This window comes from Malania oleifera, chromosome 2, assembly GCF_029873635.1.
Source record: "Malania oleifera isolate guangnan ecotype guangnan chromosome 2, ASM2987363v1, whole genome shotgun sequence".
Taxonomy (NCBI): Eukaryota; Viridiplantae; Streptophyta; class Magnoliopsida; order Santalales; family Ximeniaceae; genus Malania; species Malania oleifera.
Window position 1 is genome coordinate 37,644,484 of NC_080418.1, and position 63,187 is coordinate 37,707,670.

The window sequence follows — 63,187 nt, forward strand, 5'->3', positions numbered from 1 at the left end:
TGTATTAACCATGACGTTGTAGTAAACTGTATCTATATCAACTGTATTTCTGAAATTAACTGTAAATCTGTATGTCATGATACCGTAAACTATATAATCATGGTATTCTATAATTGCTATAAAACATATCCATTGTCTGTATATTCTGTAAAACATAACTCTAAAAAATACTATAAAGTATGTTTCTGTACTATATCTATATTCTCAAGCCACACAGTAATTTAAAATATATTATTCATAATTGATAAACTGTATAAAGTTCTACTTTGAATAATAACCTGGTGAAAATATACATTTCATTCTAAAAATCATTCTAGACTTGCCTAACATAGCATATTTCCCTTACCTTATCTTTAAAAAGTTCCTACTGTACTCTAACCCTATATCCATAGGGTTCTCCACTCAACACCCTGAAAACCATATATCCCATAACGAAACATCATTATTTCTACGTCTACTACATTTCCTATAGCTACTGGAAAGCAAATTTTTTCTTAAAACACCTTACCCTGAATTTGGGATGAAATCCAACTCCGTCCCATCGATGATCCGCTCTAGAAAACTTGGAGAGAACTTTCCCAGGAGCATTGTGGTGGCCTCAGATCGTCAATCCGGCAGCTAACAGGGCTGAAATAAAAAAAGAGAAGGGAGAGACCGTAAAGAGAGAAAAGAGAGGGTTTCGATGAGTTTTCTGTGCAAGAAATGAGTTTACCACTATTTATACTGTGGCCTTCATCGACGAGCCCCGTCATCTTGTTGACGAGGTCACGAAGAAGGTTCGTCGACGAACACCATCTCCTCGTCGACGAAATTCAGAACTTAAAATAACCTCTCAGTATCTTCTCGTCAACGAAACTTGTCTTCGTCGACGAGACCCTCTTGTACCCTCGTTGACGAATCCCCTGTGTTCGTCGACGAGGACCTAATAAATTTTCTTGGGTCATTACATCCCAAAGTGCAACGTCATCAACGAACACTTCGGCTGCCTCCTTCTGTTACTGTTTCCATTTCCCTCCCTCTTTATTATTATTTAAATACCATTATTCTTTGGGTCATTTCATTCTCCCCTCCTTATAAAATTTCGTCCTCAAAATTTACTATTCATATAACTCATCGTACTTTAAAGGCAAAATGGTCTACTTATTTTATTACCTGCCCTTACTTATGGCAGTGGAATACCGTGGTTACATGGGTAGTTCTGAGAGATTATAAGTATAAAAGAAAATTCCCCCAAAACCAAAATACTACCTATCCTATATACTACATTACAATTCCACTATTTAAACAAAATAAAATTACTATTACCTTAATTATACATCACTACTTTAACCCACTAAACAGGTGGGGGTATTTCTGTCTAATCTCATTTTCAAGCTCCCATGAGGCTTCTTCTATCGCTTGATTCCTCCACAGGACTTTTACTAGTGGTATCTTTTTATTCCGCAATTCGTATTCTTTTCTATCTAAGATCTGTACTCGAGCTTCCTTATATGCTAGATCACCACAGAGTTCCAATTCTTCATAGCTGATGATATGGGAAGGATCTGCGACATATTTTCTTAACATAAAAACATGAAACACGTCGTGAATCCTGAATAGAGATGGCGGTAAAGCCAACCGATAGGCGACAAACCCAATCTTCTCAAGTATCTCAAATGGGCCAATGAACCTAGGGCTCAAATTACCCTTCTTCCCAAACCTCATGATTCCCTTCAACGGTGCTATTTTCAGAAATACATGATCAGTCACTTCAAATTCCAGTTCCCAACGATGAGTATCTACGTAGCTTTTCTGCCAACTCTGTGCTACACTAATTCTATCTCGAATGAGTCAAACTTTATCGTACGCTTTCTATACTATCTCTAACCCCAAAACTCGCCTCTCACCCAACTCACTCCAGTATAAAGGGGAACGGCACTTCCTACCATAAAGTGCTTCATAAGGAGCCATGCCTATGCTAGTCTGATAGCTGTTGTTGTAGGAAAATTCCACCAATGGCAAATACTGAGTCCAACTACCCCCAAAATCCAATACACGTGCTCGCAACATATCCTCAAGTATCTGAATCTTTCTCTCTGTCTGGCCATCTATCTGAGGATGGAAAACGGTGCTAAATGCTGGTTGAGTCCCCAATGCCTCCTGCAAACTCCTCCAAAATCGTGATGTAAAACGTGGATCACGGTTCGAGACTATGGATACCGGCACTCTATGGGGTCAAACAATCTCTTGTATGTAAATATCTGCTAACCTGTTCATAGGGTAGCTAATTTTAATGGACAGAAAGTGAGCTGTCTTCATCAACCTATTAACCACCACCCAAATGGCATTCTAACCATGCAGCGTAGGCGGTAACCCAATAACAAAATCCATGGATACATGGTCCCATTTCCATTCAGGAATGAAAAGTGGCTGCAACTGACTAGCCAGCCTTTGGTGTTCAGCCTTAACCTGCTGGCACGTGAAGCACTGCTATACAAATTATGTTATTTCCCTCTTCATACTACTCCACCAGAAATACTCCCGCAGGTCCATATACATTTTCGTACTACTAGAATGAACAGTGTATAGAGATTTGTGCGCCTTTTCTAAAATCGTTCTCCTAATGCTGTCATCCATAGGCACACACAATCTGGTGCGGAATCTCAGAGCCCTATCATCAGAAATACTGAATTCCTCTCCCTGTCCATCCCGTATTCTGGCTATTACTCCTGCTAATTCCGGATCATCCCGTTGAGCAGCTTTAATCCTTTCATATAGTGTAGGTTGTACAACCAAACTGGTCATAAACGCCTAAGGATCATTTGCTACTAATTCCACGTCGAGCCTTTCCAAGTCCATCTGAATTGGGTGCTGAACTATTGTTGCTAGCTGTGTTGTATCTTCTGATTTATGGCTCAAAGCATCAGCCACCACATTTGCTTTACTTGGGTGGTAATTGATGGTACAGTCGTAATCCTTGATGAGTTCTAACCATCTCCTCTGGCGCATATTCAACTCTTTCTATGTAAAGAAGTACTTTAGGCTCTTATGATCAGAAAATATTTCACACCTCTCACCATATAAGTAATGTCTCCAGATCTTTAGCGCGTGTACCACCACATCCAATTCCATATCGTGAGTAGGGTAGTTCTTTTCACACTCTCTCAACTGTCTGGACGCATACGCTACCACCCTACTGTGCTGCATTAATACACAACCAAGTCCTTTCAAAGACACATCACTGTAAATCACATACCCATCACCTCTTGATGGGAATCATCAGAATTGGTGCAGTGACAAGCCACTGCTTTAATTCCTGAAACTCTGCTCGCATTCTTCATCCCACACAAATTTGGCATTTATCCTGGTCAACCGCATGAGAGGTTCTGACAAAGCCAAAAATCCCTCCACAAATCGAAATCAATGGTAATAACCTGCCAGTCCCAAGAAACTTCTGACTTCTTGCACATTCTTCAGCCTAGCCCAATTCACCACCGCATCAACCTTACTGGGATCCACTGAAACACCATCCCCTAAGACACATGGCTTAAAAACGCAACTCATTCAAGCCAGAACTCACACTTGTTAAACTTGGCATAAAGCTTTTCCTCCTTGAGTGTCTACAGTACCTGCCTCAACTGCACCTCATGATCCTCAAAACTCCTTGAGTATACCAGTATATCATTAATAGAAACCACCACAAAATGATCTAGATACTGGTGAAAAACTCATCAAGTCCATGAACATAGCTGGGGCATTCGTCAAACCAAAAGGCATAACGATAAATTCATAGTGCCCATGCCTGGTCCTAAAAGCTGTCTTCGCGACATCCTCTACTTTTACTCTCACTTGATGATACCTTGATCTGAGGTCGATCTTAGAATACACCCATGTACCCTGAAGCAAATCAAACAAATCTTTTATATGGGGTAGAGGATATTTATTTTTAATAGTAACCTTGTTGATTTCTCGGTAATCAATACACATCCTTAGAGACCCGTGTTTCTTCTTTACGAACAACATTGGAGCTCCTCATGGCGATACACTGGGTCGTATAAATCCCATATTCAACAAGTCTTGCAACTGATTCTTCAATTCTCCTCATTCAGCTAGAGCCATACGATAAGGAACCTTAGAAATCGATGTTATCCCTGGAGGCAATTCTATAGAAAAATCCACCTCGCATTCAGGAGGCAACCCTAGTAGCTCCTCTAGAAATACATCGAGAAAATCTCGCACGATTGGTGTACTACCAAATTTTGATTCATTTTCTGTCACTTCTCTTACAAAAGCTACAACCCCTTGAGCTCCATCTAGGAGCAATCTGCTTGCTTGTATAGCGGATACCAACTACGACGGTGCACGTACACGTGAACTAGTAAACCTCAATTCTTTCTCACCAGGGGGTCTGAAAACTACTTCTTTCAGATGACAATCAATACTGGCGTGATTAATTTCCAACCAATCCATACCCATTATTACATTAAACCCACACATCTCAAACATAATCAGGTCTACTGGTAGCACTTTCCCCCGAATTTCTATAGGATAACCTCTGAGCACTCTCTAACACCATATCACTGACCCTGACGGTGTAGCTACTGACAATTCCATATCTAATAATTGGGTCTCACTTCCAGATAATTTAACATAGGATGTAGAGACAAATGAATGAGTAGCACCCGAATCAAATAAAACAATAACAGAATGTGATAAAAGAGTAATAGTACCTATCACCACATCCGCAGCAGCCTCAGCATCACCCGGCGTCAACGCGTAAACACTCACCAAGGCCATATTCCTCTCCTATCCTCCATGAGGCGCCTGATATCCTCCCCGGCAGGGCCTGGGAGTTGGGACCTAGTCTGGCGGACTAGGGCATGCACGTGCCATGTGGTTAGGTCTCCCACAGTGATAGCATACATCTCTCCCTACCCAGCACTCCCCCAAATGACGTCTCCCACATGTCTGACACACAAGGAAAGTCGGCGCTCCCTAATTATCATGAGGTCCTGCCATTTGCCTCTGATCTCCTCTATCACGATCTCTTCTCCATTGACCCTTACTAGAGCCAGCCTGAATGCCTTGAGGCGCAGGCCTCTTCCTCTGACTCTAAGCCGCTATACCCCTCTGTATACCACTCTCAATGATTGCAACTCTGTCTACAACCTTTGTAAATGTCTGAGCTCTAGAGTCAATCACCTGCTCAAACAAGTTCTGCCTCAGTCCCTCTTCAAACTTCCTTTCTCTTCATCAGGTGCTAGATGGGGAGCAAAACGTGACAACTCGATAAACCGAGTTACTTACTAGGATATGGTCATTTGCCCCTGTACCAAGTGCATAAACTTTGCTACCTTCACGCTCCGAATGATAGCAGGTAAATACCGCTCGAAGAACAATTCCTTGAATCCGTCCCACGTCACTGGAACTGGAACCTGCCTCTACTCCTCTATCAATCGTGCTAATCTCCACCAGCGCTTCGCCTCTCCTGTCAACTTAAATGCTGCAAATACTACCTTCTACTCATCCGAACAAGGAAGCACTACCAACGCCTCTTCGATGTCTTAGACCTAATTCTCAACTACAATCGGGTCATCTCCTCCAGGAAAGGATGGGGGCTTCATCCGCGTAAACTGCTTGATCGAACAACCACACTCCCCAGAGCTCCTGGCCATCTTAACCATCACCTGCTGGGTGACGCTGCACAATACTACATCAGTATCTCCACCCATGCTGGAAGGTCCTAGCCTGTCTCCCCTAGCATTCGTGCCACTGCTTCCTGGGTCCATCCTGAAAACAAAGAACACACCTTAAAAACCTTATCCTCTACACAAACCTATCCTATACCAATTCAAAATTAACTACCTTCTCTTACCTTAATTAGATATCCAGTTTTGTCACCGAGAGACAAGACCCGACAATAGTTTACTACGATTTTCCTGAAATCGTCACCCCAGGAAAAACACATAAACCACCATGGTAATCATGTACCCAGACCACAGAACAAACCTCAAATCCTTTCCTATACTCTGGTATTGCTTCCTCTGCACTCTAAAGTCTACATAACCTAGCACCCTAAGCTCTGATACTGGACTGTAAAAACCTGCTATTTATTTTCAAGTTCTATTTTTTTTATACCATGAAATTTATAATGCTCTGATAGCTACTAGAGTAAACCAAACCATCAACCTAAGCAGCGAGAAGCGGAATTCATATAAACACAATCAAGTAAATATACAATACTAGAGTGCTAAAATGTTCCCAAAATATACATATACGATTGTTTCCCAAAATACCCTGAACTGAGTAAACTTCCTAAAATATTCACTCTACTGATAGGCTTGAACTGTAACCTCCTCTATCTGCGAGCCTGATCTACTCGCCTAACTGGATCACCTGAAAAATATTAATTTAATAGGATGAGACGACACTCAGTAAGACAAAATATGCTATTGCTAGTGTGTGGCAAGTGAGCTACAATATTATGAAGATCTGTTTCTATATAATCATGTATAACTGAATCTGTAAATATAGTACAAATAATATAAACCACCACCCTTCCCATGTTGCTTAACATATCTGTATTTTAGGTTTTTGTACATAATACTTTTAATATATATATATATAAGTGCATTCCCTGTTTCTGTGAAACTGTACATACATAATAATAAACTGAAAACTTCCCTAGATGGATAACTATATGTCATGATTTAACCCCTTATGATAGCATTGTGCGGCACGTAGGTGGGATCTATCCTGGCTGGCCGACCAGGATAAACCATTATACTCCGTCAGTCTGATCAGCCCTCCTCAACCCATATCTAAATAGGGAGCCTGTCCACTCGTGGGCATGCGATCGACCTACCTACCACATATTATCTAAATAGGTGGTTGCACTCTATACTGTATGTAGCTACGGTACTGTGCTCTATAAACTGTATCTACAATGGTCCATCAGGGTTTGATACTATATAATACATCTCTATATACAACTATCTGTTTTACTATGATTCCGTAATAACTGTATTAACCATGACGTTGTAGTAAACTGTATCTATATCAACTGTGTTTCTAAAATTAATTGTAAATCTGTATGTCATGGTACTGTAAACTGTATAATCATGGTATTCTATAATTGCTATAAAACATATCCACTGTCAGCATATTCTATAAAACATAACTCTGAAAAATACTATAAAGCATGTTTCTCTACTATATCTATATTCTCAAGTCACACAATAATTTAAAACATATTATTCATAATTGATAAACTATATAAAGTTCTGTTGTGAATAATAACCTGGTAAAAATATACATTTCATACTGAAAATCATTCTAGAACTGCCTAGCATAGCATATTTCCCTTACCTTATCTCCGAAAAGTCTCTACTATACTCTGACCCTATATCCGCAGGTTTCTTCACTCAATACCATGAAAACCATATATCCCAGAATGAAACATCATAATTTCTACATCTACTACATTTCCTACAACTGCTGGAAAGCCAAATTTTTCTTAATAGACCTTACCTTGAATTTGAGATGAAATCCAACTCGATCCCACCGACTATCCGCTTCGGTATACTTGGAGAGAACTTCCTCAAGAGCATCGTGGTAGCCTCAGATCGTCGATCCGGTGGTTAATGGGGCTAAAATCGAAGAGAGAGAAGGGAGAGACCATAAAAAGAGAAAAGAGAGGGTTTCGGTGAGTTTTCTGCGCAAGAAAATGAGTTTTGCACTATTTATACTGCGGCCTTCATCGACAAGCCACGTCATCTCGTCGACGAGGTCATAAAGAAGGTTCGTCGACGAACACCATCTCCACGTCAACGAAATTTAGAACTTAAAATAACCTCTCGGTATCTTCACGTCGACGAAACTTGTCTTTGTCGACGAGACCCTCTTGTACCCTTGTCGATGAATCTCTTGTGTTCATCGACAAGGACCTAACAAATTTTCTTGGGTCATTACATCCCAAAGTGCAATGTCATCGACGAACGCTTCGGCTGCCTCCTTTTGTTACTGTTTCCATTTCCCTCCCTCTTTATTATTATTTAAATACCATTATTCTTCAGGTCGTTACACCCCACTGAACCAAGAACTAGCCCTAACCAACACTCCACCCCCCCCCCCCCAGCACTGAGCTGAACAAACAGCCACAAGGCTTGAAATTACCCCTAACCAAAACATCCTAAACCCTAAATGGAAGCCTGACCAGAACCTTCAAACCCCCCAACATTGAATCGTGAACCCTGAACCAACCCCTCAAACAAAACTGAACAAGACTCAAAGCCCAGATTAAACCAAACCAGATTGAACCGAAGCCCGAACTAAGCAACCCAAACCCATATTGACCCAAACCAGAACCTCAAACCTCACAAAAGCCCAACCTTCATTTTAAATAACCCAGACCCATACTAATTTTTTAAAAGCCCCAAGCCCAACCTTCATTTTAAATAACCCATACCTGCAGCCATTTTGAAAGGCCCCAAGCCAACATTCATTTTAAAATAACTGTTGACTCTATGAGTCCAATCTTGTTTTGATAATGAAAAATCACTTGATATTTGACTTGTTCATTGAGATTATAAGCAGGAACAATTTTAGCATGCACGGAAGGTGAGGAAGTCATGGAAGCCACGAGGATTAAAGCATATACAACCTAGCACAATCCATGGAACTAAAAGAGTAGAAGAATGAAGATGCAAGCGTCAAGTTCAAGATCATCATGGGAATGGGTATTTAGAATTGATTGTATTTGCATATTTTATATGATATAGCTAGAAGCTCAAAATATACCCTAGACTAACCTTAGGACACATGCATCTTATAAAAATCTTCTAAGGTTAAACATGGACTTAGAGACCTTATTTCAAAACCCAAAAAATGTTTTATATGACATCAAAGCAAGAAAGCAAAACAGATTTTGAAAACCAAAGTGAAAATTCTAAAGTTAGTCTACCTAGACAACTGAGGTGTACCCTCAGAAGTCTGAAGATGCACGCTCAGACGACTGAAGTTTTACTTCAGACGTCTGAAGTATTTCTTTAGAAGATCGAAGAATTAGTTCCGTCTACTGAAGATTTATTTGTTGAAACATAGAATAGGCAGAACACCCTCAGAAGACTGAACCTTCAATTCAGTCATCTGAGCTGGGACTTCAGAAGATTGAACCTACAGTTTAGTCGTCTGACCCTTTGTCTAGACTATAATTTTCAGTGCTTTAAGGAACATTAGAAGACTGAATCCGATAGCTTCGTCGATTGACCCTACGGAGATTTTAAAATTTGAACTTCAACGGGAAACATCCAAAAATGAGTTTTTCAAATTTAAATGTTATAAAAACTTGGGGGATATTCCTCGTATCTAGGGCAACAAGGAAAATCACTCTAAAAACTCTATAAACACTCCCAAAACCCTAAAAAAAAAAAAACACAAGTAGCCAGATTTTTAAAGAGATATTCATACATCTTGTGCTACGTGTGCCTCCATACCAAGACTTTGCCAATATTCTACTGATATCACACTCTTTGGGCAAATCATCTTAGCTTTTCAAAGGAATTTCATTTACACATCTTAAAAGCAAGCTTTGGTGATTGAGGTTTGGTAAACAAGGGATTGGTTTGTATTTTCAATATATAGATATATTGAAGATTTTTCATACCTTATACTCACACATCTATTATTCTTATTGAGAAGAAAAATTCTTGTGTTGTTACATAAAAATTTATTTGTGAAATAATTTTCTAAACATTGAATATTTGCTGATCTTCATGTTCTTATTTTCATTCAAAGACTCGATATTTTGTAATTGCAAATATACTTGATTAAAAAGTCTAAAGATTCTAAATATATATTCATGAGAAATATCTTGTGAAAAGTTTTGTTTAAATCTTTGTATTATTCAAAGTCACTTATTTTTAGTCAAAGATTTAATCTTACAAATTATTGGATAGCAAGAACATACATCTGAGCACTATTTAATATTATTTTAAAGGATCTTATTTTCAGTTCTTGCATAAAGTCTTTTGAAATTAAACCCTAAGATCTCCAAAGTTCTTATTTTTAAAAAATCAATTTTTGGGAGATATTGATTAAAGGGTAATTTTTTGAAGCATATCATTCATATAACAATTACATCGTTACATACATACTAAGCTTCAAGTTTTATCATATGAATATGTGTTAGGATTTTCTATTGCACTCACTAGCTTGGTTAGAAGCAATATTAAGTTTTGCAGAATTGAAATTCCATATTGTAATCACGATTCAGGTTGTGAACCGAGTTTAAGGAGAAAGTTGTACCTCTTATAAGCAGTGGAGTAAGAGGAAGTTGTACCTCTTGTAAGCAGCGGATTGTAAGGGAAGCTCCGTCCCGGTTCAAGGAGTAGGGATTTAGTGGAATCCATGAGTGGGCTGCTCAAGGCGAGGACGTAGGTCGGGTTGACTGAATCTCATAAAATTGTGTTTGCATCTCTCTTACCCTTAACTCTTTTTTTAATTTCCGCATTGTATTTAAATTACTTGTGCATTGTGTATGTGTTGAACACTTGTTACATCTGTGAGTAATTGGGTAAAAGTGTATGCTTGACAAAGACACATATTAGATTGATTAATTTGAAACATTAACCTCGTTGTTAGGTAACTTGAAAGTTTGTAATTGAAGGTTTTTCGAAATTAGATCTTAAAGGTCATAATCTTTTAAAAATACCCAATTCACCCCCTCTTGAGATAACACCGTAATTTACAATTGTATTCAATTTGTTCTACCCGGAAAGGAATGAGTTAGTAGAATCCTTAGGTGATCGTGCCTAAGGCGAGGACGTAGGCTGGGGATAAGTCAAACCTCGTAAAAAATCACGGTCTCACTCTCTCTACCCTTTTCTATTTAAATTTTAGCATATATACAAATTGTGTTTCAAAGTGCAGGGTTGCTGAAAATTGAGATTGAGAAGACCTTTTAATCTATGAAAGTACGTTGGTTAATATTTTGCTGAAACCTTTAAGGGAGTACGTTAATTAATTGCTTGCAGAAATCTTGATTAAAAGAAGTGTTTAAAAATCATACATACAGGGTTATAAGATAAATGCTGAAAATAAAGAAAGTGTTGCAAGCTTTCTCAAATTTTGGTTAAGTGTTGTGGTTGATTGATTGGTTACTATTTGTGTTTGTGATTGGTATTTGGTATATGTTTGGATTGTGGTTTATTTAAAATTAAGTAATTCTTGTGTGTTTGCTTAAATATACAAAAAGCTAAAAATTTGTAATAACACTTAAAAGAATTTTTATAAACCTAATTCACCCCCCCCCCCCTCTTGGGATAACACCTTGACTTTCATTCCCCTTCCTTCCGTGCACGCACAATGGGCTATAAATGGGTGTTCATAGTTAAGCACCTTATAGATGGTACTGTTGATAGGTATAAAGCCTGGTTGGTGGCTAAGGGTTTTACACATATTCCAGCTCAGGATTTTCATGCTACATTCGCTCCTGTGGCGAAGCTCACTATTGTTCACCTCCTGATCTCTTTGGCGGCTTCTTTCACTTTACCTTTATATCAACTTGATGTCAAGAATTTTTTTTCTTGAATGGTGATCTTACTGATACTATTTACATGGATCCCCCTCCCATTTTTTCTACTCAAGGGGAGTATTCTAGTAAGGTGTGTAAATTGTGCAAATCCTTATATAAGCTTAAGTAATCACCTCGTGCATGGTTTAAAAGATTCAGTGATGTGGTTCTCTCTATGGGATTTATTCAGTGCCAGTTAAACCACACTTGCTTTATTAGGCGTCTTTCCCATCGTCCTTACACCATTATCTCTGTCTATGTGGATGATATCATTACAAAAAATAAGGTTATTAGTGACAGATCAAAACCGTCACTAATACTCACAAAGTATTAGTAACGGTAAATATAGCGACTAATTCAAAACCGTCACTAATACTATTAGTGATGGTTTTGAATTAGTCGCTATATCTGCCATTACTAATACTTATTAGTGAGGAATTTTCAAACCGTTACTAATAATAGAGTATTAGTGATGGATTAAAATCGTCACTAAAACCCTTAGACCATCACTATAAATTCTACACCGGCTTGATCAAAAATCGTCACTAAAGCCATAGTATTAGTAACGGTTTTAAATTCGTCACTAATGCTCTATTATTAGTGACGATTTGAAAATCATTACTATTGCTCACAAGAAACTATTAGTGATGGTTTTCAAACCATTACTAATAATATAGTATTAGTGACGAATGTTAGAACCGTCGTTAATACTATGGCTTTAGTGATGGTTTTAAAACTGTCACTAATGCTATATTATTAGTGACGATTCTGAAACCTTCACTAATAATAGGCTTTAATGATGAATATTAAAAGCGTCACTGCCCTACTATTAGTGACGATTTTGAAACCTTCACTAATACTTAAATTGGATAATTAGTAGTGACTGTTTTAAAACCGTAACTAATAATTTTAAATTAAATTTTTTTCCCAATTATTAATTCTTGTAAAAATCTGTAATTACATTTTCACATACATAACATTAAACATAATTGCTAAAAAATCATAAATTATTCAAAATTCTAATTCTAATTCTAATTCTAATTTAAATACAAATACAAATATATTATACAAATTCAAATTCAAATACAAATATATTATACAAATTCAAATTTAAATACAAATACATTATACAAATTCAAATTCAAATAGAGAAATTTCATATGTTCAGATAACAAAAAAAGTCAAAAGTTGCATCCGACTATAGTCCATGGCATTATGCTAACATTGTGATGGTCGCAAACCCTACAAATTAAGAAAGTTAAAAAAATTAGTATATGCTTTTTGAAAAATTTTGGCAGCATTTCTCCTGTAAATATGACATTTTCCATAGAGATATTCTCCAAACCTAGGTGTTTACAATAAACAGTTCACAATAAACAGTTCACAATAATTCAACCAGTAATGAATTTTATGTGTGCACAAGAGTTTCATATAATAAGCATTAAATAATGTAACGTGTTCATACATCCCATAAACAATATATATCAGAATATAGTTCTATGAAAAAATAGAATATGATGTTTATGGTTTACATGGCTTCCATAGGACTCTAAAACAACTATAATAATCAAATAATGCAAATGAGTCCATGATTGATAGAATTTTCACTTAGCATATGCAAAAGTAAATTTAGAAATAAGTTCAAAATTCATTTGAAGTTTACTCATTCTTTCAAAAATGTTTTAACATTCAGCACACTATAACCATATGAGCATATGGTATATGGCTATGATTATTTTCGAAAAAAGTCAACAAATTTTCGGCAACATGCCGTCTATAAATAGAACATTTCCTAAACCTGCAATTCACAATATTTTTGCATCATACATATGCCATTTAGATAAAGACATGCAACAACCTAAAAGCATCTACCAACAGGCAATACACATCACTGCATCAACCATGCAAGTGGCGTTCCAATCAAGCATGCAGTCCTAATGTCCACTACCAGCATGCAGTTCACAAGATATATCAATCCAAGCATGCAGTCCAGAAGTTAAATCATGTATTAAACTAAAGTTAGATAAGCACAAGGAAATTGTGTGTGTTGTGCGCAAGAAAAAATTTTGAGTGCACAAGCAATAGAAATTGTGTGTGTTGTATGTACAAAAAAGAATTGTAAATGTGTGTTGTGTGTTGGCAACATGGAAGTGTTTTGTAAGTGAGAATGCTTAGTGTTATCTTGTAGTACTTGTGAGGTACATTAGTGTGTGACAATATTTATTGTCTTGTGTGAGTGTCTTAATGTATGTCCAAGTGTAAGGTCTTGGACATGTATTTTCATTTTGTAAGGATGATGGATTTTCTTGCTATGTCAAAGCTTATGTATGCATATATTGAATTGTTATCATGTGAAATAGATGACACCATATGTTGTTGTAATTGTGAATTGTGAATTTAAGCAAGTACGTATTGTGTCCCCCCTTGGGTGAAGGCCTTAAATCTCTAGAGGGTATTTCCACGTTAAGTTGTGGTTGGAAAAGCTGGAATGTGGCACTTGTTGGTATTTTTGCATTAACCATCTGAGCATATGGTATATGGCTATGATTATTTCAGGAAAAAGTGAAAAAAAAATTTGACAGCATGTCATCTATAAATAGAACATTTCCCAAACCTGCAAGTCACAAAAACATGCAATTCACAATATTTTTGCATCATACAGATGCCATTTAGATTAAGACATGCAACAGCCTAAAAGTATCTACCAGCAGGCAATACACATCACTGCATCAGCCATGCAGGTGGTGTTCCAATCAAGCATGCAATACTAATGTCCACTACCAGCATGCAGTTCACAAGATTTATCAACCCAAGTATGCAGTACAGAAGTTAAATCATCTATTAAATTGAAGTTAGATAAGCACAAGGAAATTGTGTGTTGTGCGCAGGAAAAAAATTTGAGTGCGCAAACAATAGAATGGGTGACTGCCCTCTAGAATGGGTGCATCCCTCAGCTCAAGCATCTTTGCCTATTTTCAATCATGAAAATGATGAAAATGAAGAAATAAGAATACAATTGATGTTTTGAATAAAATAATGAACTAAATAATCTGCTTGACTTACATGTTTCCTATGCACACCCTGGCACCACTCCCCCAATGGCCTCTGATGTGTTCTCTAATAAAGATCCGACCTCAACTCCAGTTCGCTAATGATGGGATCACACTACATTATCATATAAAAGTTCATTAATATTAATTTAGAGGTGTCAATATAAATAACACTTGTCAGGTAATGGTCAGATAGTTTTCTAGACATTACCTTTCGATGAGTGACGAATAACTTTGAGCCACCGCAATGTGTCATATCTAGTTTGCTGCGATTCGTAGCATTTTTGTCACAGATAACCTACAAAATAGATGTAATAACTTTTTATTAGTCACATAAATATGAAAAAGTAGTTATTGTAATTAATAGAAACACATCACCTAATAGTTAGGGTCACGAAAATGGCGACACACCACCTGCCAATCCTTTAGGGAGATCTTATCGTGTGGGTGCGCTTTTGCCTCATCTCCCATCTCCCTAAAATGGTTGTGCATTTTGCTGTGATAGGTCTTAAACCGAGAGCATAACTACGTGTTCACCACCTTTTTGACATGGTCTGTGGTGAAAATGTCCATATCAAACTCTTCCTGCATATGAAATATATATTGAATATTAGACAATCTTTTGGGTAATATATTAAAAGTAAAAGAAATGTTTTAGGGTTACTTACCAAGATGCGCTCATATAGAACCAAGCGTTGAGCCTCCGTCACCTTTGGCCAAGTGAAGTAGGTGACTGGAGCATATTGTCCACATATAATGCCAAGTTCCCATGACCAGGTTGTGCACCAATCGTTAAGCGGGGCTGTAAAGCCTGGAGGAATGTCGATACGGATCCGCTACCCAATCCTCTCCAGGTACTTATTTAGCGTAATGTTCTTCGCTGCACCATAGCTTAAACTCGTTGTCTGTGTCATAGAGGTCGATGCTAAAAGAAGAGTTAGAGAACAATACGATAATCATACACGTGAAATGACAATAAATATATTATTCTAAATCAAATACTTGTAACCTTACCAATGCTACTCATTATGGTGGGCAACTCACCCTGGGCTTAATCCCCAACTAATGGTGCTGCATCAGCACCGACATGCTCTGTTGCTCTCGAGGATGACCCATCATCCTCGCGGGATGATGTTGTGGATAGCCTAGACTGAAGTAAGTGATGACGACCTCCTAGTGCCATGTCTGTAAAATAATTCACAAGTAAATATAAGAAGATTGGATATTAGATGGATGCATAGTAAATATATTTTCACTTATTTTCACATGTCAAATACATGGTGACAACATAACACGCTTACCCCTTATACGTCCTCAATATCGGTATCATCCTCACTTTCTAGAGTATCTTCCTCTTCACTACAGTACTCAACCATAGTTTCATCTTCCCCATCAGTTTCATCATTGTCAATAAAGTCAACGTGTACAGAGGGTTCAATTCTAAAGTCAGCAGTTCCTACATGTTTTGTCATGGCACCAACCCTATTCAATGGTATAGGATCGGCTCCTTCCTCGGCAACATTGATAACAAAGTGCGTTGCTACACTAACAGATGACTGATCTTCTTGGAAAGCATCATCGCTGACACTCTTCGCCCCATCTGCGACTTCTGTAATATCATACAAACTTTGAGGAGGAATTTTTTGGGCCACATGCCATTCACCCTTGAATTTTGTGTCCTTAAGGTATAACACTTGTTCTGCCTACGTCGCTAACACAAAAGGGTCATTTTGATACCATGTTTTACTAAAATTGACACTAGTAAAGTAGGTATCTGTGTTTATCCCACTCTTTTTATTGTTAATGTCCCACCAGGTACACTTGAACATGTGGACAAGTCTGTTAGCTCAATAGTGAAGTTCTAAAATGTCATCCAACACACCAAAGTAGTCAATTTCCTCATCTGCTTTTGTGCCTAACACCGCAACCCCACAATTTTGGGTTTTTCTATGCAGTTCAAGGGATTTCATATGAAATTGTAAGTCGTTGACAATGCAACCGCTGTAGCAGTTAACTCGTTGATCGGGGTCACATGCCAATGCATACAAATCTTTACTTGCTATTGGTTCTTTATTATAATACTTGACTTTTATCTATTAATTAAAAAGGACTTTAGATGACTAAACCATCAATAGTGAAAATGTACATCGCAGCAAACTCAGGTAGTATTTGTTACTTACACGACACCCAAACCAATTGACAAATTCCTTCTTATGTCTTTCATCAATATTCCTTTCATTTTGAGCCAAAAGTTCAGCTTTATATTCACTATATGCAACAATAGTACATGTTAATGTCAACTAAGTATATATGCATATGTAAATACAGTGTAAAGTAAGGAGTTTGGAACCATGTACTTGATATATGGAACAGTTTCAACATAATTATTGAGGACGTAAAAATGGGCCTTTCGTAGGTCATCCATATCAAAGAAATCATAAACTCGTGCACCGAACGGCCGAATATTTCCTTGAAATATAGAGCTCCTTGGTTCGTCATCTTCAGCATTAATAGCATTAACGTTTGTATTTCACTATCAATGTATGCTTCAATGAGTGAACCTTCTAGCCATACCTTATTGCACACATACCCCTTCAAAGTGGACAAAAACTTGTGCATTTTACATAGCATTAGTGACTTGTACACAAACAAAAAAAAAAGCGAGGAAATCATGTGAACATTGTAGGACTTTATAATTTACCTCTCAATAGGATACATCCAACGATATTGGGCCTGTCCTCTAATTATGACCTCCATTGGTAAATGGACGGCTAGGTGGACCATCACATCGAAGAATGCTAGCGAAAATATTTTCTCTAACTTGCATAGTATGATTACAATGTCCTCCACTAACCGTTCAAGTAAGTTTACGCTCATTTCTTGGAGCACACAACTATCGAAAGAAGATCCCCAATTCAATCAGCACCGAGCGAACATCTTCGGTCAAGTGTCCACGAAGGAAAACGGGCAGAACCCATTGCAAAAGGACGTGATAGTCATAACTTTCATTCCTAACATCTTTCCTTCCTTCATGCTTATGCATCAAGTTATGTTCGATGCATATCCATCAGGAAACTTCACTGATTTCAACCATTCGAAGAAATTATTCTTCTCATCTTTCGAAAATGTGTAACAAGATGATGGCATAAGAATCCCCATCACAAATCAGATGCAACTTAGGTTGTATTCCCATATCTTCCATATCCTAACGAGCATTTGTGTTGTCCTTTGTCTTCCTATTTATATCCAACAATGTACAAATGACATTCTCACAAATGTTCTTCTCGATGTGCATGACATCCAAGTTGTGGCATAGTGGAAGATCTTTCTAGTATGACAACTCGAAGAAGATGCTTCTCTTTGTCCAATTTAACTCCCACTCAGCATATTTCCTTTTTCTACTGCTAGGTGATTTCCCAAATTTCATATATGCGATCAACCTGAGCTGGTTTAATATCTCTTCCCCACTTAGTTGGTTTGGTCGCAACCTTCATTCAGGTTTTCCATTAAAACTTCTGACACCATGAGTCCTCCAAGGATGTCCAGGTCGTAGAAAACGACAATGACACATAAAACATAACTTGCGTCCATGCTTCAAGGATAAGGACCCAACATCCTTATTACACACTGGGCATGCTAAGTAACCTTTTGTGCTCCAGGCCGATAGATTGCCATAGGTGGGGAAATTATTAATTATCCACAACAGTACAACATGCATCTAAAATGTTGTCTCAGTTTCCACATCAAATGTCTCCACTCCTTTTTCCCATAATTCTTTCAACTCATCAATTAATGGCCTCAAGTAAACATCAATATCATTACCAGGTGCCCTTGGTTCGGGAATAAGTAAAGACATATAAATGAAGGGTTCTTTTATACATCGCCCTGGCGGCATATTGTATGACATCATCATAACTGGCCACATGCTATACGGGTTGTTCATGTTACTGAAAGGATTGAACCCATCTGAAGCAAGACCAAGTCTAATGTTGCGAGGATCACCAGCAAACCACAGATGCATTTTATCAAACTCTGTCCAAGCTTCTGAGTCCGCTAGATGGGTAAGGGTTTTTTCCTCTTGAAGATGTTTCTCTTTATGCCATCTCATATTTGCAGCAGTTGTTCTATACATGTACAATCGTTGCAATCGTGGTATTAATGGACAATATTGTAAAACTTTTTGGGGGATCTTTTTACCCTTTTTCTGATTAGTTGTATACCTCACTTCACCACATTCTGGACACTCATTCGCATTTTCATGTTCACCATAAAAAAGTGCACAATCATACCTACACGCATATATTGTAGTGTAATTGAAACCCAATTCACGCATGTATGTCTTTGCCTCATAAAAGAACTTTGGAAGTGTTTCACCATCAGGTAGTGCCGCCTTAATGAGGCTTAAATGCATGTTTAATGCGCTCTGAGATAACCCATGCATTGTCCTTGCCTGAAGCAACTTTATCAAGAACTCTAATTTTTGAGAACTTTGTACAGTTTGGATATAGGGGCACCCGTGCACCCCTCACAAGGTTAGCAAGGTTTACCGAGTCGATTTAACGTACTATGATCACAAGGTATGGTACCTACTTAAGTAGATTCAACACCAGTATGCGACACACTGACATCTTCCGTGTCCACTGCAATCCCCTTTGCAAGTCACCTAACATTTTCATTAACCCTTCTGAACATGTATCACCACCTACTATATTTGTCCCCTCATCTTCATCATCATCATCATCACTCTGAACTGCGTAATTTTCACCGTTGAACACCCATGTTGTGTACATTTTCTCGATTCCAAAGTCTAACAAATGTGTATAAACCAATTCAATGTGTTTGAATGTTATGTTTTGGCATTTCTTGCAAGGACACCTTATTCTACTAGCACCGTCTGCACAAGGACGTGTGAACTCTATGAAATCATGTACCCCTTTCACGTATTCTAGTAAAAACCTATCCCAAGCATTCATCCAACTCTTATCCATGTTCATTAATTCCCTATAACATGTTCAAATAAATGGTGTTGATCACATTGTCAGAATGTTTATGACGCATGCATCGTGAATCTTATAATCAACCACCTTCCGTCTAAAGGGTACGGATCCTATCCCATTCAAGAATGTTGCAATTACATTGCAATCAATTGCTCAAATTCCTTCGTCATAGTCATTATAAATTTTGGTAGCATCTCCCCATGGCTCTCCAAGTACACGAGATGAGGGAAGTGCACATCACCTGCTAGTTTTTCATTACTAACAAATTGTCACCACACCCCACTATGCACCTAGAGAACACAAGCAGAGACGCACTCGAAAAATATAATGACAATGAACAAAGTGTGAACGATGACAACAATGTAAATACAACTTCCTAAATTGTCCACATTGGGCAATTCAGGAATGGTTGAAATACAAACATCACTAATCGTAAATGAAACAAATAATCATCATGTTCAATTGATTATTAGTCTACATAGTATGACTAATAATCAAATGAATTTTAACAATTGATTTGTCTCATATGTACAATGAGGCATAAATGTATAGTAACCATTCTTGAATGTGTCTAAGCTTCAATGCACACATGAAATGACAATAATTAATTTTGCATAAAGAGCCCGTGATAAGTAGGATTTCCTTTTATTGTACATGGTTTCAATTGAAAAATTCAACTTGATTTACTTGTAAGGTTAAGTTTTGTGACTGCAGAATTGGAAGTCAGTAAGTTTATTGCTCATATCACATTCTTTAATGTCATGGACGCTCTCTTCAATCTTTCCTAAAGATCCTTCACATATTCAATTTGTTTTTTTTTTTTTTTTTTGTTCAATTTTCAAGTCCCAGATAAATTTAACAAAATACATGGCAAAGATTATTATTATTTTAAAGCCATTAAGAAATGATGGGAAACCTCCTTCATTTGTCATGATTAAATACAGATAAAATAAAACAAAAATTTTGAACCAAGAAATAAAATTATACATCAAGAAAACAAAATCTTAAAACCAAGAAACAAAACTCTCCATGAAGAAAAAAAAATGTTGAAACCAAAAACAAAATCTTTCATCAAAAATTTGAATATAAGGAATCATGTAAAATTTGAAAAATAAATTTGAATATTCATGTTTCATGTATACAAGCCTAAAGATTTGGGTTGTGACTTTGAAACCAACTAATAAATTTTTTTTGGAACAATAGTAGTGATTTTTGGAACAATAATAATGATATCCCAAACAAATCATAAACACATGAATATAAAACAATTAATTATAGCAGAGAAGATGCATGACCTGCAACAGCGACGGGTGGAGACGCTGTGAGTGGCAGCGGCGAGCGGAGACGCTATAGGCCCAAGTGACAAGAGGAGACGCTGTGGGCGGAGGCGATGGGTGGAGATGCTATGGGCAGCAGTGACGGGCGAAGATGTTGTGGGCGGCTGTGACGGGTGGAGACGCTGTGGGCTGCAGCAACGGGCGGAGGCGCTGTGGGTGGCGGCACCAAGCGGAGACACTGTGGGCGACGGCTTACAATTCAGTGGTAGGAGGACTGCGCTACATGCATGGAAGAGCGATGAGGGACGGGCAGGAGGGAGGAGCAGAATGATGAAGAGTGAAGAGATTGTAGGAGGGAGAAGGAAGGAGGAGAAAGAAGGAAATTTGGGGAAAGTGTGGGAATTTATGCGGGTTAAGGGATTTCAGATTTTGAGCATCAATGACGGTTTTTAAAATCCTCACTACTACTCTTAAATAATTTTTTGTTTATTCTTTTAAATAAAATTACTATTAGTGACGGTTCTTAAAACTGTCACTAATAAAGGACCAATAGTGACGAAAATAAGAAACCGTCACTACTACTTTGAAATTATTTTTGTTTATTTTTTTAAATAAAAGGACTATCAGTGACGGTTCTAAAAACCATCACTAATAAGGAACCAGTAGTGACGAAAATACAAAATCGTCACTAGTACTCTGAAATTATTATTATTTTCTTTAAATAAAAGTACTATTAGTGACAATTCCGAAAACTATCACTAATAAAGGACCAGTAGTGATGAAAATAAAAAACTGTCACTACTACTCTGAAATGATCTTTTTTTTTTTACTTTTTCTTTAATATAAAAGACTATTAGTGATGATTCTGAAAACCGTCACTAGTAAGGAACTAGTAGTGACGAAAATAAAAAAATCGTCACTAATAGTTTGAAATAATACACTTTTTTATTTTTTTGATAAGACAACTAGTAGTGATGGTGGCAAAACCGTCACTAATACCCTATTAGTAGTGACGAATTTTCCAAACCGTCACTAATAATAGACTAGTAGTAACGGTTGCTTAGTTGTCACTAATAAATGACAATTAGTGGCGATTTGAATTTGTCGCTAATATCCTAAGAACCGTCGCTAATATTTTTTCGGGATAATTTTCGTACGAAAAGTGGTTTTCTGTGATAGTTCGAGCGAGAAAATTTGTTTTTAGTGACAAAATTATTAGTGACAGTTTTAAAACTGTCACTAATACAACACTATTAGTGACGATTGCTAAAACTGTCACTAATTCTCCCACTATTAGTGACGGTTCTTCAGAACTGTCACTAATACCTACTTTTACTAACGAAATTAAAATCGTCACTAATAATTTCATCACTAAAAACTAGTTTCTTTGTAGTATATTATTGTTACAAGTAATAACTTGTCTAGAATTGCTCATATTAGAAAGGACTTGGGAGACACCTTTGACATCAAGGATCTGGGACTCCTCAAGTATTTCTTGGGCATTGAGATAGCATGCTCTTACAAGGGCATTTCCCTCTCTCAACGGAAATATGCCCTAGATCTCCTTATGGACACTGGTATGTTGGGATGTCGGCCTGCTTCTACGCCCCTAGATCCGAATATCTCCATTTCTACAGAGCCTAGTGATCTATTGACAGACCCTTCGGTATATCAGAGACTTGTTGGTCGCCTCATCTATTTGACCAACACTCGGCCTAATTTGGCCTATGCAATGAGCCTAGTAAGTCAGTTCATGCATTCTCGCTAGACTTCACATCTTGATGTCGTCTATTACATCTTACGATATATGAAGACCTCACCTGGACTGGGATTGTTCTATTTATATGGAATAAAACCAGGTCTTTCCATGTTTACTGATGCTAACTATGCTGGGTCCAAGACCGATAGACGATCTACCTCAAGTATTTGTACTTTCAAGGGTGATCATCTTCTTTCTTGGAAGAGTAAAAAGCAAGAGGTGGTTTCACGTTCTTCTGTTGAGGCTGAGTACCAGGCTATGGCACAAGGTACCTGTGAGATCCTATGGCTACGCTCTCTCCTATCTGAGATTGGCTTTCCTGCGACAGACTCTTCTTTGTTATTTTGTGACCTCAAGTCTGTTATATCTCTCTCTTCTGATTCAATTCTGCATGAGAGGACCAAGCATATTAAGGTGGATATTCACTTCATCGGGGAAAAAGTTTGTTCTGGGATTATCTCTCCCCACTTTATCTCCTCCACAGGTGAGGTTGCTGATGTCTTCACCAAGTTTTGTTGGCCTAGGTTTATTACAGACAGCTATATCCAAGCTTCAACTTGTCAACATCTTTGTTTTAGCTTAAGGGGGAGTATTGAACATAGTGTATAGTTTTAGTCCCACATCAGAATGTTAGGATAACCTCACTCTCTCGTATAGTTATATATAGTCCCACATCGGAATGTTAGGATAACCTCACTCTCTCGTATAGTTATATATATACATCTCAAAGTTGTAAGCAAAATACATCAAGTGATATTCACTTTCTTTTATATAGTTCTCTCTCATTTACTTTCTTCTTGCATGAATTTAACATCCTAGTGTAACCCTAAAATCTACAAATCTTCTTTATCGTGCATTTAAATGTAATGAGATTGATAGTTACCTCCTCATATATTATGTTTCTATAAAATATGTTTCAAATAGCTCATATAACTAATGAAAACCATTAACTAAGGTTGGTAAAAGACTTTGGCACCATATGCAAATGATACCTTTAGGTATTGCAATGGAAGATGAATTCCTAGGGCTTATCATAACTATCAATCAAAGGCTACTTAGAAACTCATTGGAAATAACTTGTATGGGTAAAGGGCAGTTGGTCCCTTTGGCCTATTCTAATGCATAAGTTGGGACTTTCTCGTGGATATCTTTTGGTCTCTTACCTTTTTATTTGTCATTCCAATTATTCCAAACCTTGCTTGTTTTGGTAATGACAAACAAAATATTATCTTCCAAAGTGCCTCCTTGTTCTCATTTCAACCTCAAAATAGTTCGACTAGAATAACCTCGATGAATTACCAAGGGTGCGTCAATGGGCGGGTGGCCTTCACCCCTCCCGAGTTTGGTGCTGCATCATAGTGTTTAAAGTGGCGCGATGGTGGCTAGAATCCCCAAGTTATCAAAAACAAAAATAGTTCATCCAAAATACAAGATTTTATTGGTTGAAGTACAACTATATATGTCTAATTTGTATTTTCTCAAGTGGTAAAACATCCAAAACAAAGTGAGTTGACCATAATTCACTTTATTGTTCCACAACTACTCTCTCCACCCTAATATTCTAGCATGCATGTTAGCATTTTCAACCTTAATCTTATCATTGTCAATTATTTTTATTCTTCAAACAATCTTAAGATAAGTAATATATGGTTATCAGATAAAAGAAAGAATTGTAACGAATGTGTGCATGCACACATATACAATTTAACATGAAAGTATTATAAGTGTTGGCCTGAGTGTGCCTCTAGAGGGGGGTGAATAGATGTTTTTCACGAACAATTAGGATTTCTACAAAATAAAACTTTGGCAAGACGCAAGTGAAGAATACCACAATAAATAACAAAGCAAATAATCACAACAAATAACAAGATGAGGGAAAGAGAGAGAAGCTCAACACAATGATTAAATGTGGTTCAACTCCAAGCCTACGTCCATGCCTTAGCACCGAGCCAAGGATATCCAAATCCACTAGGCAATCCCCTTCAAGGCATGGAAGCCTTTACAACACTAGTACAAAACTCAGCTACTCACCACGAGCTAACAACCACGGTATTCACCAAGAATCACCTTAACGAAAGCTCACCAAGAACCTTCAAGAATCACACTCAACAAAGAATGTAGAGATTACAGGATGGTGCTCCTCCTTGAGCTGATGATACAAATAAAACCTCACACTACTCCCTTTTAGAAACCGATATATAACCAAGAATTAAAAGCAAGAGAGCTTGAGTAAGTAAGAGCTAGAATGAATGCTTCACTAATTATCTCAACAACTAAATGCTTCAATTACTGTATTTGAAATGAATGCTAAAGGACTTTATTTATAGCCAAAGGGGACGTACTAGCCATTGGGTAGCCGTTGGGCATTTATTGAGGCTAGAAAAAACAAGAAGTAGCCGCTTTAAACTCATTTAATGCAGTCTACCTCCACCAGAAACCATCGATAGTTTTCTTCAACTTTTCCAAACCATCAAAGGTTTTCTATAGAACGGCCAAGTAATGAACCAAATCGTCGATGATTTTCTAGGCTCTTTCCAAACTGTTGATGGTTTTCTATAGGTTAGGCTCTTGTCGAGAAAACCATCTAAGTGCCTGATTTGTTACATATTCTTTTGGGTGCTTAACATTATTTAAACAAAATGGGGACCAAGTGTGTGAGATATTAAAACCCTAAGCTTGTTAAAAACTTGTCCTTATAAAATTTGTTTAAGTATGGGATATTTTTTAAAAATTTGTTTGAAGACTTATTAACTTTGTTAAAGATATCCTATGAACTAACATGCAGATGCACTTGCTCAACTCTTTCTAAATATTCTTACTAATATCATGCTACAAGAGTTACAGGAATATCCTACCTCACACACAACCCATTATACATATAAAACATCATCAAGTCTTTGGTTGGTTGTGCCTTGAGTATTCCTCGTGTATGCTTTTGCTCATTGCTTCATCAAGGTTTGTCTGATACTTATACGTGCTTTAGTGTCCACTTGTTTATCTGAACTGAACTTAAGGAAAAATATATGCTAACCCAAGAATCACTAATGGGTTGTTATCATCAAAACAAGCTCGAATGAAGATTCTTAACCACTAGAGCTAACATTCTCCCCTTTTTTGATGATGGCAAACCATTGGTGTTCTTTTGATTAAAAAAAATGCTCCCCCTCAAAATATGCATACATGTTCGAAGAATTAATGTAACAATTCCTCCCCCTTAATGTATGCACTATATGATCATCATATCATAGTTTATTTTAAAGGAATCAAACGAAATTTCAATAGCATGTTGTCTATAAATAGAGCATTTTCCATAAAAACTTGATTGATTTAAACAGTTCAGTATACATGACATATCAATAAGTCCAACATAAGCAATTCAGTATGTCCAACCACAAGAAAATCAGTAGTACGAGTATGTCTAATAGTTTAGTATTATTTTTAACAATAGCTAGTATTTTCAACAATCAAACAAGATGAATAAAAAGAACAATTCAGCATGAAGGTCAAACGATGCTTACCATGTCCAAACAAAGCGTGAAAGATCATTTAATCTCAACGGTATCCATAGGAGTGTTTTACCAAGAGCATGTACCATGCTCAACAATGCATCAAGCCAACTAATGAATAAACGACACATTTTAGTGTAAAAACATACATGTCTTAACAAGTGTTAAATTTTGGTCAATGCAGCAAAGATACAACACCACGGTTTCTTTCCAAAGGAAATACCAAAAGAGATTACCATCACTATTACCATCTTTCAAAAAAGGATTACCACCACTCTTTTCTCCCCATTTTGCCATCATTAAAAAGTAGTGAGAGGTTCCTAAGGGTTATGGCGAAGATGCTCAAGAATTGCAGCTAGACTGGAATCAACGTGAGCCATATGACCCGATTGAGCCTATTGGAGGGAATCAAAATGAGCACGGTGTTCCTATTGCATGGCCGCTAGAGTGGAGTTTATGGAGTCAAAGAAAACATGATGTTTGAGGTCAATTCTTTCTAGGAGCTACATAACGAACTCATGTGGCGGCTCAAGACCCTCGAGTATGTCTATGAAGGCATTAGGGTCCTCTACAACTGTTGCTTCAGCCATTTTATCCTAGTCCTCAATAATGGGCGCTTGTTGTTGCCCTAGTTTTATCCATAGTGAGGTTTGTGCAGCTTTTACAAAATGCATACGTAGCAAGGTAGCTTTCGAATATTCATCCTATGGTCTAGGAAATTCCTGTTTTGAACCTATAGCTCGTACATCATAATAGGTGAATATGGCTGTAAGGAGATGACCATAGGATAGACATCCATTCTTTTTTGTGTAGGTTAGCTTCCATGACGTGCACCAAGAGAGATGGCAAATCGATCCCTCAGCCGTGCTATACACAATACATCACGAAGATATCAGCCAGGGTCACTATGTCACGTCCACCATGCCTAGGGAGGACGTTATAGGTGATCATATGAAGCAGGACTCAAAATTCTACAGTTAGGTCTTTGGCTTTTGGTTTAGCTACTATCAATATCTAAGGATTTCCAGTCACTAACTTTAGTGCATCATGAGGGTCGAAACATGCACTATGCATTTTCTAGCCTTTGCTTGGGAGACTAGTAATGTCATAGCGGTCACATTTGAGCATCTCACTTAAGGTCTTAGCATCTTGAGATATTTCCTCACCCTGGACCATTGAATGTGTGGGTTGCTCGGGGGTGCCGGAAACAAAATTGGCATAAAATTATTTTACTAGTTTGGGGAACACAGACTCATCGTAAGTCATCAAAAATTCTAAACCAATTTTCTTAAATTTACTAAGGAAAATGGGAAGGTGTATTTGAAGAAAAGTGATTGGAACAATCTTGCTACTTATAATGTACCTTTGTGATGTGACTGATAGGTATCGCTAGGACTGTACACAGTTTGGTGCGGTTTGGTTTTGGCTAGAATCGAAAATCGAACCGAAATTTTTAGTTTTGGGATTTCCAAACTGAAACCAAAACCGAACCAAAATTATGCTTTAATTGAAAACCAAAAATGTGGCGGTTTGGTTGCGTTTTTTCAATTTTAAACCGCTTTTTTACAAAAAAATAAAAATAATAACCTTTATTTTTCATAAAGTTGTTGAAAATTTATTGAGCATTTTAATTTTATATAGGGACTCATAATTTTAATAAAATAAAATATGTTGGGCACTTTTAACAAAAATAACCTTTATTTTTCATAAATTTCTTAAAAACTTAGTGAGGATTTTTATTTTCTATAGTGGCTATATGGCTATGTTGCATGCTATATTTTTACTAGTCATATTATATATATATATATATATATATATATATATATATATCTTATATAAATCGATTTTTCAATTTTTTTTCAGTTCGGTTTCAACATAAAACTAAAACTGAACTTTTTTATTTTTGAAAACCACAACCGAAATCGAAAACCAAAAAACCAAACTGTTTATGGTTTCGATTCAGTTTCGGTCCGATTTTTTATTTTTCAGTAATTTTTGTACACCCCTAGGTATCACCGACAAGCTTCCTAGGAGGAGAAGAGGCGCTGCCATTCCTCATAGCACTTCTTTATATATTCTTCAGACTGAAGAGAGGAGGTAGATTCCTCAAATGGTGAAGAAGAGTTGCTAAGAGGTGGAGAGGGTGAGGGTTCATAAGCAGCTACCTTAGTCTTCTTCCTTGACCAGCTTGCTTCACCACAAGCAAGCTTGGGAGTCATGGGGAATGATGATTAACCATGGGTAGAGGAGAGGAGAGGGTTCAGAGAGGGTTTTAGGGAGAACGGGACAGAGCAAAAAGGGTGAGGGTTTTAAAAAATTTAAGATTTTAATGACTTAAAGACTTCTCGACCCATCTAAAATCGTCGACGGTTTTTCTAGGTGTTCTAAAACCATCGAAGGTTTGGTAGTAAAACCATCTACCCATCTGAAATTGTTGACGGTTTTTTCAAGGTGCCCTAAAACTGTCGACGGTTTGATCTTGTACCAAACCATCTTCCATTTTTGTTATATGCTCAACCATCTTCACTATTTTAAGAGATGTCTTTAGGAGTACACATGCCTAGTTCATGACTAATTTTGTAAAATCTTTCCTCATTAAGGAGTTTTGTTAAGATATCGGCTAATTGGTTTTTGGTATTCACATATATTAATTCAACATCCCCCTTTTGTACGTGGTCTTAAATGAAATGTGTCGGATTTCAATATGCTTTGTTCTAAAGTGCAAGCATGGGTTTTTAGATATGTTAATGGTGCTAGTATTGTCACAATGGATTGGTGTACCCTTTATCAAAATTTTAAAGTCGTCAAGTTTTTGTTTCATATATAATGCTTGGGCGCAACAACTATCGGCTGCAATGTATTCAGCCTAGGTGGTTGAGAGTGCAACAGAGGTTTGTTTCTTACAAAACCATGATACAAGAAAGTGTCCAAGGAAGTAACACGTTCCACTAGTACTCTTCCTATCGGTTTTGCACCCCCCCCCCCCTAATAGTCAGCATCTGAATAGCAGGTGAGATCAAATGGAGCATTCTTAGGGTAAAAGAGCCCTAAGTCATATGTTCCTACTAGGTACCTAAAGATCCTCTTAACGACATTTAGATGTGACTCTTTGGGACATGACTGGAATCTGGCACATAAACAAACACTGAACATAATATCTGACCTGCTAGAAGTGAGATATAGTAAGCTACCAATCATCCCTTTATATAATTTTTGGTCAACATTCTTTCCTTTGTCATCACTGTTGAGCTTTGTCATTATGCTCATAAGGGTTGCTTTAGTTTTTCCTATTTCAAGTCCAAATTTCTTAAGCACGTATTTGACGTACTTGGATTGATTAATGAATATACCATTTTTCAATTGTTTAATTTGCAATCCAAGGAAAAAGGTTAATTCGCCCATTATACTCATCTCAAATGTTTCGTGCATAGTTTGGGCAAATTCTTTACACATATTTTCATTTGTGGCACCAAAAATGATATCATCTACATAAATCTGTATAACTAGCATGTCATTTTCCTTATATTTCAAGAACAAGGTAGTGTCAAATTGTCCTCTTGTGAAGCCATCTTCCAAAAGAAACTTGCTTAAACATTCATACCAGGCTCTTGGTGCTTGCTTAAGTCCATATACGACTTTTGAGAGTTTAAATACATATTCAAGGTGTGCATGGCTCTCAAATCCTGGGGATTGTTTAACATAGACTTCTTCATTAATGTAACCATTTAGAAAGGAACTCTTTACATCCATTTGAAATAACTTGAAGTTTTTATAGCAAGCAAAGGCAAGTAGCATCCTAATGGCTTCAAGTCTTGCAATAGGAGCATAAGTTTCATTATAATCAATTCCTTCTTGTTGGTTATACCCTTGTGTAACCAATCAAGCTTTATTTCTTACAATGTTACCATCTTCATCATTCTTTCTCCTGAAAAGCCATTTTGTCCCTATTATTGTCGTGTTCTTGGGTTTAGGAACCAATTCTCATACTTTGTTTCTTTCGAATTGGTCAAGTTCTTCTTGCATGGCAATTATCCAATTTTCATCATTTTCAACTTCCTCAAAGTTCTTTGTCTTTGACAAGATTGTCTTTTGGCAAGCCATTCACTAGTTCCTTAGAAGATAACCTATGCAATAAGTCCATGCTAGCATAACCTAGTCTCCTACGTCATAACCAACTATTTTCATTTGTTGCAACCAAACATCTAACGTCACAAATTTTAATATCATCAAATTCAATTGTGTAGATGTTAGATTCACGCTTACCAACTAGTATAGTATTTTCATTCAAATCATTTATCAAGCATTGGGTAGATTGAAATATAATATTTAGTCCCTTATCACACAGCTGACTGACACTTAATAGGTTATGCTTAAGTGTATCTATAAGAGCAACATTTTCAATAGACAAAGAAGAATTATCTATTTTACCTTTTCCAATGATTCTACCATTGGCGTTGTCTCCAAATGTCACTAACCCTTCTTTCTAGTAGGAGAGTGAGATAATATTGCGGGCGTCTCCCATCATGTGTCTTGAGCAACTGCTGTCAAGGAACTATTTGTTCCTTGTAAAATTTGTCTTCAAGCATACCTGCACACAACACTAAGTAATTTTTTTTGGTACACGTATTGCCTTGGGTCCTAGGGTTAGTATCCTTAATCACCCACTCATACTTCTTTCCTTTTCCTCTATTTCCTCTAAAAGGGCAAGTAAAGCATGTATGACCCTTTCTTTCACAATACAAGCAAACTTTGTTAGCATGTAAATGGGTTTGGTTTAGGTGCTGGGTTTTTTCCTGACAAAGAGCTTCTTTTAGCACAAAGGTTTGTAAAGTCAATTGATTTAGATGACGACAAACCATACCCTAATCTTTCTTTGAAAATTCCAAATCTTTGGATTCCAAGTAACTTATCAAAATTTTCTTTTCCATTTGTAAATTTGTGAATGAGGTTATTTTAATCTTCAATTTTCTTTTTCAAGTTTCAATTTTCTTGAAGAATTTCAACAATTTGGTTTTTCAAATTTCCAACTTCTTTTTGAAAGGTCTCCTTGTCATTTTTGGAGTTCTTGACAAGCTTTTCTTTTTCAGTTTTGAGAGAAGCATTTTTATCTTTTAAAGTATCACATGAACATATTTGCTTTTGTTTACATTTTGAATGAGTTTCTTCTAAAAGTCTATTTTTCTTTTTAATAGCAATCAACTCAATATAAAGTTTTCTACAATTTCTTCTATTTTTTCATATAAAGGAAAGTATTCGTCATCGAAATTTACCTCATTTTGCTCATCTGCCATAAAATAGAAGTTTGCAACTTCTTCTTTGTTTTCTTCATCAGTTGAAGTTTCGTCCAGCTTGTCCCATTCGGTTGCATTCATAGCTTTGTATTTATTCTTATCTCCTTGTTGGTTGTTGCCGCCTTTGTTTTGAAGTGTGGGCAATCAGTCATTCGGTGTTCAGTCTTCATGCAGTTATAACATCTTATGCTTCATTCTCCTTTCTCCTTTTGCTTATCAGCCCATTTGTTTAGCAAGAAATTTCAGAATCTTCTTGTGAGGAGAGGTACTTCATCATCATGGTCATTCTCTTCTTCCTCCACAATTTCCTTTTATTTTCCAACTTTTAAGGCAATTCTTGGTGTCTTTTTCGGCGTCTCAACTTCAGCTGCAGCGTTCTTCTTCTTAATCTCATAAGTCATAAGACACTGAATGAGCTCATCAATAGTGACCTTAGATAAGGTCCTTTACTTCTTTAATTTCCATAGACTTTGCGTGCCACGATTCCAGTAATGAACAAAGAACTTTTTGCACATTATCTTCCATAGAATATTCCCTACCAAGTGCTTTTAATCCATTTGTTATATTTGTGAAGTGTGTAAACATGGAAGTGATCGACTCACCTTCTTCTATATTAAACATTTCATATTCTTTAACTAACATATAAATTTTTTATTTTTTAAACTGAGATATACCTTCATACATTACCTGGAGCTTCTCCCACATTTCCTTCGCCTTGTTGCATACGCAGATTCGGTTGTATTCTTCCTCATTCACAGCACAATAAAGAAAGTTTTTCATTTTGAAGTTAAGTTGTGCCAGCTTTGAGTTGGTGTCTAAGAGTTTCTCAATCAGTATGATCTCACCTTTGTCATCCTTGAATATGTAATCTCCTTCAATGATTACATTCCACATTTTGAAGTGATATGCTTGGATGAAGATTTTCATTCGGTCCTTCCATGTGATGACCCAAAAATATATATACGATTAAAGCATAATAATAATAATAATAATAATAATAATAATAATAATAATAATAATAATAATAATAATAATAATAATAATAATAATAATATAGGTATCCTATGTGGGGCCTACATGAGTCCCAAAGTCGTGTGGGGTCCACATGAGTCCCGAAACTATGTAGAGCTCATAAAATCGTATGAGGACTATTGGAGTTACGTAGGACTCACTTGAATCTCATAGTTGTGTGGGGCCCACATGAGTTTTCAAAATTTGAACTTAATTCTTTTTAAAAAAAAATAAAACATAGCTTAAAAATAATAATAATAATAATAATAATAATATTTTTAAAAAATAAAAAAAAATTAATTAATTAATTAAAAATTAATCAAATGGGAGTGTCGGCAAGCACACCCATTTCTCTCATATGACCTCCATCTCCATCCTATACTTAACTCCCTAACACATCCATGCCCATTTCTTAATTTTAAAAAATTATAATTTCACCCCTCTCCCCACATTTTTATAAATTCAATTTTCTTTCCCAAAATTTTCCTATAAATAGGAAGCTCTCAACATTCATTTTTCACCAAAAAAAAAAAAAATTTCAAAGGAAGAGAAAGATTAGTGAGTGAAAGAATTAGTGATGGAGAGAGAATTTTTACTATAATTAAAATTCTCACTCACCCACTCTTTCCGATCTCATTTTTTAAAGATATTCGTTGTAATTGTAGCACAAAGTTAAATAAGAGATAAGTAAATTTGATTATGTTAGACTTTTATTAAAATTCATACCCAAGTTTATTTGTAAGTAAATTCAATTATGTTAGATTTTTATTTAAAATTTTTGCCCGAATTTATTTGTAAGTAAATCTTGATTATGCTAGTTATTTTCATAAAATTCTCCCAAATTAATTTTATGCATGTTTAATTATACCAGTTTTATCTTTAATATACTTACGTTTATTTTTTAGTTAAGAAATGTTATAAACCCCTCGGGTATTTTACATCATTAATTTCTATTCAAGAAAATATTTTTAACATGAAAATTGTGTGGCATAAGTTTATTTATACATTGCATATTTCACGAAAATATGAGTAAAGATTGCATGAGTTGATTTTTTTTTTTTTTTTTTTATGTTGCGAAACTATGAGTAAAAATGAGATTTTTATGATATAATTTTAATTGTAGAAATTATATAATAAAAATATTTTTAAACCCCTTATGGCTCAAACGATACAGAAAATTACGAATGCTCGATACCACAATTTAAAGTTTAAACAGATCAAAGTGCACTCACACTATTTATAGAGTGGTTTTATATGGTAGTGGATTTCTCTTGTGTGCACACATGGATCGGACCAGGGTTTAATAGGGAAAATCTCATTTAATGATGATGTACGTTGATTTAATTTGGTTGGCCAGCCAGTTAAGTTCAGTTTTCGGACCGCACAACTCAGTCATGGGGGTAAACATGACTTACGATTAACAGGCCTAAGGGTAGTTTTTTTTTTTTTTTTTTACAGTATATGTATATACATATTTAATTACGTGAACAAAGTTATTGATGATTTGAAAGCAAAGTATAAGTTTATATGAACAGGGTCATTCTTGTGCCTAAAGATGATCTAAAAGAAACGTATAAGGAAAAAAAAAAAAAAATATATATATATATATATATATATGTATATAATTAAAAAAGAATATCCCCCAGATGCCTCCTGAAAATTGACTTGAGGAAGGCTTATGACAGTGTGGCCTGGTCCTTCTTGTTTGATATGCTGCATCTCCTGAAATTTCCTCAGGAAATGATAGGATGGATTATGGAATGTGTGACTTCAACATCATTCTCCATTTCGATTAATGGTAGATTATTTAGATTCTTTAAAGGGAGAAAGGGACTTTGACAGGGGGATCCATTATCTCCTCTTCTATTTGTTATCTGTATGGAATGTTTGTCAAGGCAATTAAAGGCCTTAAAGGGTAAATTCCACTTCAAGTTCCATCCGAAATGTGAAGACCTGAGAATCAATCATCTGATTTTTGCAGATGACCTGATGTTATTTTCAAGGGGTGACTCAACATCAGTGGGCTACATGATGGACTGTTTAAAAAAATTTGCTAGTTACTTGGGGCTTCATGCTAACAGTCTAAAATCAAATATGTACCAGGCTGGTATTAAGGATCTGGAACTGGAAAAGATTCTGAGGCTAACTGGAATTGGTTTGGGTGAATTTCCCTTTAGATATCTGGGCATACCACTGTTGGCAGCAAGGCTTAATGCTGCACATTATGAGCCACTGATCTGCAGAATTTCATATCAGTTCAAGGATTGGCCTGGGAAGACCCTTTCATATGCTGGCAGGTTGGAGGTCCTTAACTCTATTATCCAAGGAGTTGAGTGCTTTTGGCTTGCATTATTCCTTATCCCCCTCAATGTACTAAACCGAATAAGGAAACTATGTAGGGGATTCTTGTGGGGTGGAAGAAGAAAGCCATTGGTGGCTTGGCAGGAAATCTGTGTTCCAAAAGCTGAAGGTGGATTGGGGATATTGGACTTGGTTTCTTAGAATAAAGCTCTGTTGACCAAGACACTATGGAATATACACTCAAAGAAGGACACTCTGTGGTCGCAGTGGGTACACCAGATTTATCTGAAAAGTGCCTCCATCTGGGAAACTACAGCAAAGAAAGATTATTCAAATCTATTCAAAAACCTGCTGCATATTAGAGATCATCTAGTGTCCAGTTGTGGAAGTAGTGAAAGTGCAGAAGAAAATATGAAGATGTGGGAAAAGAACTTTCATCAGTGTTATGAATATTGGAGGATTAAAAAACACAGAGTCTCGTGGGCTAAAGTTGTTTGGTCTAGAGACATCCTCCCCAAACATGCTTTTTGTCTATGGTTGGGTGTGAAGGGAAAATTACCCACTTGTGAAAATGTGATGGCAGATGGCATGGATCCAATGTGTGTTTTCTGCAGGGTGGAACCCGAGAGCTTTGACCACCTGTTCTTTAAATGCAATTATTCAACTAAGGTATGGAAGGGAATTAGAAGATGGTTGGAATTGAAAAGGGAAATGTCTACAATTAAAGCTGCAGTGAAATGGTTGTTCAAAGAAGGAAAAAGGAAAAATTTCCAAGCTGCAGGAAGGAGAATTGGACTAACTGCCTTGGTGTACTTTCTGTGGCACTTCAGAAATAGAGCTAGATTTAAGGGACACTACATATCCCCTCCTGATATGATTAATGTAATACAAAAATTTACATACATGGGGGTCTTTAAAAAATTTAACTTGTATTCCATTGATTAAGTCTCAGAATATTGTATCACATGATCTCTGGATCATTGGAGTATTTGATAGGTGTTTGAATGGCTATTTATAGCCCCTGGGTATGCCCAGGTTCTAATGTATTTCTTTTGAATGTAATTGGATAGGGAACAATGTTCCAAACAACCCGAGGATGCCCAGAGAACTTGTAAATATGCATTTTGATGCATTTTGATCAATATACATTTACCATTTAATAAAAAATAAATAAATTATACTTACAGTTTTTAATTTTAGAAGTTTAATTTAATAGTTATAGTATATGATTATAAAATTTTACTGTTGTAATTGATGGCAAAAGTTTTTATGCAGAAATTTTTAAATTTACATTTATTTTAAAAGCATTTTTGAAGTTATTGTATTAAATATTATTTTACGAAATTATGAAAGCTCATTTTGGTCACACACTAATAATAATCATATTTACTTACTGAGCGTCATCTTACCTCAATCATTATTTTACATTTCAAATCATTTTGAAGAGTGTACCAAAAATCTGGCGTAGTAAGTGCATGAGCGGGAATAGAAAGAGCAGAGTATAATAAAAAAAAAATAGCATAATACAATTTAGAATATGTTTGTGTATTTTAGAATTTTAGAAATTTTCATTTTAATATTTGAGACATATATTTGTAATAAAACTAATTAATGCTCTGGTAATAAAAATAATTTAGATTTATTTGCGTCCGCTAAAAAATTTATATGTAAGAACCCACTCGGGTTCGGGCCCTTACAATTGGTATCAAAGCACATGATATAGGTTCTGCGTACTCTAACATATAGATTTTATCAGAGTTTAAGCATAAAACATAATTTTGGTAGGATTGGGTAGTTTAGAATATTTCTTTTAATTTGTTATATTATTATACGTTAATAATAGATTTATGATTTTAAAATAACATTTGATCATTGTTTAAGAATGAATCCTAAAGATAGTAATATTGGAGGAAATGAGATTAACGTGAAGGCTCCCAATGACAGGTAACAATCCTAAATTTTCTAAGAAAAATAGTAGTATTATTGAAGACACGTTAACTAATTTAAATATATTATTTATGTTTATAGAAATACATACCCATATTGATGATTCATAATTAATTGTCAAATGCATTAATAATTTACAATTTTCATATATATAAATATAATAATATAATAATATCCAAGATTTATTTATTTTCATTTTTATTATTTTCACTAAAAGTATAAGAAATAGCACATTAGACCCTACTAGGTTTAGAGGTGTTACACATACAAATAGATATGAACAAACGGTCTATTCTGAAATCTGGATTTACCCAAAATTCCTTTGCATGTACAAGTTGAATATGAATATGTATTTTTAAATTGAATATTTAGTTCTCATCAATACATTCAATCTTAATTTAGGAATATATATTTTGACAAAATATTTAATTTTAATTTTGTATTAGTTTATAAGGAATTAAATATAATTTAAATGTTACTATATTATATTTAAATTCAGAAAAAAAATCCCTTAGCATGTACAAGTTAAATATGAATATATATATATATATATATATATATATATATATATATATTCATTGCATATTCAATTTCCATCAAGTATCCAAATTTGATTTAAGAGTATAAATTTTGATGGAATCTTTAATTTTTATTTTTTATAAATTTATAAAATTTAATACAAGTTAAATTTTACTATATTATTTATATAAAAAAATTATATAGTTAAAAAAAAAGAAAAAAAAAACTCATGGGTGGAAATTATCAACTATAACTCACTTACCCCAAAGTAAGGCCAGGGCATGAGACCACTTGAACATAGTGAGGACTCGAACCCGTGATCACATGGATACACGACCGGTTCCTTACCACTAGGCCACCCACCTAAGTGGTGACTTGAGTATGAAATTAATTATAGTTAAAGCATTAATAAAAATGTAAAAACATGAACAGAACCTTGAGTCCGCAAATTTTGCAATACGTGTCATTCGCTCGATTTCCACAGCACGCGTCACTCTCTCTCGATTTTCGCAACACATATCGCTCTCCCTCAATTTTTGAAAAATGCATCACTTGAGGCACACATCGCTCTCTCTCGATTTTCGTAACACACATTGTTCTCCCTCGATTTTTGTAAAATACGTCGCTCGATATCGGTGACACGCGTCACTCTCTCTCGACTCTCGCGGCACACGTCGCTCTCCCTCGATTTTTGCAAAATACGTTGCTCAATATCCGTGACACATGTCGCTCTCTCTCGATTCTCACAGCACACGTTGCTCTCTCTCAATTTCCACAACACACGGCCATTCCCATATAAAAAGGGTCCGCCCTCCTCGAACTCTAAGCATTACAGCTTTCTACCATCTTGAACAAATACATTTCGGTTTGCAGAGATTAGTTCTTCCCAACTTTTCTATTGGTTGTCTCATTAATCGAAAATGTTGCCAAATCACCCAACTCCCCAAGTTGCTAAGAGCAGTACTAGATCGCCAATCTAAAGATGGAAACCCAGTAAGACATAGCTGGAGATTTTAGAGGAGACCTTCTGCAGCAGCCAAAGGGAACTCCCTTCTATGGAGCAGGCTATCTTGCTTGCAGCACGACTCCGACGGTATGGTCCAATCGAGCTAAGAAATGTACGCTTTTGGTTTGAGAACCGCAGGTGTAAGCGAGGATCAGTTGAAGAAGTCACTATTTCAACTACTGCCCCACCAATTATCCATCTTACCTCCTCTGTCACTACTGCTCCGAACAGTGCCCCTGCCATTTTTCCAACCATTTATACCCTCATCCCTATTGACAATATTCCGTCTATGAAACTTACAACTAACATCACACCAATGAGTCATACCCCTTACAATGGCAGCATTGCAATCACCACACTAAGGGTTTCGTATAATGATGGTGTACTCCACCATTGCCAAGAGATCCAATACGTGTTGAGACTTATGCACGGGCAACCGATGGCTAATTATAAGCATCCCCACCAAAGGCCATAAGGGGAAGAGGGCAGCCCTTCCTCCCTTGCCGAACAAACAGTCATTCTCTCCCTTTTTCTACCCAAGCCGGCAACATTACAAGAGGTCAACTTTGCTAAAAAAGAACTCAAACAGTTAGTAGTGACACCGCTAGCATTTCGATAGATGTTGATGTTGAGTTAAGGCTCTAAAGGCCATATTTTGTTTTATTTTGAGTTCTATATATATATATATATATATATATAATTATCCTTTTCTATATCTTCTAAATTTCTTTTCTATTTCAACCCCTATTAGACCGACGATTCACACTTCAATTCCCAAAATAAAATATTTCGCCAAATTGACCCTCAATCTATTTTAAGTCTTAACCAAATCATTCATCAATTTACTCTTTCAAATAGCGCAACCAATTATACAGTACTTATTTTAAATTAGTAAATTTCGAGAACGAAATTTTTATAAGGAGGGGAGAATTTGATGATCCAAAAATATATATACGATTAAAGCATAATAATAATAATAATAATAATAATAATAATATTAAAAAAAAATGGTCATTAAGTTAATATCAATACAGAAGTGTTTTTCTATAGGATTCTTGATTTCATGTTTGATGCCTAAGAAGGACCTTATCTTAGCGAGTGCACAAAGACCATTGCGGCTCAGTTGCTCCCTAGAGGTCGGCCTGGTCAAAATATAATTTCATGGGATAAACAAGATAGATACTGTTTGTACACGTAAATAAGTACATATACATAAAATAATATTTTGACAGACATAATTTGTAGAAATACATAATAATAATAATAATAATAATAATAATAATAATAATAATAATAATAATAATAATATAGGTATCCTATGTGGGGTCCATATAAGTCTTGAAATCTTGTGAGGTCCACATGAGTCCCAAAACTATATAGGACTCATAAAATCGTGTGAGGACTATTGAAATTACATAAGACCCACTTGGATCTTGAAGTTGTGTGGGGCTCACTTGAGTTTTCGAAATTCGTACTTAATTCTTTTTCAAAAAAAAAACTAAAACATAGCTTAAAAAATAAAATAATAATAATAATAATAATTTTTAAAAAATTTTAAAAAAAATTAATTAAATGGGAGTATTGACAATTGCTCTCATTTCTCTCACATGACCTCCATCTCCATCCTATACCTAACCAATACCTAACCCATCCATGTCCATTCCTTAATTTTAAAAAATTATAATTTCATCCCTCTCCCCACATTTTTATAAATTCAATTTTCTTCCCCAAAATTTTCCTATAAATGGGAAGTTCTCAACATTCATTTTTCACAAAAAAAAAAAAAAAAAAAATCCAAAGGAAGAGAAGGATTAATGAATGAAAGAATTAGTGGTGAAGGGAAAATTTTTGTTATAATTAAAATTCTCACTCACCCACTCTTTTCGATCTCATTTTTTAAAGATATTCGTTGTAATCGTAGCACAAAGTTAAGTAAAAGGTAAGTAAATTTGATCATGTTAAACTTTTATTAAAATTCATACATGAGTTTATTTGTAAGTAAATTTGATTATGTTAGATTTTTGTTTAAAATTTTTACCTGAGTTTATTTGTAAGTAAATTTGATTATACTAGTTATTTTCATAAAATTCTCGCAAATTTATTTGTACGCATGTTTAATTATACCAGTTTTATCTTTAATATACTTACGTTTATTTTTGAGTTAAGAAATGTTCTAAACCCCTTAAGTATTTTACATCATTAATTTCTATTCAAGAAAACTTTTTTAACATAAAAATTGTGTGGCATAAGTTTATTTATACGTTGCATATTTCACGAAAATGTGAATAAAGATTACATAAGTTAATTTTTCTTATGTTGTGAAAATATGAGTAAAAATGATATTTTCATGATATTATTTTAATTGTAGAAATTATATAATAAAAATATTTTTAAAACCCCTTATAACTCAGACGATACAGAAAATTACGAGTACTCGGTACCCAGTTTAAAACTTTAACTGATCAGAGTACACTCACACTGTTTATAGAGTGGTTTTATATGATAGTGGATTTCCCCTAAGTGCACACTTGGGTTGGACCAAGGTTTAATAAGAAAAATCTCACTTAATGATGATGTACGTTGATTTAGTTTGGTCAGCCAACTAGCTAAGTCCAGTATTCGGACCGCACAACTCAGTCATGAGGATAAACATATTTAATTACGTGTACAAAGTTATTGATGATTTGAAGGTAAAGTATAAGTTTATATGAACAGGGTCATTCTTGTGCGTAAATAATGATCTAAAAGAAGCGTATAAGGAAAAGTATATATATGTATATAATTAAAAATTGTAATTACAGTTTTTAATGTTAAAAGTTTAATTTAATAGTTATAATATATGATTATAAAATTTTACTGTTGTAGTTTATGAAAAAAGTTTTTATGCAAATTTTTTAAAATTTACATTTATTTTAAAAGCATTTTTGAAGTTATAGTATTAAATATTATTTTACGAAATTATGAAAACTCATTTTGGCCACACACTAATAATAATCTTATTTACTTACTGAGCGTCGTTTCAACCCAATCATTATTTTACATTTCAGATCATTTTGAAGAGTATACCAGAAATCTGAGGTAATAAGTGAATGAGCAGGAATAGAAAGAGCAGAGTATAATAAAAAAAAATTAGCATAATACAATTTAGAATATGTTTGTGTATTTTAGAATTTTAGAAATTTGCATTTTAATAGTTGAGACATATATTTGTAATAAAACTAATTAGTGTTTTGTTAATAAAAATAATTTAGATTTATTTGCGTTCGTTGAAAAATTTATATGTAGGAACCTACTTGGGTTCCGGGTCCTTACATTCTATGTCGGATAGTTGACTCTACAGAACTTTGGTGGATGGTCAATGGATTGTCCTTGGGTAAACATGTTTGTCATTTAATCTTTGCGCTATAGATGTTACTCCAAAGGTCTAGCGACTAGCTCTGAAATCACTTGTTGGCCCGGGTGTGCGTCTAGAGTGGGGGTGAATAGACGTTTTTTGTGAACAATAAGGATTGCTACAAAATAAAACTTTGGCAAGGCGCAAGTGAAGAATACCACAATAAACAACAAAGAAAATAATAACAACAAATAACAAAATGAGGAAGAGAGAGAAGCTCAACATAACGATTTAACGTGGTTCAGCTCCAAGCCTACGTCCATGCCTTAGCACCGAGCCAAGGATTCTCAAATCCACTAAACAATCCCCATTAATGCAGGGAAGCCTTTACAAAATAAGTACAAAACTTAGCTGCTCACCAAAAGCTAACAACCACAGTGTTCACCAAGAATCACCTTAACAAAAGCTCACCAAGAACCTTCAAGAATCACACTCAACAAAGAATGTAGAGATTACAGGATGGTGCTCCTTCTTGAGCTGATGATACAAATAAAACCTCACATTACTCTCTTTTAGCAACTTATATATAACAAAGAATAAACAACAAGAGAGCCTGAGCAAGTAAGAGCTAGAATGAATGCTTCACTAATTATCTCAACAACTAAATGCTTCAGTTAATGTATCTGAAACGAATGCTAAAGGACTGTATTTATAGCCGGGACGTACTAGCCGTTGGACATTTATTGAGGCAAGACAAAACAAGAAGTAGCCGTTTTAAACTCATTTAATGTAGTATGCCTCCACTAGAAACCATCGACAATTTTCTTCAACTTTTCCAAACCGTCGACAATTTTATGTAGAATGGCCAAGTAATGAACCAAATCGTCGACGATTTTCTGGGCTCTTTCCAAACTATCGACGGTTTTCTGTAGGTCGGGCCCTTGTCCAGAAAACCATCTAAACACCTGATTTGTTCCATATTCTTTGGGTTCTTAACATTATTTAAACAAAATGGGGACCAAGTGTGTGAGATATTAAAACCCTAAGCTTGTTAAAAACTTGTCCTTATAAAATTTGTTTAAGTATGGGATATCTTGTAAAAATCTGTTTGAAGACTTATTAAGTTTGTTAAAGATATCCTATGGACTAACATGCAGATGTACTTGCTCAACTCTTGTTAAGTATTCTTACCAATCTCATGCTATAAGAGTTACAGGAATATCCTACCTCACACACAACCCATTATACATATAAAACATCATCAGGTCTTTGGTTGGTTGTGCCTTGAGTATTTCTCGTGTATGCTTTTACTCATTGCTTCATCAAGGTTCGTCTGATCCTTATGCTTGCTTTAGCGTCCACTTGTTTATCTGAACTGAACTTGAGGAAAAATATTAGCTAACCTAAGAATCACTAATGAATTGTTATCATCAAAACAAACTCGAATGAAGAACCTTAACCACAAGGGTTAACAATAAAAATTCATTTTTAAGAATCCGTAAAGTAGTGAGCCAATAATGTAGTATGATTATATTGTGTTTTTCGACCCTTATGGATCTTTTTTCTTAAAAAAATAAAAAATAAATTGGGCTACAAGACTCCTCGCGTTGTTAGAGATCATTTCTTTAGACTCGAAGCTGACTAGTCGGTTACAAAGGAACTTGAGTTGGTCTAAAATCCCTACTTTTCCCAGAGGTGGCAAAACGAGTTCACGAACTGGGTTTAGGTGAGTCATAAATGGGTGATAATTAAATGAGTTTGGATTTGGGTTGACATGTTTATTAATGAGTTTTATTAATGGGTAAATAGCCTATAAAACCAAACTTGTTTGTTTCTTAAATAGGACATAAACAAGTACCCATTAAGCACCCATTTAAAAGTATAATTTATTTATTTTAATTTTTTTCTCTAACATTTCACCAAATTTTACTTAAATTTTTTTAAAAAACAACATTAATTAAGTCATTTATTTATTTATTAATATCTTATAAAAAAAACTAAAATTTTAAAAATTATAGATTTTTTTTAATTTTTTGAAATAATATTATTTAAATTTAAAAAACAACACCAATATAAATATAATCTATCGCTTGCATTGTGCCACATTTTTTCCTCTTCAAATTTTCAACAAACCCAGTTACATAACCTCTTTAATTTTTTGAAAAAATATGACTTAAAATATTAAAAACAACATCAATATAAATATAATCTATCACTTGTATTGTGTATTATTTTTTCCTCTTCAAATTTTTAATAAATCTAGTTTTATAATTTGTAACTATAAAATATTATTTATCTAAAAGTTCAAAAGTATAAATAAATATTATAAATATTATTATTTTTTAATATAAATAGGTGACTTGGTGTGTCTCCGCTTAAACCCCTCTTAACTTATTTATTAAATTAGTTGAATTCAGGTTGTCCTATTTATAAACAATCGTCTCCTCTTAATTCTAAATTCGGTCTAAACAGGCGTGTAACCCATTTTTCCACCCTACCACTTCCAATAACATTTAAAAGGAAGGAAGGAGAGAGAGAGAGAGAGAGAGCTCTTGGAGTTGTGAAAACGTCGTCGTAAGATCTCCACTGTTTCTGTTCCAGTTTCATTTCCTAATTTACTTCCGGGTAAAGGTCCAAACCACCGGTCTCCAACTCACATGGCTGCGGAGGGAGAACCCGTGCGAGACCAACTCGCTGAGTCGATCAACGATCTCTTCACCAGCGTCTCCACCATGATCAAAGGCGAGCTTCAGGTAATCCATCTCCCTCTCCCTCTCTCACTCTCTAATTTCACGGCATCTTGAAATTAGAGTTCTCAGATTGAGGATCGAACAGAAAATAAACATTTTTGGGCATTTCAACGCATTCGAAGAACGCAAGAAATGGAATTTCCGTTTCACGTCTTCTATGAAAATTTGAGATATATTTATTTTTCTCAGGGGACAAACAATCAGCTAGAACTTTTGGCGAAGATGAATCTGAGAGTGGCAGAAGAGTACAGTGGCTTTGGGGATGTGGCTTCCGGGCTGAGGGTTTTTGTGGAGCAGTTGAAGTCCAAAAGCGGCAGCTTCGATGAGTATGTTCAGCAGATTGATGCTATAGAGCAGCAAGTGACCGAATTCGAAGCTGTAATTTCGATGCTTGATAGATACGTTTCGATGCTGGAATCAAAAGTACAATCTTCATGCCAATTTCCACCTTCTTAACCATGCTTTTATTTGTTTAATTATTTGTGTATTTCTGTCGAAAATGATTAAAAATAATTGATCTTCATGCATTTTTATCAAAATTTTATCAGCTGTTCGTCACTTCCTGTTGGGTTTTGAGAAAAGTTTGAGCATAGAAAATGTAAGGTAAAATCTTCAGCACTGCAAGCACAGAATGTGGATATTTTTTTGTTAATAACTATCAATCATACACTGAAATGTTAAAGGACTGTTCACCTGTGTGTTAATACTTCACCAAAAATTTAAAAAGAATGCAACTTTCGACATTCTCAAGTTCATCTTATTCCTTGCTTCTAAAGAAGGCTGCAGCTTCAGGATTTTTACTTTGCTTCATAGAGAAATTTCTTGATAACTCTTGCTGGTTTTATTTTTTAATGATTGTTTGAGTTCTCATGAGAATCTGGATTGTCAAACAAATAGGTGGACATATTTTGTATGCATAGTAAATTTTTAGGTAGCATGGATTTCAAGTTTGGGTTTACATTTGTGTTGATTTATAGGATATCCAATATGCTTTTGTCTAAATTGACATGAACATAAATCAAAGTCCTAACTTCAAATTCTCGAACATAGGAACGAACAGAAAGTGGGTACCAAATGATGAACCAAAATGGTACTGCATAGAGAACTTATGGAGTGGTTTATTGTTAATGTGAGGTTTGGTTTGATCAGGAGTTCTGTTTAGATTCTTGTATTTAGTTTTTTAGCTGTTTTTGTTGTTTGATTGGAAGAGTTGTATTTCCAATGTTGAAGCTTTGCTGTTCTCTGTTGCTTTTTTTTTTTTGTTTTGTTGGTAAATTTTGTTTAGAAAAAAGGGAGCCAGTGGTTACAATTATCTATACTATGAATTGAAGGAAAGTGAGATGGAAAAAAAATTATGACTCCATTTGATTGTAAAAACTTCCTCATCAACTTTTTTTCCTTTTCACATAGGAATTGATTTTGAAAAGAAAGTCAAGCCCTCGATCTTTCTATCTTTTTTGTTTTTCTAAACTTTCCTTGGCTCTATTTTGAAAGATTGTACCAACATAGTGTAGCAATCGATGCCTACACCATTCTCTACATTTTTCATTTACAGAATTACAAAAACTATATAAGGAAGTTTTACATACAAGGAAAGACTTGATAAGGGTGACATACAAGGAAATGCTAGCTATAGACACATTCTAAATAAGGAGATACAATCATGAAAGGAAACTATGTGTCCGTTGGAGAGAAATTAGCCGAATCATCACCACACGTTGATTTACTAGTGATAGCTCCAATCTCATGTTGATTGACTGATTATAGCTCCAATATCTGATTTGTCTTATTTAACACTCCCTCGCAAGCAAAAGGGGGGTTCACGCACCATGAGCTTGGACTTGAGAAATTGGAAGCAATTCGAGGTGAGACCCTTAGTGAAAATGTCGCCAATATGATCTTTGGATGTTATGTAGTGAAGGTTAACATCTTGATTGATTGACCACCTTTTCACGAATAAAATGGTAATCAACCTTGATGTGTTTTGTGCGTGCATGGAACATTGGATTAACAGAAAAAGCAAATGCACTTTCATTGTCACACCATAGAGCAGGAGCCTTAGGAAGAACAATTTGTAAATCACATAACACCATTCTAATTGCTTAAACTGCCACCCAAAATGCATTGCAAGTGTCAACACAATTCGGATTGTAGCTGGTTTTATAACAGTACTGAACGTCTCAAAAAAATTAACCCCATAAACTTGATGAAACCCCTTTGCCACTAATCTCGTCTTATATCGTTCAATTGCCCTAGATGGAGTTTTCTTGATCTTGTACATCTAGTGCATTGGAATCACCTTTCTATTCAGAGGTTGGGAAACCAACTCCCAGGTTCCGTTGTCCATCAGCGCCTGATACTCCTCCATTGCCTTGCGCCAATCACTAGACACAACAGCTCGTGAGTAGCAAGATGGTTCAGAAATTTCAAGCGCAATGTGAAGGGCTTTTATGGGGTGTTTGGAGGCATAGAAAAGATGATAGTCTGTGTATTGCTTGGGACGAGAGGATCCAATTTGGGATCTAGTGACTACACGTGGTTCAAGAGGCACAGGTTGTGATGTTGGAAATAGGTCAAGCAAAGGGTTATTTTGTATAGGTGGGTTAAGTGGATAGGGGGGTTGGTAAGGCTTAAGAGATGAGACAATGGGATTTAGGTCCAAAGGATCAGGTATCATGACGGGTTCAGATGATGAGATAATGGGATTATTAAGAACTAGGGGGTCAGGTATCGTGACGGGCTGTGTGAGGGATTCTGTCCTTCCAGCAGTGTGCGTCCCGTTTTGCGATCCATTACCCACGACAACTATGTCCGAGCCATTATAAGGCGTTGGAAAAGCCATATCCCCACTATCATTCGTGATGTGCTTGTTTGCCTTGCTATCAACTAGCCAAGTATTATCTTCTAGCAAAGAGTTCGAGTGAGCTACCATGGCGGCAAGTTGAATGGGTGGATGCCAAGCTTGGTAGCTATAGTCGAATCTGTGAAAGCAATCCAAGGCAATATGGTTTTCCTTTTGGCAAATGTGGCAAGCATAGGGATTAAAAACATCACCATTCGGGTTTTGATTGTTTCTAAATGGCTGAAAATTCCCTTGAAATTGAAATTGATTGTTCTTCTGCTTATTATTATTGCCTTATAATCGAGGAAGGCCTTGATTTTGATTCTGTCCAGGAGGATGGGGAAACTTGGGCTGAAAGGGTTTGTTTTGCTTTGTTTGGCCTCCAAGACGATGAGCCATCATAGCAAAAGTTCCCTCATCGTGCAGCTTTGGGACGTGCACAAGTCCCTGGCTTTGAATTTGAATTTCACGGGACAATAGCTTAGAGGAAAAATCATTTAAACTCATTGATTTGTCACGCAAAACAACACCCATGGAAACCAAAAAAGATGAAAAAGAAGAACTCAAACCACTGAGAACTCGCTGAATTAAATCATCATCCTCTACAAGTTATGCAGCTGCAACTAGTTAATCTGCCCATGACTTTGCATCCTGAAGATATTCCCCGCAACTTTTCCCTTCTTGATTTAAAGACTGCAACTGGCACTTCAGGTAATTGATGCGGAAACGGAACTGTGAGGCATACCTGTTGGCTAAGGCAAGCCAAACCGCACGAGCAGTATCAAGACCAAAGGTTACGGACACAACCTTCTCATCCAAAGTGGCATTCAGCCAGCTGAGAATGAATTTGTCCTTCTTTGTCTAGAGGAAAAAACTCGGATTAATTTCCGGAGTAGAAGTTCCAGCATTTCTAGTGGCTAGAAGAAGTTTAGCTGGGTACGGTTCAATACCATCCACGAAACCCAACAAATCATTACTCCGTAAAATCGAAAGTAATCGAGAAACTCAATTTAGGTAGTTTGTTCCATCCATCCGTACCGAAATCAGTTGTCTGATATTCGGGGGATTAAAAGTGGTGGACTAGGAAGACATTTTTGCAGAAGTGTACAGGTACGTAGGAAAAGGCATTGGCCTGTATAACTTTGATACCATGAAAGATTGTACAAACACGGTGTAGCAATTGATGCCTACACCATTCTCTACATGTTTCATTTATAGAATTGCAAAATCTATACAAGGAAGTTTTACATACAAGGAAAGACTTGATAAGCGCGACATATAAGGAAATGCTAGCTATAGACACATTCTAAATAAGGAGATACAATCATGAAAGGAAACTATGTGTCCGTTAGGGAAAATTAGCCGAGTCAAGCACTAGTTGATTGACTGATGATAGCTCCAATCTCTGAGTTGTCTTGTTTAACATATCCTACCATATATGCCAAAAAAAAAAAAAAATCAAAATTCAACATTTTCTTCCCTCCCAAACACCAATTTAAAATACGGTTGTATTTGAAATTTTGAACAACACCACCAGGACCCTAAAATTTTTTCATTTGTAGTAGGATGGGGTTTACTTTGGTTTGCAAATAGGATGTTGATTTGGTGTTTCTGAAGGGCGACGAGGGGAAGAATTATTTTCTTTGATTTGAAAATTTGCAGGTTTGCAAAGGGGGAGGGGTTTTTGATTTGCATCACCATGGAAGGATCTCTAAGAAAACCACTTTTCCCTCTAATCTTGATTTTTCTAATTATTAAAAAATATTATAGAAACTATAATATTTAGTATATTATTATTTATTATAAAACAATGATGAATTATATTAATTAGGAAAATATTGTTTAAAAATGTCTTAAATTATTAATAACATTATTAACATAAATTAATATTTATCCATTATTTTATTATGTACCATATACAAAAATTTTATTAAGATCCCTCCATAATATAATTTAATATTACATATTCTTATTAATTAAAATTTTAATTTATTTAATAATATTATTAAATAATATAATAATTATATATTTGTTTTGTTGTATTATTTATATGTTAAAATATGATAATGACATTGTGTTATGTTTAGATAGTACAAGTATTCAAATATCACTTATTTAATCCGTGTTTATAATTTTTTTAAAAAAAATTTAAACACATTCAAATAGAATTTATGATTTTTAATACTTTTTTAAGTTCAATACTTATTATTAGAATACATTATAATTCAACACTTTTTTCATAAAAACACTTCTCTGTGATTCCAGATGATCTCATAATGCAAGAGCTCATTTAACAACGACTTGGTTAAGAATGAGAATCATTTTCTCTTAAAATATTATTGAAAATGGAAAATAAAAATGCATGACAAAGGGTTAGTTGTTAGCAAAGCAAAGATCGAGTCATAGACCAAGTCACTCTATTGAGATTATGATCGCCTCTTGTAGGTTTTTGCTTTTGCTTTTGTTTTTTCCTGTGTAGCAAAATAGAAATTTTGTATGGTCGCATACCAAGATACAACAAGTGAACTTTGTTGTACACTACAGACATTTTTGTTGTACAATAAATATTTTTACCGTTTGATGTTTTAAAAATTCCAAGGTTAAGTGGGAACAAGTATGCAAACCTCTAAATGAAGGGGCACTTAGTCTTGGATTACTATATAAATGGAAAATTGTAGCTGCAATCAAATTAATCTAACGTCTTTGTTTCCCAGAACTTTTTCTGTGGGTTATAGGGTAAAAGGGAGAAGTCTCCGGAGGTTAGAGGCTTAGAGCTACAGCAAGGTGGTCATGGACATGGAAGCAACTCTTGAGAGCAAGAATGCAAGCTTATCCTCTCATCAAGAATACTATTGGCTATGGTAAAGTGACATCTTTCTGTTGTGGTAGTTGGCACAACAATAGCCTATAATTTGCTCATTATGGAAATCATTTGCCTGTAGAGTTGGGAGTTTCAACGAGGTCAATACTCAATAGTGAGGTCTATCAGTAAGGATAGTAGTTGGGTGGAAGAATTCAGATCTGCTATACACTAAACATTGAAGTAGAAGATAGTGTCTATTAGGACTATGACATCAAATGGTCAATTTTCTTTTAGCTCGGTATGGGAGGCAGTAAGAAGTAAGACGGATAAAGTATCATATTCCTAAACATTCTATCATTGCATGTTTAGCTATTCTAAGTAGGCTTAGAAGATGAAAATGGGGCAGACTGACAGACCCTAAATGTAAGATCTATGATTGAACTGTTGGAATAAGTTAATTTTTTTTAACAGCTTCGTATTTGAGCAGACATACAGGGTGGTAACTTCAGAATTCAACATTCAGGGAGCTTCAAAATGTTGGGAGGACAATCTAGATTGGATTTCAAATTTGGGAAATGCTAGTTATGATATGGATGCATGGGCAGCTATAATATGTCATTGCTGGAAAGCAAGGAATAATTTGATGTTGGAAGAGTAAAAAAAAAAAAAAAAAAATCTGTGGTGAGGTGATGATAAAGAATATAGCTATAGATAAAAGATTAAGATGCTCTGGGGTTAAAAAGTTCATATTTCCTCATGCACACTGTTTATACACTAAAGGGTTTGGTAGATAAATGTCTTAGTTTCTTTATCTGTGCTATATTGCTAGTAATGTTCAAAGTTAATTATTGAAAACTGATTGTACTAGGCACCAACTCGATGAGGGGTCAATCGGCCCCTTGATGGTGATTGAGTGGACCAGTTAATTTTTGAATTTTGAATTTGTGAGTTTTGGTATAATCCCAAGAGGGGGGTGAATTGAATATTTTAAAATTTTCGGTTAAGTTTACACCCTATTTTTAAAACACAACCAGAAGTTACAATATTTCAAGCTTAGGATTTCTCAAGCAATCTCAAATGCTAAAAATATTTAAAACATACACAATAATTACAATAACATAAATGTAAACATACAAGTGTGGAAATGTAAATGAGAGCAGGGAAAGAGAAAGCAAACACGACGATTGTACGAGGTTCGGCTATTCCTGCCTACATCTTCGCCTTAAGACAATCCGCTTGAAGATTTCACTATCTACTCTTTAAACAAGGTAGAGCCACCTTATATACACTTCTTCAATTGTGCAGAACCTCCCATTACACCACTCCTTATAGGTGGAGCCACCTCTCCAAACGATATCCCCTTGTCTGGCATGGTTCTATACCCGAACCGCAAAAATACAAATGAGATAAGATATTTTGTGTACAATGAATACTTCTTCAAAAAGCGAGTTTGTACAATGAAAACCCAATATACTCTCACAAGAAATGATTTAAGCCCAATAGAGTTAGGGCTACTCTCTCAAAAAATATATTTGAAATAAATGAGAATAGATGAGAGTAAATGATCTTTGAGTGAGTAAATGTGTATGAAAATAAATGCTCAAAGAATCAAGTGTAATAAATGATTTCTCCACAAAAGATTTTTGCTATAAATGAGATTTGGAGAAGTTAGGGTTTTGCTCTCAAAAAGATATTTTCAAAAGAATGAGAAGATGAGAGTAAAAATGCTCTTTAATTTTGAGAGGATGAGTATATGAAATGCCCAAATATGTAAGAATATGAAAACATATTGGCAAAAGTTATTTTAAGTCTTTTTGGGCTTGGTATTTATAGGCATTTTCAAAATATAACCGTTTTATGGCCATTGGGGTAATGTAATAATAGTAAGTTTGAATTTTATGGTTGTTAAAAGCTTGTTTGCGTCAATTTCCTATTGTTAATCGTCGACAAGTGGCATTATGTCGTCAATGAATGGCCTTCAACTGTCGACGAATCACCCTCTTTCGTCAACAAGTCACTTGGGCTGAAAAACATGTTTAGCTACTCGAAAAATTCATCGATGACTCAATATGTAACGACCCGAAAAATAATGGTATTTAAATAATAAAGAGAGAGGGAAATGAAATCAGTAACAGAAAGAGGCAACCAACTTCATTTACGACATTGCATTTTGGAGGTGATAATTTTAAGAAATTTTTCCAAGCCTTGTCGACGAACACAGGGGTTTCGTCGATGAGGGTTCTTCAGGACCTCATCGACGAGAAGATACCGAGAAGGGTTTTTGGGACAGATTGAAATTCGTCGACGAAATTATTGAAGGGCTCGTCGGTGAGGTGACGTGGCTCGTCAACGAATCCCGCAGTATAAATAGTGCTTAAACTCAGTATTATGCAAAATTTCAGCGCTGTTCTCTTCTCTCTCTCTCCCTCTCTCTCTCTCTCTCTCTTTCCCCTACGGTCTCTCCCTCTTCTCTCTTTAATTTCGGCCCCATCAGTGGCCGGATCAACGATCTGAGACCACCACGACGCTCCTGGAGGAGTTCTCTCCAAGTATACTGGAGCGAATCGTCGGTGGAACGAAGTTGGGATTCATCCCAAATTCAAGGTAAGGATTTTTATTTGGAATTTGAGTTTCCAGCAGTTATAAGAAATGTAATAGACGTAGAAATAGTAATGTTTTATTATGAGATTTATGGTTTTCAAGGTATTGAGTGGAGAACCCTGTGAGTGTTGGACCCATTATAGTAGGAGATTTTAGCAGGAAACAGGTAAGGGAAATATGCTATGCTAGGCAATTTTATTATGTTTCAGTATAAACTATACGTTTTTATCATATGATTATTTACGATAGAAATTTATACAGTTTATCATTTATGTATAATATGTTTAAAATTTCTGTGTGGCTTGAGAATATGGGTATAGTAAAAAAACATGTTTTACAGTATTTTCAGAATATGATTTACAGAATATACAGTCAGTGGTTATATTTTATAGTGATTATAGAATACCATGATTATACAGTTTTCAGTACCATGACTTACAGATTACAGTCCAGTTCAGAAATACAGATGATACAGTTACAGTTTATTACAGTGTCATGATTAATACAATTATTACAGAATCATGGTAAAATAGTTAGTTGTATATAGAAATATATTATATAGTATCAAACCCTGTTAGACCATACATCAAAGTACGTACCGTAGCTACATACAGTTTACAGAGTGCAACCACCTATTTAGATAATACGTGGTAGTAGGTCGATCGTATAGGGCCCTGACATGGATAGACTCCCCATCAAATATGGGTTGAGGAGGGCAGATCAGACCGAGGGAGTATAGTGGTTTACCCTGGTCTGCCAGTCAGGGTAGATCCCGCCTACGAGCTGCACAACCCTGTCATGAGGGGTTAAATCATGACACACAGTTATCCACAGAGAAGTTTTCAGTTATTATTATGTATATACAGATTTACAGAGACAGAGAATATACTTATGTACATTAGAAGTATTTTAAATAGTACCCTAAAATACTGATATGTTAAGTAATATGGAAATGATGGTGGTTTATATTACTTGTACTGTATTTACAGATTTAACTATACATGATTTTATAGAAAGAGATTTTCATATTATTGTAACTTAACTATCACACACTAGTAATAGCATATTTCGTCTTACTGAGCGTTAGCTCATCCCAATTATTTTAATATTTTTCAGGTGATCCAGGTAGGCGAGCAGATCAGGCTCGCAGATAGAGGGGCCTCAATATTGCCCTGATATTAGAGTGAGTATTTTTGGGAGTATTTTTGTATAGCCTTAGCCCGTTGAGGATATTTCTGGAGAACAGTTATATATGTATATTTTGGGAAACAATTTAGCACTCTGGTATTGTATATAATTACATATGGTTATGTTTATTTGATTTCTGCTTCTCGCTGCTTAGGTTAATGATTGAGTTTAATCCAGTATGGTATCAGAGCATGTTAAATGTCTAGTATTAAAAAAAAAAAAAAAAAAAAAAACCTAGTAAATAGCAGGTCGTTATAATTTCGTATTAGAGGCTAAGTTGCTAGGTTCTGTAAACTTTAGAGTGCAGCAGAAGCAATATCAGAATATAGGAAAAAGATTTAAGGTTGTTCGGTTGTCTGGATACAGGATTTTCGTGGTGGTTTCTGTGTTTTTCCTAGGATGACGATTTCAGGAAAATCAGAGTAACTATTGTCGGGTCGTGTGTCTAGGTGACAGAACTGGATATTGAGTTAAAGACAGGGAATGTAAGTAATTTTGAGTTGGTACATGATAGGTCCGTATAGGAGATAAAGTGCTTAAGTGTGTTTTTTGTTTTCAGAATGGACCAAAGAAGCAGTGGCACGAATGCTGGGGAGGATAGGCCAGGACCTTCTAGCATAGGTGGAGGAGATACAAATGATGTACTGCGTAGCGTCACTTAACAGGTGATGGCTGAGATGACCAAGAGTTCTGGAGAGCGTGGCTGTTCGATTGAACAATTTACGCAGATGAAACCCCCATCCTTCACTGGAGGAGATGACTCGATTGTAGCTGAGAATTGGGTTCAGGACATTGAAGAGACGTTGGTTATGCTTTCTTGTACAGATGAACAGAAAGTAGTATTTACATAATTTAAGTTGATGGAGGAGGCGAAACGCTGGTGGAGATCAGCGCGATTGATAGAGGAGCAGAGGCTGGTTCCAGTACCAATGACGTGGGACTGATTCAAGGAGCTGTTCTTCGAGCGGTATTTTCATGCTATCGTTCGAAGCACGAATGCAGCAGAGTTTATGCATCTGGTATAGGGGCAGATGACTGTATCCTAATACGCGGCTCGGTTTATTGAGTTCTTGCGTTTTGCTCCGCATCTAGCACCTGATGAAGAGAAAAAGAAAAAGGAAGTTTGAGGAGGGATTATGGCAGAATTTGTTTGAGCAGGTGATTGGTTTTAGGGCTCAGACATTTACAGAGGTTGTAGATAATGCTACGATCATTGAGAGTGGTATATAGAGGGGTGTAGCAGTTCAGAGTCAGAGGAAGAGACTTGTGCCTTAGGGTTTTCAGGCTAGCTCCAGTAGAGGTCCATGGAGAGGAGGTTGCGATAAAGGAGATCAGAGGCAGTTGATAGGACCTTGTGGGAATCAGGGTACGCTGACTTACCCGGTATGTCAGACGTGCGGGAGACGTCATTTAGGGGAGTGCCGGGTAGGCAGAAGGGTATGTTATTGCTGCGGAAGACCCGATCACGTGGTACGCGAATGCCCAGGTTAGTCAGATCAGGTCCCAGCTCCCAGGCCCTATCGAAGAGGATATCAGGCACCTCGTGGAGGTCAGCAGAGGAATGTAACCCCAGCGAGGGTTTACACGCTGACACTAGGTGATGCAGAGGCTGCTACGGATGTGGTGATAGGTACATTTATTGTTTTATCGCATTCTGTTATTGTTTTATTTGATTCAGGTGCCATTCATTCTTTTGTCTCTGCATCTTATGTTAAATTATCTGAGAGTGAGACTCAGTCAGTAGATGTAGTGTTGTTAGTAGCTATACCATCAGGATCAGTGATCAGATGTCAGAGGGTACTTATGGGCTATCTGATAGAAATTCAGGGGAAAGTGCTACCAGTTGATCTGATTGTAATTGAGATGTGCGGGTTCGATATAATACTGGGTATGAATTGGTTGGCTATTAATCATGCCAGCATTGATTGTCGTGAAAAAGAAATAATTTTCAAACCCCCTGGTACGCAGGAATTCAGATTCATTGGTTCACGAGTACGTGCTCCAACGCAGTTGGTGTCAGCCATGCAGGCGAGTAAATTACTCCTAGACGGGGGTCAGGGGTTTATAGCATTTGTGAAAGAAATATCTGAAAATGAATTGAAGATTAATAGTATCCCAGTGGTACAAGAATTTCCAAATGTTTTTCTAGAGGGATTACCTGGGTTTCCCCTTGTGCGCGAGGTGAATTTTCCTATAGATTTACCTGCAGGGACCGCGCCAATTTCTAAGGTTCCTTACCGTATGATTCTAGCCAAATTGGGAGAATTAAAGGAACAGTTGCAAGGCTTGCTGGACAAGGGATTTATACGACCTAGTGTATCATCGTAAGGAGCTCTAGTGTTGTTCGTAAAGAAGAAAGACGGGTCTATGAGGATGTGTATCGATTATAGAGAAATCAACAAGGTTACTATTAAGAATAAATATCCTCTACCCTATATCGACGATCTGTTTGATCAGTTCTAAGGTACACGGGTGTATTCCAAGATCGACCTCAGATCAGGGTATCATCAAGTAAGAGTAAAAGTAGAGGACGTCGCGAAGACAGCCTTCAGAACCAGGTATAGACACTATGAATTCCTCGTTATGCCGTTTGGTCTGATGAATGCCCCAGCTGTGTTCATGGACTTGATGAACAAAGTTTTTCACTAGTATTTAGATCAGTTTGTAGTAGTTTTCATTGATGATATACTGGTGTACTCGAGGAGTTTTGAGGATCATGAGGTGCATTTGAGGTTGGTGCTGCAAACACTCAAGGAGGAGAAGTTTTATGTCAAGTTTAGCAAGTGTGAGTTCTGACTTGAGAAAGTTGCATTTTTGGGCCATGTGATTTCAGGAGATGACATCTCAGTGGATCACAGTAAGATTGACGCAGTGGTAAATTGGGTCAGGCCGAGGAATGTGCTGGAAGTGAGGAGTTTCTTGGGACTGGCAGGTTATTACCGACGATTTGTTAAGGGGTTTTCAGCCTTATCAGGACCTCTCACGCGTTTGACTAGGAAGAATGCCAGATTTGTGTGGGATGAAGAGTGCGAGCAGAGCTTCCAAGAATTAAAGCAGTGACTCGTCACTGTACCAGTATTAACGATTCCATCGGGAGGTGACGGTTATGTTATCTACAGTGACGCATCTTTGAAAGGACTCGGTTGTGTACTGATGCAGTATGGTAGAGTGATAGCATATACGTCTAGGCAGTTGAAAGAATATGAAAAGAACTACCTTACTCACGATTTGGAATTGGCTGCGGTTGTATATGCACTAAAGATCTGGAGACATTATTTATATGGTGAGAGGTGTGAGATATTTTCTGACCACAAGAGTCTAAAGTATTTCTTCACACAAAAAGAGTTGAACATGCGGCAGAAGAGGTGGTTGGAACTTATCAAGTATTATAACTGTACTATCAGTTACCATCCATGTAAAGCAAATGTAGTGGCTAATGCTTTGAACTGTAAATCAGGAGACACGACACAACTAGCAGCGGTAGTTCAGCATCCAATTCAAATAGACTTGGAAAGACTCAGTTTGGAGTTAGTGGAAGATGATCCTCAGGCGCTTATTATCAGTTTGGTTGTACAGCCTACACTTTATGAGAGAATTAAAGTTGTTTAAAGGGATGATCCAGAATTGGCAGAAGTGATTGTCAGAGTACAGGATGGTCAGGGGGAAGAATTCAACATTTCTGATGATGGGACTCTGAGATTTCTCACTAGATTGTGTGTGCCTGCAGATGACAGCATTAGGAGGACGATTCTAGAGGAGGCACGTAGATCTCTATACACTGTTCATCCTGGCAGTACGAAAATGTATAGGGACCTGCGAGAGTATTTCAGGTAGAGTGGCATGAAGAGGGAGATAGCAGAGTTTGTGCAGCAGTGTTTGACGTGCCAGCAGGTTAAGGCTAAGGACTAGAGGTCGACTGGTCAATTGCAATCACTTTTCATTGCTGAGTAGAAATAGGACCACGTATCCATGAATTTTGTTACTGGGATGTCGCCAGCGTCGCATGGTCAGAATGCTATTTGGGTGATGGTTGATAGATTGACGAAGACAATGCACTTTCTGCCTATTAAGGTTAGCTACCCTATGAACAGATTAGCAGAGATTTATATACAGGAGATTGTTCGACCCCATGGAGTGCCAGTATCCATAGTCTCAGACCGTGATCCACGTTTTACATCATGATTTTGGAGGAGCTTACAGGAGGCATTGGGGACTCAGTTAGCATTCAGCACTACTTTCCACCATCAGACTGATGGTCAGACTGGATCAGTGCAGCACAGAGTCGACAGAAAAGTTACTCGAATACTCGCTGCCAAGAACTGAAATTTGAAGTGGGTGATCATATATTTTTGAGAATAACTCCACTGAAGGGAATCTTAAGATTTGAGAAGAAAGGTAAGTTGAGCCCTAGATTTATTGGCCCATTTGAGATATTTGAGAAGATTTGGTCAGTAGCTTATCGGCTAGCTTTACCGCCATCTCTATTTCGAGTTCATGACGTATTTCATGTTTCTATGCTAAGGAAATACGTCCCAATTCCTTCCCATATCATCAGTCATGCGGAACTGAAAGTCAGTGAGACTTTAGCATATAAAGAAGCTCCAATACAGATCCTAGATAGGAAAGAACAGGAATTGCACAATAAAAAGATACAGTTGGCAAAAGTCCTTTGGAGTAATCACGCAATAGAAGAGGTTTCGTGGGAGCTTGAAAGCGAGATTAAACAAAAATATTCTCACTTGTTTAGTGGGTCACAGCAGTGATGTATAATTGAAGTAATAGTAATTTTATTTTGTTTAGCATAGTAGAATTGTAATGTAGTGTATATGATAGGTAGTATTTTAATTTTGGGAGAATTTTCTTTTATATTTGTAATCTCCCAGAACTACCCATGTAACCACGGTATTCCTCTACCATAAGTGAGGATAGGTAATAAAATAAGTAGACCATTTTCCTTTATTGGATGATGGAGTGTATAGATAGAGATACAGATAATAAATTTCGAAGAAGAAATTTTATAATGGGGGAAGAATGTAACGACTCGAAAAATAATGGTATTTAAATAATAAAGAGAGAGAGAAATGGAATCAGTAACAAAAGAGGCAGCCAACTTGGTCGACGACATTCCATTTTGGAAGTGATAATTCCAAGAAATTTTCCCTGGCCTCGTCGACGAACACAAGGGTTTCGTTGACGAGGGTTCTTCAGGACCTCGTCGACAAGGTCCCGTCTTCGTCGACGAGAAGATACCGAGAGGGGTTTTTGGGACAGACTGAAATTCGTCAAGGAAGGAAGAAGTTCGACGACAAAATTATTGAAGGACTCATCAACGAGGTGACGTGGCTCGTCGACGAATCCCGCAGTATAAATAGTACTTAAACTCAGTATTACGCAGAATTTCAGCACCGTTCTCCTCTCTTTCTCTCTCTCTCTCTCTCCTACGGCCTCTCCCTTTTCTCTCTTCGATTTCGGCCCTGTCAGTGGCCAGATCAATGATCTGAGGCCACCACGACACTCTTGACGGAGTTCTCTCCAAGTCTACCGGAGCGGATCATCGGTGGAATGAAGTTAGGATTCATCCCAAATCAAGAGTAAGGACTTTTATTCGAAATTTGAGTTTCCAGTAGTTGTAAGAAATGTAATAAACGTAGAAATAGTAATATTTTGTTATGAAATTTATGATTTTCGAGGTATTGAGTGGAGAACCCTGTGGGTGTTAGACCCGTTATAGTAGGGGATTTTAGCAGGACAGGTAAGGGAAATATGCTATGCTAGACAATTTTACTATGTTTCAGTATAAACTATACATTTTTATCAAATGAATATTCATGATAGAAATTTATACAGTTTATCATTTATGTATAATATGTTTAAAATTTCTCTGTGGCTTGAGAATATGGGTATAGTAAAGAAACATGTTTTACAGTATTTTCAGAATATGATTTATAGAATATACAGCCAATGGTTATGTTTTATAGTAACTACAGAATACCATGATTATACAGTTTTTAGTACCATGATTATACAGTTTTCAGTATCATGATTATACAGTTTACAGTACCATGATTATACAGTTTTCAATACCATGACTTACAGATTACAGTCAAGTTCAGAAATACAGATGATACAGTTACAGTTTATTACAGTGTCATGGTTAATACAGTTATTACAGAATCATGGTAAAACAGTTAGTTGTATATAGAAATATATTATATAGTATCAGACCCTGTTGGACCATACAACACAGCACAGTATCGTAGTTACATACAGTTTACAGAGTGTAACCACTTATTCAGATAATACGTGGTAGTAGGTCGATCGTATAGGGCCCTGACGTGGACAGGCTCCCCATCATATATGGGTTGAGGAGGGCAGATTAGATCGAGAGAGTATAGTGGTTTACCCTGGTCGGTCAGCCAGGTAAATCCTGCCTAAGGGCCGCACAACCCTGTCATGAGGGGTTAAATCATAACACACAGTTATCCACAGGGAAGTTTTCAATTATTATTATGTATATACAGATTTACAGAAACAGAAAATATACTTATGTACATTAGAAGTATTTTAAATAGTACCCTAAAATACTGATATGTTAAGCAACATGGAAATGATGGTGGTTTCTATTACTTGTATTGTATTTACAAATTCAGCTATACATGAATTTATAGAAATAGATTTTCATATTATTGTAACTTATTTGTCACACACTAGTAATAACATATTTCGTCTTACTGAGCGTTGGCTCATCCAAATTATTTTAACATTTTTCAAGTGATCCAGGTAGGCGAGCAGATCAGGCTCGCAGATAGAGGGGCCTCAATATTGCCCTGATATTAGAGTGAGTATTTTTGGGAGTATTTTTGTATAGCCTTAGCCCGTTGAGGATATTTCTGGAGAACAGTTATATATGTATATTTTGGGAAACAATTTAGCACTCTGGTATTGTATATAATTACATATTGTTATGTTTATTTGATTTTTACTTCTCGCTATTTAGGTTGATGATTGGGTTTAATTCAGTATGGTATCAAAGCATGTTAAATGTCATAGTATATTTAAAAAAAAAAACCTAGTAGATAGCAAGTCGTTACACAATATCATTCGTCGACGAGTCGTGCCCATTCGTTGACGAATCACTTGGACAAAAACTCAATCAGACTTCTAGTTTTATTAGTCGATGAATGCATTCCATTAGTCAACTATTCCCCTATTTTTCACACTAACGAGCCTCTAAATGAGTTAACCCATGCTAGGACAAGTGTATATGAAATATATTGAGTCTAATGGTGATTAAAACTTGTCTTAATGATTTTCCAAAAAACTATAAGATATCTTGTACATGAAAGTGCCTTTAAAACTCATTTTGGTATCTTATGCACTAGTATGGGTTTAACTTTTTAAGTAAAAAGATTTCCATAAAAAGTTTGAGTTCCTATGGTTAGTCTATGGTCATTATTGAGCTTTCCATCAAATAAAGACATGCACAAACAATTTAATCTAAATGCATTACAATTGAAACACTGTATTTCTTCACTTTTTGCTCTTCAATTCTCCATGGAATAGGCCAGGTGATATGTGCTTTAAGTGCTTCATGGCTTCCATACTGTATTGACTATTTGTGCCTTTTGAAATATAAATTTGTTCATACACTAAACGCACAAATGAGATGCATATGATTTGTCATTATCAAAACGGGATAGGACTCAAAAAGTTAACAATCTCCTTCCTTTTGATGATAACAAATACAAGAGCAAAATGAGGTTAGCCTGAAAAGACTCCACCTTACAATATGCATAAATTTTAAAATAGAGAGTGTAATCAAGCATATCTAGAAAGAAGACATTGAAATATTTCAAGTTGAGAGATTTTGAATTTCAGCTCATCATGCATTTAGTTTTGGTAATAAAGTACAGACATTTCTCCCCTTTTTGTTCTATTTTAAAATCAAAAAGCAAGGAGTGTTGAACAATGAATTTTACAATTTTGCTCAGATATTTCTCCTCCTTTTGTCATCAACAAAAGGACTAAGTTAAGCATAATATCATTTAAGCAAAAAATAATAATAATAATAATCCCTTAGCCTAAGAAGAAAAAGGCCCTCCCTTTTTTACACAAAAATGGGCTATGACAGCAGTCATATAGCTATTTGAAGGATTTTGCAATTTTGCACACAAATAACAGTATAAGTAGTCATTTAAGATCAAGATAAGATGATGAGTATGGTCACTACTTTGATACTACATAAGACTTGGTAAAAATATTTAGAGTTCAAAATGAGTCTTATGAAATCATAATTCCAGTCAACGAGTTAGCATGTATGTCTGTATATGATCATTTAATCAATCATGCAATACCTTAGTCAATTATCAGCATACATTCACAAGGTCTGCATCAGCCATAGATGACATTCAATTCAAATAGCATGCAAGCACACATTCTACATCAATCATGCAGATGGTATCAATTCAGTATAACTAATAACAGTTCATGATACCAGATATTAATCATCCATCAGATAAATGTGAACATTAAGCAAGTTATGGATGGTAAGTTGCAGTATTGTTCTCATAAAAGCATATATCACAAGATTAAAACGTTTATGAGATAAAAATATTGAAAGTTCTACTCCCCCTCACTTTAGCAGCCTGAACATTACTATATTTTGTTCTCCCTCAAATATTTTCAGGCAACTTCCCTAGTGTGCAATAAGCCTAATTCACGTCTAATTTGGATAAATCTATCCTCTTGAAGTGGTTTAGTGAATGTATCAATCCATTGTTCATCAATGCACACAAACATAAGTGTCACATCCCCCTTTTACACATGATCACAAATAAAATGATGTTGAATTTCAATGTGTTTGGTTCGTGAGTGTGAGATGGAGTTCTTAGAAATATTTATTGCACTAGTATTATCGCACTTGATTGGAAGTATATCATGGTGCAATTTGTAGTTCATAAGTTGTTGTTTCATATATAGTGTTTGAGCACAACAACTTCCAGCGGCTATATACTCAACCTCGGCTGTGGACAGTGCAACTAAGTTCTATTTTTTGGGAAACCAAGAAACTAGAGATTGTCCTAAGAAATGACACGTACCACTCGTGCTCTTCTAATCAACTTTGTTACCGGCAAAGTCTACATTGAAGTAGCTGACAATCTCAAAGGAGGTATACTTAGGGTACCATAAGCCTAAATCAATGGTCCCGATGATGTATCTAAGTATCTTCTTAACAGTTAGTAGGTGTGACTCTTTTGGTGCAGCTTGGAATCTAGCACACATACATACACTAAACATGATGTCTGGTCTACTAGCAATCAATTATAGCAGACTACCAATCATACCTCGGTAGAGCTTAACATTTACTGGTATACTTTGCTCATCTTTATCTAATTTAGTGGAAGTGCTTATAGGTTTCCCTAGAATTTTGTCATCTTCCATATTGAATTTCTTA

The 63,187-nt window shown here is 36.0% G+C and overlaps 1 protein-coding gene across 9 annotated transcripts; it reads left to right on the forward strand.

Annotated features, from left to right (window-relative positions):
• Nucleotides 1-44,015: 44,015 nt before the first annotated feature.
• LOC131149324 (biogenesis of lysosome-related organelles complex 1 subunit 2) lies at nucleotides 44,016-60,719 on the forward strand. Of its 9 annotated transcripts, none has more exons than XM_058099684.1 (4): nucleotides 44,108-44,302; nucleotides 44,489-44,722; nucleotides 53,662-53,728; nucleotides 60,514-60,719. In XM_058099684.1, exons 1-3 carry the CDS (start codon nucleotides 44,207-44,209, stop codon nucleotides 53,719-53,721), a joined length of 390 nt encoding a protein of 129 aa, XP_057955667.1. In that variant the 5' UTR covers nucleotides 44,108-44,206; the 3' UTR covers nucleotides 53,722-53,728; nucleotides 60,514-60,719. The 9 variants fall into 9 exon arrangements, 8 of the variants coding, with proteins under 8 accessions (XP_057955671.1, XP_057955672.1, XP_057955666.1 ...); XM_058099682.1 differs by lacking the exon at nucleotides 60,514-60,719 and adding an exon at nucleotides 54,293-54,855; XM_058099685.1 differs by lacking the exon at nucleotides 53,662-53,728 and adding an exon at nucleotides 44,848-44,902 and having other exon boundaries at nucleotides 44,109-44,302.
• Nucleotides 60,720-63,187: the final 2,468 nt, after the last annotated feature.

Coding starts and splice junctions, on each gene's coding strand:
- LOC131149324 (XM_058099683.1), top strand. CDS start 44,207: ATGGCTGCGGAGGGAGAACCCGTGCGAGACCAACTCGCTGAGTCGATC. Junction 44,303..44,488: donor TGATCAAAGGCGAGCTTCAG/GTAATCCATCTC, acceptor TATTTTTCTCAG/GGGACAAACAATCAGCTAGA. Junction 44,723..53,661: donor TTTCGATGCTGGAATCAAAA/GTACAATCTTCA, acceptor AATATTTTTCAG/GTGATCCAGGTAGGCGAGCA.